General features: G+C 38.0%; 1 protein-coding gene and 1 long non-coding RNA gene across 3 annotated transcripts in view; one reads left to right on the top strand and one right to left on the bottom strand.

Moving 5' to 3' along the window:
• LOC136010925 (uncharacterized) overlaps window positions 1-4,980 on the top strand; it is a 9,284-nt gene extending 4,304 nt beyond the window's left edge. The window contains exon 2 of the long non-coding RNA XR_010611074.1: window positions 4,797-4,980. This is a non-coding gene — a long non-coding RNA (uncharacterized LOC136010925). The remainder of the gene's footprint in view (window positions 1-4,796) is intronic.
• Window positions 4,981-15,460: 10,480 nt separating this feature from the next.
• On the bottom strand, window positions 15,461-70,492 carry BCHE (butyrylcholinesterase). Of its 2 annotated transcripts, none has more exons than XM_065674645.1 (4): window positions 70,347-70,492; window positions 41,830-43,348; window positions 25,335-25,501; window positions 15,461-18,565 (listed from the first exon to the last, which is right to left on the bottom strand). In XM_065674645.1, the coding sequence occupies exons 2-4, from the start codon at window positions 43,341-43,343 to the stop codon at window positions 18,438-18,440; spliced, it is 1,809 nt and encodes a 602-aa protein (XP_065530717.1). In that variant the 5' UTR covers window positions 43,344-43,348; window positions 70,347-70,492; the 3' UTR covers window positions 15,461-18,437. The 2 variants fall into 2 exon arrangements, with proteins under 2 accessions (XP_065530717.1, XP_065530716.1); XM_065674644.1 differs by lacking the exon at window positions 70,347-70,492 and adding an exon at window positions 46,465-46,577.
• Between the last annotated feature and the right edge of the window lie 1,597 nt (window positions 70,493-72,089).

Genomic DNA, 72,089 nt, shown 5'->3' with positions numbered 1-72,089 from the left:
GGCACTGAGAACTTTTCCTAAGAACCATATCCATCTTTAAGAGACATATGCTTGCTGCTATCACACATTGTCAGTCCACAAGCAAGAAAAAAAAACCCAACAAAAAAAAAAATGCAGCTTCTGTGCTTTTTTTTTTTTAGTGGTTTTGTTTGTTTGTTTGTTTTTTAATGAGCAAAGAGAATAATCTCATTTTCTTGAAGTAGCTATCCGTTTGCAGACTTGGATATTTTATCTATAATGTAAAAATGTTATAAAAATTGAAATGTGTGAAAGGTAGACAGAAACAAATCTATTGCCATGCATAAGAACAGGAATTCATCAGGGAAATGGGGCCCAGAACACACACAGAAATTTGTTAATGGCAAAGATTGTTCCCATCTTGAAAATGTTATGGAAAGTTCAGTTTGATGCACTAAGAGGCAAAGATGTTTCTCTTATGCTGTCCTCTCTCTGCAGCTTGGTAAATGTTTATCCTCTTAAAACAACCTTGCACATAGCATAAAGTTGAAAAGAAAGGCTCTGGCTCTTGGTCCTAAACAGTTTATGGCCCTGTTAGAACTGATGGGAGTGATGCGGGGTTGGTGATAACCATAGACCACAGACCAGATAACTAAATTAAATATTTTGACAACAATCTATCATGTGCACAATGATGCATCTTCATGACTAGCAAACTTTATTCCTTATTTATCTTTGAGAAACAGCTTTTTATCTCCCCTGCTTTAATTTGTTCAAAAAGAAAATCTTATCAAGATATTTTCTCCTTTTCTCAAGACATAATTTGACATACTCCCTGACATTAAGCAGCCATTTTTTTTTTTTTTCTCAGACAGCAATAGCAGATTTCTGTTCACAAACAGACCCAGATAATGGAGGCCGCTGCTGGTGAGAGGCTTATCTGTGGTGTTTCTATCAGAAAATATGCAGTGTAACACAGGTCAAGCAAGCTGGGGCTCAGGCAAGAGAAAAGGAAAATTAACTGCAAAGCCCATCTTACAACAGCTCAAATAATGAACTTGTTCAAGTTCCTGTTCTCTCTGATCTTAATATAAAAGACACCTGGGCTGACCTGAACCTGCTGTATTCAAGCTTTGCATACAGTACTCCTCCCTGCAGGCATGCTTAATAATATTTTTATTTCTTTTGCTCCTCTCTTCTGGGTCAGTGGTAGTGTCAGTGGGGATGGTGTGGCAGTTCAAATGGGAACTTCAGGATCCTCAGATTTCCTCCTGCACTTTGAGACGTGCCATTCCTGTGCCGTGGTGTCCCTTGTAAAACATACTGGGATGGAGGGAGGGCACCGAAGGAGTCCCTGGGGGCGACAGTGCAGAGCAGGAATGCTGCAGCTGCTTTCCACCAGCACGTGGAAGGAGCAGGAACCAGTCCAGAAATGAGGTGTGGAGATAACTGATCTCCACTTGAAAGGATTTTAAGAAAACATGCAGTTGCTGAAGTTACTGGGATCAGTGGGTGACAGAGAGAAGAGCTTCCCTGCAGCCCACATCCACACAGGGCAGGCACTCTGCAAAATGTGACCAGCTGTTATCCAGGTACACAGGTTATTTAACACCAGGGTTCCACCCCCCAACCCCCCAGAAATATTTCTTCTTTGGTGTTTCCTATTGCTTAAGAGGAAGCACAGTATGAGAGACAGAGCTATACAGACTCCAAGGATGTTTCTGCATTTTACAAGCCTGTTTGCTTATCCTCACTTGCTCTGGAGAGCACCTTTCTGATCATCTCTGTGAAGTCAAAACCTAACGTTGGCATCATGCTCATCCTTTAAAATAATGCTTTAGGAATATTTTAAGCGAAATCCATTGTCTTTCATGAATTCTACATACACAGAGAGCAGTTACAGAGCAAATAATATGGGTCACATTGTGAATATTCTAGCCAAGTTCCTCCTAATATACAGCATAGATCAGCAGAACAATTATGCAGTGAATTTAATTAGCAGTTATGGTTTTATTACACACAAATTTTTTGTTGTACCAATAGAATTATTTTTGCCTTTGCTTGTGTCATTCTCAGTGACTATCTTTTTAGTGCCATTTTGCCATTTCTTACAGGTTTCTCTGTACTGTAATATCAGTCTGCTTTTCAAATATACTTTTTTTTTCATACTGAAATACAGAGGTTGGGACTGGATGAAGAAAGGTAGAATAATTTTCACATAATGATTTCAGTTACTTCAGGGACTGCACGTAGTGTATTAACAGCTTTCCATAGATTTTTCTTCTCCCTGTACTTGCACATATTTGGTAGCCACTCAGACAATAAGACATCCTGACTGTTACAGGGTAGGAAAAGACACTGCAGCACCTATGTCTGTTATGTGCACATAGTGCAGTCTGCAAAGATATTTTACATGAGACAAGTGGTTATTGTCAAAGAGACTGGTAATATCTTGCTTGAATATTTTCAAGCTGGCTCTACGAATGTATATGCAATGCTAGCAGTAATGGAGTAGGTACAATATTTTTACAGTAGCATAGTTCCCTGCAGATGTCAGTAGGTTTTATCAGGCTCAGAGGAGATGTCTCACTGTTTATTGCACTGTTAAAGTTCTCCTGAGTTGAAGATCTCAGACCAGATTGGGCATTTAAAAAGCACTGTCTCTTTGATTTTATATTTTAATATTTCTTGACTAGGAATGGGTCTGAAGGTTTTTGCAAATTTTTATCAGAAACAAACAAACGTGCAAAATATTTCCCAGAGATTGCTCTACAGTCCATAATCTTGTATAATTTCAGGCAACATGAAAATTATCATAAAAGATAAAACTCCAAGAACAAAGTTTCTAAAATTCTGGGGAGACTTTAGGACTGGATTCTAACAGTTAAACATGTAAACTTCAGCTGTCTTAAGATAAGCCAGTGAGGCTGGCTGCATTGAGGTACTGGATAGATATTCAGCAATACCATCTTTAAAATATTTGTTCATCAGTATGGGAGGCCAGCTTTCTTACATTAGCTTGAAACTCTTCCTCCAGCAAGGTTATAGAGTGGCATTATAATTTCATAATTAGTTGTAGTGAGGCATAGGATGAGCACAGTCTTCCCAGTGATATATATTAGACTATTCTGAACTGAAGGCACAAGGAGGTGTCTCACATTAAACGATGGGAAATTACACAGCCAGGTTAAAGTACTGACTCAGAACTTTATGCAGCAAAGTGCTTCAGCTTAAATTTTTCAGCGAAGCACTTATTTTTGTGGGTAGCTTTAAGCACCAACAAAAGTCAGTTGATTTTAATAGGACTTTGCTGCATAGATGCAGCTTGTAGAAACTAAAACCAGAAAAAACAAGGCAAGGATAGCAAGGGCTATCCTGTTTTCCTGGCAGAGCCCAGGAGACATTAGCTATTATATTGGTTCGCCTCTCTTTAGACCCCAAAGCAGAGATGAGATTTTATTCCCTGCCAACACAGCACCTTTCCCTTTCTCTGAACCCTCTGCTCATTTTCTGGCCAAGGAACAGGGTCTGTCACTGTGCCAGCTTTGGGAGAAGAAGCTTCTGCCAGAGCATTGTCACTCTAGTATATGACCCAGGGCAATGGCATTTCTGCTATTTGCTCCATTTCCCGCTTGCATCTGCCCCAGCATAACTCTTCTCATCACTCCTTAGTACAAGACTGAGACAGTAATCAGATATCTGACTCCATTTCCTCCCAGCCACCTGCTTGCTTGAAAACTGTCAACATCAGCAAGCACTGTGAAAGGATTAGAGGGATAACAAGCTTAAACATTACCCTGCCAGATCTGCAAGGCTGATTATGAAGGAGCTGGAGTGGGGGGACTTAAAGGCCAAAAATTCTGAATGACATATGACCCGGGACTGCAATAATCCTGTTGATGGCAATTTACTTACACACATACAAAGACAGAAGAAAAAAATCCATATTCTTAAGTCTAACATTAGACAAATATGATTTACCAGGATACATCTCAGTGTTAAAGCCATAGCAAAACAGGTAACCTCCACAGGGTCACTGGCTAACACAGAACTTCTCAGTGTCACACGTTACTACTCATGAGATGGGAGCACATGTACTATCCCACTATGAGATTTGCTGCTGCTGTGCCAGTGCTCCTAACACATGTCCTGCAGGAGCTGAGATCTCTCTGGTTCGTAAGACCCTTGTGCAGCAGTTAATCTTGTCTTATAGTATGTTATTGATATTTCCCTAAAAGAGGGTGATTCACCCTTTCTAATTATAAGAAGCTGCTAGAAAATAAATGAAACCAATTAGTAATAAAAGATAGATTTCAAGAACATTGAGTCCAGATTAGCCATTGAACTTGTGAACTGTAGGCAGCTAATGGCAAAAGACTTTGGTCTCTAGCTTCTCAATTGAAATACTATGGCTGAGTTGGTGGCTGTATTATAACAGCATTTACAGACACTGTGTGAAATCACAGGCATAAAAAATTGAGAGAAAGTGCTAGTGAAATTGAGAGGGAGATTCGCACTTCATTGAATTCAGTGTCAACTTCCATTAAATTCAAAGGGACATGAGAGTCTTCATGGGGTTACTGAGCATCTGTAAACATTTCCAAGTATGCGCCAAGTTACAGGTTTATTTTTCAGTTCAAAGAAATTGGCCAGGAAAAGGTACTTTTTTCTTAGTATAGAAATAGTATATCAAAGAAGGAGACAAGAGACTTGATAAGAAAGCAAAGTTATTTTAAAAATTGATCAAATCTTATGATATTTGGGGTGCTACACAGTTTGGGAACCCCATTGAATATGGAGAACTTAATCTGACTTTTTCTTTTTTCTTTTTTTTTTAGTTGGCTCTTGACAGCACATGGAATGGTTAAAGTTGGAAGGTCCAACCTTCCTGCTCAAGCAGGGCCACCCTAGTGCCAATTGTTGAGGACTTATGAATATGTTCCAAGAATGGAGACTCCATAATGTCCCTGAGCAACTGGTTCCAGTTCTTGGTCACCCTCACAGTAAAAGTGTTTCCTGATGTTCCTGTGTTTCAGTTCTTGCCTGTTGCATGTTGTCCTGTCACTGGGCACCACTGGAAAGAGCCTGTCTCCATCCTCTTTGCACCATCCGGTCGGTTATTTGTATGTATTAATAAGATCCCACTTCAGCCTTCTCTTCGCCAGACTGAACAGCCCCACCTCTGTTTGGAGAAGGTGTCCTCCTTAGCTGTTTTCACCAAAAGGCAAAATACCAGCTAGTCTCAAGGCAGGGCAGCAAGATTGCTGGGTTTTATGAATATATTAATGAATAAGGCTGAAATAAGAAAAAAACACACTGTAATGAGGTTAAAGAGCACTTGTTCAAATAAAGCTGCTTGCTTAGATAGCACAGGAAGACAAGAAGAGAGGAAGGATATCTAAACATTTCCATGATAAACAATATTTAAAGTCTGTGCCCCTCCCAGCAGTAGTAGGAGAGGCAATCCTGTATGCTACAAATGTGAAGTTGCTATCTCACTCTTTGCTAAATCTTCCTGTGACGAAGGTTGTAGTCAACAGAGCATTGCAATTCTTGGGCATGTGTGACAAGCTGTTACATGTACATTCATCTTAGTTGTAAATGCATGCTTAATTGTTTTGGAGGGTTTTTTTTGTGTGTGATTCTGTCAAAGCTTAACCTGTACACTGACTTCTGTTGAAAGAGTTCCTAACTTCTGTTGAAACAGTAGAGGCTGGGTCAGCTGCTAAATTAAGGGTCCCTTTAAAGCCTACAAATATCAACTGAAAGGCTTTCATTGACTCCAGTCACCTTCGGATGAGATTTCTAGCACAAAATATTGAACCTATTTGCAGCAAAAGATCTTAGGGAATAAAATCAAAAGATGACTGAAAATAAAACCATACAGTTTTCTTGAAATCTTAGGTTTTAATTGCTACTCAGAGCTAAAAGGGAAAACTCAAGATCTGGGGTAAGCTCTGCTAGCCTGAAGCTTTAATAGTTACAGACAACTTGGAGTGGTAGGAAAGGCAAAACAGTATTTGTTAAGAAACAGACTGCAGCTGAATTCTGTGTACAGGAACACCCTGGTTGGTAACCATTATGGAAAACCACCTTGTCCTTTTTTTATGGTAAAGCAAAACAATACAGATTAGTCCTGCAGTTTTCTTAAAGTTCCATAACACTGTATAACAGTCCAGGCAACACGGAGAGGAAAAGCAAGAAAGAGAAAGGAAAAGTACAAAAAAAAAAAAAGAAAACATGAATAACTGAAAACTACCTGATGCAATGTGCTACAGGAGTGCAAAAGGAAATTACATTATTTAGTTTTTAGCTAAATTAATTAATGACAAAGGAAAATGACCTAAATATTTGGTTATGTGAATTTGGATTTAAACTGGAGATTAAAAAGTATCATAATCAGGTGAACTCTGAATTCTGCTGTAGAAAAAAAGGTATGTGTTCACACTGTGTAGGTTGCTGGATTTTAATAGTCTAAATATTGACTGGGAGAAGCATTACACACACACACACAGAGGCCATTTGACTAGAAGAAATGGCACCTCTCATTGAAGACTTTCTTGATCAACGAGTTCTTCTTTTACTATTGTACATCTCAGGTTAGTCACAAATCCAGGTCTGAAGTTCAGTAGTTGTTCAAACTGGTTGTTGACAATGTTGTTTCTCTTGTTGGAATGTTTGATGAGACTGAGTTCCACCAAAGGAAGCAGTAAAAAGTTTTCCTTCATAATGGAGGTGGTAGTGAAGAAAAACTACCTGTCAGCTGTTCTGACCACCTTTCTGGTTATGTTTGGCAAATCTGATATCTACAATCAATCAATGAACTGAGTTTCTTCAGGATTGAATTATAGTGTGTCACAGAAGCAGCTAAGATACCTGGCTAGGGGACTATAAAGTGAAGTCAAGCAGATAAGCCCTGATTCCCAAACAATGAATAAGAAGTTCTGTAATTCAAAAAGAACTACCCTTGGAGCAGTACATGTATTTATTACAAACCACAATTCATTTCTTTACATTTTATTTTACACATTCTCCATTACTTGCTTCAGTTACAGTGAAATGGCCTACTCTATTTCAAGGTATTTCAAACTGATCTTGTACTTCCCTTTTCTATGTCAAGAAATATTCAGACAATTGAACAATCGAATTACTAAAATGCTGTTAAGTGCCTTGTGATGCAAGGAAGTGTGAGCTATTTAAGAACTAATGTGAAAAATGGCAACTTACACATTATCAGGTAAGTCCAAAAGGGGAAAAAAGGAAGAATCTGTCAATATGAGTGGACAGGACTGTATCCGCTAAGCACACGGTTGTTTTGAAATTGTGAGAGAAGAATGTTATTTCTTAGGAGATTTTCTTTTAGATTGTAGAAGAAGATACATTTACTCTGTAACATGTATTTTGCCCTTGCAATTTATAAGAGTAATATTATTGAAAAAAATAGGATGTACAGAAATGAGAATCTTTTTTATACCGGAAAAACTAAAATGAATCCTATTAAAAATTGCAAAGATCATTTATACAAGAAAAGAAGTGTTCAATGCAATGTTAAAGCAGAAATGAGGTAAAAAAAAAAAGACATTAATGATAGCTGTTTGACAACTCTGCAGAGATTTCTCTGGAATGAGAAGTTGTTGAGTTCATTTGAATGGACACACCACAAAACCATTACTTTAGATGGCTGGTAACTTTGGCCAGAGGACTAAATGAGCATTTGCAAATGAGTGCCACATAAAAACTGAATAAAACTGAGAATCATAGAGTCTGCTGTGCTTTATTGATTGAGACTACCCGAGCCTGCAGTAGTGAACTAAGTCTTCTTGCTGTGATGTTAAAAATGTAAATATTAATGGATTAATTCCCACAATACGAATAAGCAAACTGAGACACAGAAGGTTTAAATGAGTGTGTCCTTTTGTGCAAACTTTGAAGAGACCCAGCTTGCACTCAGTTTCTTTCTTGTGTAAAGCAGGCAAGAAGAACCACTGCTGCCCATTCTGAGCTTGAATGTTCTTATCTGCTAGGTTTGCAAAATGGATAATGTAAGAGGGGCCCCTCTGCCCCCAACAACTACAGCACTGAATAAAGTGTATGTGAGTGAGAATCATAGAATCATAGAATAGTTAGGGTTGGAAAGGACCTCAAGATCATCTAGTTCCTTCTACACATACCCGTGGCAAGTCCTAATGAGAGCAGTCTAGGTGAGCCAGGGGTAGAAGGAAGGATTCTGACATGAGCCCACTCCTCTTTGCTCTCAGACCCCGGGTCAGCCCAATTGCCTGTCCTATCTAGAGGGAAGCTATCCACCACTGATCCCCAAAGGGCAGCCAGTGGCACCAGTTTATATCCTAAACTGATGCGTGTTGATTGTAAACCCCTTTTTCATGATGTTCCATTTTCCCTCACAAGCAGATACTGCAGTGCTACCTATAACAGGGTATATAGCCGCCTTCAGTGCAGCTTCAGAGAGCGTCTTGTAGAATAAGTGTCTTTTCAATTCTTACAGGATATCCTGATCTCAGTAAATGATTGAAATATGGCTTTCAAACACTGAGGTTCTGTTCCAACTGCCAAACTTTTTCCCAGTCTTGGAAATACCCACCTCTCATAGAACAATTATTCCTGCAGTGTACAAGTTAACAGTCTATCTTCCTAAAATTCTACCATTCTAAAACATATTTAGGTTGCACTGAAAGTCTACATCTGTCTTAGAAGAGACCAGGAAATTGGCAACGTGGGAAATTCAGTAATTTATGAGTCATACGCTCATAAAGTGAGAAAAGCATTATATCAGAAAATACTTTTTAAAAATAGTATATATCCAAAACATAGCAGAGACTGTGTTTTTAATAGAGTCTGCAGGATGGAAATATAACCAATTGCTATTAACATTTGAAAAAAATCTAAGCATTTACAGTAATTGAAGGTGGAGTGCCAAAGAATTTACCAGAGATGAGTGCTCATTTCCATCAAAATTCAAGTCACTGACAAACTATTAAGACATTTTCATGAAGTCCAAAGGATTGCAGGGAAAGTGGGAAAATACTTTTAATTATAGCATTTTATATCAGTATATTTCTTCACAGAAGTAGGTATATCCTGCAGTATGATGGCAGGTGTTGGTATGAAGAAAGGTGCAGAAGGTCAGAAAAAATGTGCATTCTACACAAAACAGGAGCTATGGACACTGCAATTAATTGTTCAAATTGCCAAGGAATTGCAAAGAGGATCAGAGGGTAAAAAGATAATTAGCAGATCAAAGGGTAAGCAGCCAAGTGTTGAAATAAAGTGGCAGTAATACAGACAGCTAAAGATGAGTTATTGACCAATAATTGTATTGCTTTAGGCAATGTATGCTTTGCTAGAGCCATTGTTAACAAGTGCTTTAATGGACTGGTCTATTTTTATAAATGTGCAGTTATCAATGTCAAATGCCATGAGTATATTGTAGAATCAGAGCACACTAACAATAACCTAGTTCTTAGTTCTTAGTTTGTGACATTAATATTAATGGAAAATAGAAGGAATTCAAGCTGCAATGACTGGTTACCTGGCCAAGGGATTTTCCTTTGAATATAGAAATAGCACACTGTGATTTTCAGGGATTTGATATAAAACTTGTTCTATCAACTTAAATTTCATAGTTTATTCTGGAGTGGGTAATATCCTAGACTAAAGTCTTGGTGAATCCTCCCCATTGCTCGCCATTATGCAAAAAGATTCAAAAATCTTCCAGCAGAACACCATCTGTTTTCATGCTACAGCACACCTGCCTCACCAGTAATAAGGCTTGATTGAACAAGCGAAAAGCTAATGGGAATCCAGAGTTTTCCAGTTGTCCCCTGAAGTATTGTCTTTCCAAAAGAGTGGAACTTCTACCAAAGTGGAGATTTCAGTCCTGTTTTCATCAGCCCACTGGGCTACAGGCATTGGGTCTTGCTGTGGCCAACCATGGGACATGGTTAGCCAGAGGTTAACTAGGTGAAAGAGCAGGTAAGACTCTGTATTCTATACTTACTGACTTTAACACAAAGTCTTCTAAGAAATCTTATAGTGTTGTTGTCTACCACTGTTTGAGGTAGCTGAAGTCATTAATCTGGCGGTTTTGTGCCCTGGGGTAGGAAAGAAAATTCAATGAATTTTTCTTTATTGCTTTGTTTGCTCTGAAGTGTTGTCAGATTGCATTGCTCAGTCCCAATCTAGCTGTTTCCTGGCGTAAAAGCAGGGACCTGTAGGCTGTTTTGACTAAGATGCCGGTTTGCAGTTCTGGATCCACAGGGGTCCAGTCACAGGCTTGGGAGCTCCTGTAGTGGTTGGCTGTCAATACCCCTCTCTAGAAAGGAGTTCTTGGAGATACTGATCTTTATATTTTTAATTGAGAGTCTTGAGGAGGGAGCATAGTACCCTGAGGTGAGCTGAGGGTGTTCTGTCAATTTTGCCAGGGATTGGCAGAGGGGAATTTTGGTTTCTGCTTCCATTTTTCAGAGGCCATTCATAAGCAAAATAAGAGAAACATGGAAAATGTAGAGCAAATGAATTGGTGATATTTTGTTAGCCTCTAATGGATTTTTTCCCTGCAAGAAGGAGTATATAGATACAATTTGGTCATAACTGTAGTCTCTCATTTAGCTCAACATTAAGAGAAATCTGTGAAGAAAGTATGTTCTGAGGTGTGGATTTTTTTTTTTTTTCTTATATAGTAAGTACCTCCCAGATTACTAAGTGATAAAGAGGATTGAAAGTGTCAGTCAAAGGAGCTCTTGTGCTTCTGCTGAAGGCAATGACAAAACTTTAATTAACTGAGTAATGGAATGATCTAAAGGTGGGAGTGCTGAGGTCGTTCCCAAAGATAGATGCAATGTAAAAGTCTTACTGAATTAAAGCAACCATGTGTACACAGGTATATACTTACAGTTTTGGTTGTAATAATCATTCCTGGAAACAGAATTATACCTGCAGTGAGAGCTACAAGATCAAACTCCTTTAGAGGGTGGAGACAAGGAAAACTATAACTATCCAAATTACTGTATCACTGAAATCAAAACATGAATTTTCTTTTTTTTAAAGACTGAAAAATAACAAAGCAGCTTTTTTTTTCAATTCTAATGCCTTTTTTATTTTTTAAAAAAAAGTTATATATTTGCTTTGTCAGAAAAAATGAGGCATGTTTAGTGTTAATTAATGACTGATGTAACTTCAGCTAGCAGTATCTATCAAACTTATAGCTCTGTAATTAGTGAGAAAAGTTTAATATTTCAGAAGCATCACTTTGGATGTATAATTGCAGCTGGTTCTCACAGTTCTAAAATTCCTTGTGAATTACTTTCTAAACAACTCTTCATAAACGATCAGTCACATCTTTTGCTGATTTTTCTGTTAATACCCTAATTGTATCACATGTGAGATTATAAAATAAGATCAGTTTAGAAACTCAGTTGAAATATATCTATTTTGAAAGAAATGGTGTTACACTGCTCTGTAATAGAGAGGGGATGATGAGGTACCCTGCAGTTATTAGACATGATACAAGAGTGAATTTAATTTGGAAGACTGAGGTGTGGGGATAACTGCTTTCTGCCTACGCACTTTTACCACTACTCAGTAGAGCTGAGGACTTATAAATACTTTATAAATCAAAGAAATTAACCACAGCGATCCCAAACTGCGAGAACCACCTATGCCATTTGAACATTGCTCTATTAATAGTGTCTAAAACATTAGCTCCTGCAACCATGGCATAAATTAAAATGGAACAGAATTAAAAAGACCAAAAGCTGGTGTTCTTTTCCAGTCAAATATGTGGATTTGGAAGTACTAGACACTTTTCCATTTTAAAACAACAGTAATTTCCTGACTACCTCCAGATCCCTGACAAAAATGACCATGTTTTTAAAAAGAGTGATATATGTAGTAACGAGATTCAGTAAATCCCCAAAGAGACTACCTCCCCCTCTGTAAATTCTTCAAGCTTCTGTGATGCTATCAAGAAGGAAACTTTTTTCATCATTCACTTTTGTGTAACAGGCCCTGTGCTGGAATTAAGCTTCATTATTCCTCCCAATTCTCCCCAAACTAACTGAAATCGTTATGTGACTAAACACCACCCAATCCAACACTTCTGCTTGCAACATCTCTAGAAGCCTTATTTAATCTCACCTGCAAGCCAATTAAAAGCCTCTCAAAAATTCACACCTATGCTAATTGTAGATTCACATCACTGCTTTATAGTCATTAAGCCTATGAATTAAAGTTTTTATGAGTGCAACTAATCTAGTTTATCAACAAAATGCTGGAAGGTTTAAGTGCTAAAACAAGATAATCAGCATTTATGCTTCAAGATTTCAGCAGGGGTCAGGAAGGAATTATCTTGTCTTATGAAGCATTTCAGAATAGCTAATTATGTTTGTTCATAAAATTTGGTCCTGAAATAACTGAAATCTGAGTAAAAGCTTTTGAACTTTTAACTGTGAATGACTAATATGTCTGAGACGTTGATTTATGTCAGAAAGTCCTGTGGTCATTTTATTCTTGTAAAGACTAAAAAGATACACTTTGAATATACAAGTCAATAACATAAGCCTCCATCTCCATGCTGCTGGCAAGCGTTGGAAACATAATGTTGGCAGTTGGTGTTGAAACTATTTATCTGTGCATAGATGCATATTCTCTGAGATATCATTCTAAAGCAGTGGTGCTCTCAACTTACAGAACTGAGTCAAGGTTTTTGAATATTAACTGTATGTACACAGTTGCCAAATAACCTCATGTAGATCCAAAAGATGAAGTGTTCAAATAGCTAAAAATTTTCTGTTTTGCTAGAGATCTGTTGTAAATTTCCTCATGCTTATACAGCAGCAATCATCTAACAATGAAAAACCCACCTAGAATCTTAGACAGATGAGGACAAATAAAAACAGCAATGAGAATCATAGAATCATAGAATAGTTAGGGTTGAAAAGGACCTTAAGATCATCTAGTTCCAACCCCCCTGCCATGGGCAGGGACATCTCACACTAAACCATACCACCCGGGGCTTTATCCAACCTGGCCTTGAACACTGCCAGAGATGGAGCATTCGCAAACTCCCTGGGCTACCCATCCAGTGCCTCACTGCCCCTTACAGTAAAGAATTTCTTCCTTATATCCAATCGAAACTTCCCCTGTTTAAGTTTTAACCCATTACCCCTTGTCCTATCACTACAGTCTCCAATTAAGTGTCCCTCCCCAGCATCCCTATAGGCCCCCTTCGGGTACTGGAAGGCTGCTATTAGGTCCCCATGCAGCCTTCTCTTCTCCAGGCTGAACAGCCCCAACTTTCTCAGCCTGTCTTCGTACGGGAGCTGCTCCACTCCCCTGATCATCCTCGTGGCCCTCCTCTGGACTTGTTCCAACAGTTCCATGTCCTTTTTATGTTGAGGACACCAGAACTGCACACAATACTCGAGGTGGGGTCTCACAAGAGCAGAGTAGAGGGGCAGGATCACCTCCTTTGACCTGCTGGTCATGCTCCTTTTGGTGCAGCCCAGGATAGGGTTGCCTGAATTACCAGTATTTATGTCTCTTGTTTTGTTAGATTTGGTTGGTTTGTTTTCTATTGGGGTTTTTTGTTGTTTTGGTTTTGGTTTGGTTTTTTTAATCTAATGGATTTTTGATCTCATCCACCTAGAGTAAACCAACAGATATGTGGCATGTATCACAGATGGGTCAGCTGTGGTGAGCATATATAGCTGCACATATTTGTTACACAGGTGCTCGGGTTTAGACTCTCTGGCTAGCCAAGCACACTCAGAGTTTTTGGCAAATGCCCGTAGTTCCATGGATTGGAAGAGAAAAGACAGTGAGAAAGTAGTCAGCTGGCACCAGTACTTTCCACAGCAGCCCTCAAGCCTGTGCCAAACCTGCTGGTCTCATTCTTCACCCCATATTCTGAATCACTGTCAAATTCCTAATCTTATTTTCAAATTCAGTGGGAGGTTTTGTTGGCTGGAGTTACTGGAACAGAGACACTGGGATACTTAGCACCTCTGTGTACAGTACTGAGCCCTTCAACTACTGATCATTCTGGGTCAAAAGTGCTTGTATGCGGTTTTTCCCCCCTTGATTTTTTTTTACTTTTTATTCCCCCACACTCTAGTTTGTTTCCTTGCCTGGGTTTATTGGTGGGGTTTTTTTGTTTGTTTTGGGTTGGTCTTGTTGTAATTTTTTTTCCTTCCCCTTGTGTTTTTTTGTTTTGGTTTGATTGGTTTGGTTTGGGTTTTTTTAATTTTGTTTGTTTGTTTGTTTGTTTTGTTTTTTTTTGTTTTGTTTAATTTTGGTTTTGTGTGTGTGTTGTTTTTTTTTTTCTTCTTCTTGTTTTCCCCTTCCTGTCCTCCTGTGCCCTCCCAACCCCCATTGCCCTCAATATTTTGATGGGTGCTCTTTTTGGTTGTTTTGTTTTGCTTATTTCCCTCCCTCCTCACCTCCAAGCAGTTGGAGGGGAAGGAAGGGCAAGAGTCCTCTGGACAGACGGGCAGGCTGGCATTTGGCCGTGGCAGCACAGGCTGCTCTTAACTAGCTGGATATGCTGCAGGTGTAACTGAAGTATGGTGACATTTATTATGTCCCTCTAAATAGCTGCTACTGATGTTGCAGAACTGATGCTGAACCAGTAGAAATGCATGAACCATAACCAAGCCTGAGAAGACAATGTTATGATGTTGACTGATATATATATATATATATCACTACTGATAATGTTATGCTCAGATTAATCTATGTGATATCTGGATATGGCAATGGGCCAAATTACTTGCTGATGAGCTGTTGTAATAGGAACATTAGTGAGATCTACAGAGGTTATATTAAGCTTATACGTCATGAAATATATATGTTTTTCAGACAGTTTTATCATTTTTTCCATAATCTAACATAATTTTCTCTCCAATGTTCTACTTAATAACATTCTACTTAATAATAATAATAAAAAAGGACTTGTAGTCCCAGTGTTGAAAAGATACCTCTCCAACTGTGAGGAGGTTTGCCTCCACTCCTGGCATATGAGTTGTCTATTTCTGAAGATATAAACTGGGCACATATATCTATGTGTGTATACAAAAGTAATCTCTGCTCTATAAATAACCTAAGTCTCTAGTGACCAAAAAAGGCCAAAAAATCAGGCTTTCACTTAAACAGATATCTGGCTTTATCAATATGATAAACCTAGAGAGATGGCCAGGGCTTAGTATAGCAAGGGCTGAGCACTTGTTCCAAAAATCCAAGCTATGAGTGTAAAGTCTGCAAGTGGGAGGAAGCCTGAAAACCTTGGAGGGTGTGTGTGTGTATGCGTCTTAGTTGTGCTAGAGAGAACTTTTGGGGTCAGAAGGTCCCTGTTCAGAGCCAGGAAGCTTCAACGTTGGCTGGTTCAGTTATGCAGACCAGCCCTAGGGCCAGACCAGGTACCTTGAACTTCCCAACTTCTTCAGTTGTTGATACTCCAACAGGATCAAAGATGGTATTTCACACATTTTTGTTGGCACTGCAGTTCATTTTATTATAATCTTTCAGCAACTCTGGGACTAAATTCAGAATTCTTGCTTTTGTTATCAAGAACGGTAAGAAAGAATCGACACATTTTCTCTGTTTTCATAGAGGAACCTTGGTTTCTTACCTCTTTTTAGTAAAAATAAAACATTAATTTACAATAGTACATTTTCAGTGAGGTCTGCATGAGATATCCCTCTGTGTATAAGTAATAACACTGTATCCTCAAGCAATTTCCCGTATAAGTTTGCTTGACTTTTAGTTTGAAACTACTGGTCTTTTTTCACCCTTCGTTATCTTAACCACTTATATACAAGTACTTAAGGCTTTCCTATTTTGCATAAGTGTGGGATATGAGTACATGATATATTGACTTCATATGAATGATAAATGGAGACATTATTTTCCAGCATATAAAAAAAATATAAAACTAGCAATTCATTAATGAAAATCAGTAAAACCACACTTCAAAAAGTGGTTTAATATTTCTTTTATTCTGCTTTCCTTTCCTCTTCCCTCCTTCCTGAAAACGTCACAAGCATGGTATGCATACTGTGGAAAGGATAATAGTCTCCAAATAAACTGTATCAAGCCTTGCTCACAGCACATACAAAGGACACCTTCCTAGCAAAATAAACTGCTTTGCAACCAACCCTTCCAAAAGCATATTTGTGCATTTTAATTATCAGATTTTTTTCCTTCCCATTGATTAACCCGATTAGACAGATAGTGAAATACAGCTAAGAAAAATATATACGTACTTAGGTGATGCCGGTGCTGTCAAGGCTCACTGTGTCAGATCAGCACCCGTCACGTCTATGAAGCACACCATATAAATGAAATAGTGAGTGGCAGGACTGGCTCAGTGAAGGACAGAAAGTTCATCCTTCTGTGTTTTTCTCAGTAGCTCATCACTTGCATGAAGAATATTTGATAAATACCCAATACACTGTAGACTGACACAGCTCTCAATGCAACTATTAATAGTAGTAACTGTGTTAATGTACATAATGAGCTAATTAGCTGTGGTATAAGCATAAAGTACTGTGTATAAAGGGCTTTTTAATCCCAGATAACTTCAAGTTTTAATCAACTTGCTCAAAAATAACCAGGTTTTTTGACTGTGCTGGTTTGATTGAAGTTTTGGAAATACTGTGCTGAAGGTGATTTTCCATAATTTAGTCAGGAAATAATTGTATTATCTTAGAAATAACTGAAAGGTTGATAAACCATCATGTCTTTCAGTGTTGGGCCGTTCTACAAAAATAAGCCTTTTCAGTGTAAGGTCAAACTCTGGTCAAACTGATTGCCAGAAAGAGAAAACTCCCTGTTCATTATCTAGATCTCCTCAGGATACTCAGAGAAGGAATTTTGCAAGAGCATTCAATTGCTAGAACAGAAAATAGATGCACTGAAATGCTATTACATTTACAGAAATCTCCAGGATAATTTATTTATGAGATGGGTTGTTGCTTTTGTGTACTCCTTATGTTTATCAGGTTTTTTGGCATTTCTTCTTCCCAGTTGGGCCAGTGAAAACCACCCAAATAAGGTATTATTCAGGTATACAACTTCCAACCCTATCCAGAAATAAGAAGGCAAATTATCCACAGGTTTGGTGGTTTTGTTTGTTTGGGTTTTTTTTTTTTTTGTTCTGTTTTGGCTTGGTTTTGTTTTGTTTTTTGTGTGTGTGGGCAGGGGGATTGGTTTTGCCTTTTTTGGGGGGGGAGGGGGAGGAGTGGTTTTGTTTTGTTTCTGTTGGTTTGGGGTTTTTTTGTTTGTTGTTTTTTGTTGGGTTTTTTTTAGAAGCCTCTAAGAAGTTCACCTCAAGTAGGTAGAAGGTGGTCCAGGAGAAGCCTACTTGCATGGCAGCTAGAGCTTAGTTGACCATATTGAGGAGCTAGGTCCTTCCCACCAAGTTCACAATGTCCGTCTGCAGTGGTATCTTTCCCAGCCTTCCTGAAGGGGATCAAGGGCTTTGTTTCACTCTCCTGCAGAGAGCTGGCAGCTGAGGAGGGCTTTCATGGCTGATTTCTGATGAACCTGTTGACACGCAGATTGGTGCTGCTTTTCAGGTATGAAAACTTGTCTGTCATGCTCCAATAAATGTCAGACCGTCCTGTGACTGGGAGACAAATCAGTGGACCCCCCGAAAAAAAGCAAAACCCGTAATTAGAGCTTACGTCCATAGTAGGGATGTTTACCAGTTGAAGACAGTGGGTGCATGAGCAGGGAAAGCAGTGAGTTCATTACTTTGTGAATCTGTAGCTCTTTACTCTTTGAAAAATGAGGATAGCAGAAGCAGAGGCATCAGTTTTTCTGGCTTGTTCCACCATTGCACTTGCACACAGAGATACGATGATTTAGGCCTTCAATACACAGTTTGAATATTCTCCTACTATGGTTTTGTCCTGCAGATTTGTCCATAAAGAAGCAATTATTCAGCCTTTAACAGCAGTTTTAAAACTTTTTGGTCTAATAAGAAAATATCATTTGGTGTATCCAGCAAAGTTATGATATTTTTATGTTTATGTCAATTAAATTATGTCTGAAGCAGGTTTTAAGTGCTGTGGCATTGCAGTTAAAGATCAAAACTGATTGTGTTTTGCATGCCAGTACTGTAAAACAATGCTATTTCTGTTTAAAAATTATGTTTTTTCAATAACAGATTACATTGTTTATTTCAAGTGTGGATTTAAGCAGCTAGTGTTTATAATATGTAAATCATTAATCTTCAGACTTTAATCTCTATGATCCCATTTAACCCAGTGATGTGTGGATGCCTTATATTGTTTATTGAGATATGAGGTAAAATATAAATGAAATACCTGGAGAATCAAAATTATGTTCATAACACTTTCTTAATCTACAGAAAATACTTAATGCTAGATGTGTTAGAAAGATACTTGTATATTTCCCTGATGAACAGTAATATGGACATACTGGAAAGGGTAAACATATTAATTAGAGCCTGCACATCTCTCCTTCTTGCTAGTGTAATCATTAAATTGATTTTTCCAGTCTGACATGTAATTGTTCCAGCGATGGAATCCTGCTTTCCACTCTCGTTCTGCTTCATCAGTATTTCCTGTAAAACATGAAATGGGTTACATTAATCTAAATTTGAATCTCTTTATATGCTAATTGAAAAATAATTTTGATTATCAGTGTCATTTGCTCCAGATACATTGTGGGGTGGTGTTTTGTCTCATTTCTTAAACCTGGAATGACTGAAAACTCTGTGATTAACACTTGGTCTTTGCATCAGGAATGAAGGATGTTATTCTGACACACCGGAGGATATATAAATATGCTTATGTATAGCCTTGTTGCTTTTGGATAATACTTTTGTCCATCAAAGTTATAATTTCAAAACCATCTCTCTTTTTTTTTTTTTAATCCTCCAAATATTACTTTGACTCAGCACAGCCTACAGTGAAACTGGCATATCCCTAAGACTATGTTATGCAACCAAGAGATAGGTATTTGTAAAGATACAGTGAAATCACAGATTTGTTCAAGAAAACAACAGTATTGCTGTTAGTTTTAATGGATTTCATCCAACGGATGACCACGATTTCACCCTACTGTGGCATAAATCTGCAAGTTTCAAGAGTAAAGTGGCAGAAGTTTGGAGACAGATACTGTAAAATGTGAACTATGTCAACATGGAACCATCTTCTCTTTTTCATTCTAGCCTATAAAATGTTTGCCAACTAATCCTGTGTCCCAAGGCAATATTTATTGCCAAATTTGTTATAGGCATCAGGGCAGAGTGTGAGAATGAGAAGAGTAATAAAAATATATCATTGTACAAGCTATTTTATGGACAGGGATCACTTCCTCCAGTCCCAAAAAATAATTAACGCTAAATGCAGTGACCTTGCAGGAACAATCCATACAACAACTAAAGGAAAGATAATGTATGTAGGATCTATCACGTACTGTGGCTTATTATTTTAGATCAGCTGTAGACTTTAAGGAAATGTTTGGAAACCATTTATGATCTGTGAATGCTTTATTCACTCTGGACCTAATTATCTCAGTCTCCCATATTGACATAGCTCATTTCCAAAAAAAACTTGGTAATTGTGTTCATGAGATAAAAATTCCATGGTTTCTTTATGCTTTTTTGACTTTATGTTCTTCTGCTGCAGTAGAGCATAGGCCCTTTTCCTCCATAAATACACCCTTTTTTATGATCTGCCAGCACGGCAAGTTTAACTGGTTACGTGAAAATGAAATATTTTTGTGTTTTGCACATCAGATGTCAAAATATTCTGGAAAGAGAGTTAGCAGATTCAGAGATTAAGTTTGGAGAAGCATCCAGTATTTTGGTTGCTTATTTGCACTTTAGCTCAACATTTGCAAACCTTTTTGGTCTGGAAATCCAGATGGAAATGTAATGAGACTTTGAAATGAGATTTACATTGCTCCTTCGTTTCAGTGAGACCAGAAATAAAACCAAGATAGTTTTTTCTTGTGGAGTTTTAATGCTACTCCTTGTAGTCAAAAGGGAAATTGTGAAGAACAAATATAGGAAAAAAATATTTAAAAATAAACCACACTCCTCTCCCTCAGTTCAAAGATGTAAATAAGCCTGGTTACATTGGTGATTGAAGAAAAGTTCCAATAATTTTTAATTATAATTGCAGTCTGAAGAAAAAAGAATTAAGAGGATTTGTAAATGCTGGTAACAATGAAACCACATTTTGATCAGTAAGCTATGCAGGTATGACTCCCCGCACTATGGGGAGAAGACATGCACAACATATTACTTTCCCAACTCTTAAGAACTTGCCTTTGCATGTTTCTAAATTTAAAAATGTAGCTAGGGTCTCTGGTAAAGACAGATTTTCCACATATGTCAAACAGATGGGTATTTTAGTGTATGAACCAGTACTAGTGTTACTTGGAGAAAAATGCCTCAGCCGTATTTCTTGTCTTATTCTTGATTATGGGTATGCAGTTTTATTTATCCAGACAATGGCTCTACTTATGAAGTAAAAACCCTTGTTCCTCCTTTAATTTTTCAGGTTTAGATGTGTTTGAAGTCTGCCCAATGACTTTAGAAACTGAAATACTTCTAACATACACACATCTTCAATTAAAAATCAGTGTTCAAGAGTATAACTTATAAGGCATTTTGGTGCCTCTGAAAGATCACGGTGAGGAAGCAAGTTAGCTAGAGAAAGCAGACAACAAATAATTTGGAGTAGCCACCATTATGAATCTAAAAGACAAAAGGGGAAGTAAAACACTGAAAGAAGAACTTGGATTCCCATTTGTTTGCTTTTTTCAGTGATAAGATCCAAATTGAAGTCACAAGTCAAAGCATCCCATTATCAGCAATATCATTAATCTCTGAAGCAACCACCCATGACTTGGATGATCTGACAGCTGGAAGGCCAAAAAAAAAAAAAAAAACCCACTGAAAAAATAACACCACAGGATTAGAGGGTTCAACTTGACCAATAATTAAAGTGCTTGGAGGACTGAATTACTACAATGTGCTGCAGCACTATGGAAGTCAGATAATAATACAGTGAGATTGTTTTGCTATATGCAGTCATTTAGGCAATCCCAGACTTTACACTAATACTGATTAGCCTAACGCAAAGTCCAGTGAAGTTTTCAAGGAGAAAAGGAGATATTTCAGGAGGCAATGAATCATACCTCAGTCCTCAGAAAGGTCCCAGTTTAACAGACCAAAAAATGAAAGTTGTTTTTTTTTTTATTCTTTGGCAGTGTCATCGCAGACAGCTGGCATTTCTTTTATTTCTACACAGGCATACAGCCTTTACTTTATAATAGCGTTGTAGCAAAGTTAAATTTATCTCCATACATCATTTGCCAAACTCCTAGATGTGCCAATAAAGTGCTAATCTTAAATGTATTTTTGTGTATTAATATTAAGATTGGGACAAAGGCCATATAGCTGTTATGATATAGCAAAATTAATAAGGGATGACAAGTTAGAATTAATTTTTATGTCTTCAGCAGCCCATAAATATGGGTACCTGCAAACTTCTTGATTCATTAGTCTGGTTAATGATAAAAGTTTATGCTGTAGATTCTCATGGTGATAGTTTCTACACAAATGTTCAGAAAGAAGAAAACAAATAGTATCTCTACTTCATTATCTCTATTCAGTGTTCTTTAATCACACACTCAGAATACAAGGCTGTTTTGGTTTTTTTTTTTTTTAACCACAACATATGTATTTCATACATATTTTTAAGGACTTAAGGTTTTTAAAGTTTTATTTCTTTTATTCTTCAAAAAAACAATAGAGCTCTCAGGGAGATAAAATGTTGTAAGGGCTGCTATCTTTCCTATGAGCCATGATAGAAGGTACTGGAGTTAGAAAGAAATCAGGTTAAGGTACATAGCTTATTGTCCATAGGTGTACTTAGTAAAATCTTTGTCAGTAGGTGTGGTAATATGGGTGAGGTTACTTTTGACTCATTCACTTCTCTGGATGCACACTAAGTGTAGCATCTAGCTCTCTGGAAGTTGAAAACTAAATCTGATGGTGAATTTTCTAAACAGTCAAATTTTTAATATTCTTACTACCCTAGTGTTTAGCTCTACAGAATCCAGGTACTGTTTGGAGTACCATAGTAAATATATATTTTTGTTGTTCATTGGTTGAAAAGTTCAAAGGCTGAACTTTTCTCTGCCTCCACATTCAAAATCTTTTTAGGGCAGTTTGAGCAACCTGCTGTAGTAGAAGTCGTCTCTGCCCATGGCAGGGTGTTTGGAACTAGATGATCTTTCAGGTCCCTTCTACTCAAACCATTCTATGATACAGTAATATCAAATACCTGTGGTACATATTTTTCTATTTTATTAGGCACACAAAAATAGTAATGGAACGATAAATGGAAAGGTTGGCTGCATGCAGCTTTCTATAATCAAGAGGAAACAGGCATATATAAATAGTTAGGGCTCTATATGCATTAAAAATTGTGTTAAGGAGGTAGAATCTAATATAGATGATTTTATAATTAACATATGATTGCTTTAAAAGCTACTTAAGAGCCACTTACTGTTTACTGTCCCTCTGTGTGTTTCTTTAAGAAGCAGTCATTAGAGAAGTTCTAGTGATTGCCTCAGTGCTCATGCCCTCTAATGAAACATTAAATTACAAATGCTCCTGGCTTGTCTTGTGGTGAGTAGGAACAGAGGGTATTCTTGGTGCCTCTGCAATAAGGTTGAAATCTGTATAGAAATTGCATCCAATTGCAACTGGGAGCCCACATAAGGCATGTCTAGGTCCAGACTACCTGTCAAGCTGGACATAGATCCACAAATTTTGACTTGTCTTCAGTTATACTTTTATGTATTGAAATTAAAGGAGAAGATATTGAGAAATCTCCTAAATTCATACAAAGTACTCTAGAAATATGAAGGACAGTTCTTTATATAATGGTTGGTACTATTGCATTAATATGTAAGGCTCTTTTTTTTTTTTTCTTATTAGTTTTCTCAATCCATAATCGTGACATTTTTTTTAACATATCTGATTTGATTGCTTAAGGAAAGTGAAAAATATCCAACCATAAAGGCGGCAGGGACTAAATATTTTCTCTCTTTCATATATTTAAATGCGTCAAAGAACTTGTCTTACTCTGTCATGGTAACAGGTTTGCTCAGATGCTGAACACATTTGAAGCTGGCCATTACGTGCCAAGAAGACCTCAAGGGTGTAGCAAGGCTTGTTCTAGGAAAGGATCAGCAGATAAATGTGTGGTCTGTTAGCAAGCACATTCATGCCAAATTCTGACCACTTGGCACGAGAAATTCCCTTGCAGTTTCTCCAAAGTAAGTTGGTTTGATTGTCTTCTTCAGGTTCTACCTGATAAAATTCCACTTTGTCTATCTGAACCCTACTTGCAATAATGATAGCATAAGTTTTCCTTACTTCTTGTTCTCTGTCATCTTATATCATGTTAAAGCGACCTTCTTTTTCTAAGAACATTTCAATGTGAGAAGCAACGGAAAAGACAGAACCTCACAAAACTAGGAAATACATACAGCATGAGCTGTCCTTTGGGCATAAAAGGAGATAGGAAATGCAAAATAATGTTTCCATGAAGAGAATTATTACAATATAAAGTATTATATCATTATTGTAAGTGGAATCTTAAAGGTTTTGTTGTTAGAATTGGGTAAGATTGTGTACGGAACATAAATAGATAGTATTTCTTGTTACAATATTTCAAGGACTGACAGATGTAGATACATGACAAAGCAGCTCTACTTCTGGACAATATTCTTGTCTCACTTTTGTGTGTAGGATCCAGGCATGATGATTCTTTCCTTTTGCTAAAAATACACTCAGGAATTACTTTTAATTAAATTATGTAAATTTATGTGGTAAATTACTGAATCTGGCAAAGTGATGTATTTGTCTCCTGGCAGATTCAGAGTGTTGCTTTGTCATCGTTTGCACCACAGAACCATGTAAAGCAACTCTGCAGACCTGCCAAGATGTGTTCAGCTATGTCTGGTGATGTGCTCTCTGTGTTCCACCACAGAGCATTTGGATATGCACAGTCCATTTGTATGATGCATGTTAATCAGTGGGGGTTCATAGACAGGTCAAAGAAATACGTAACATATTCCAGTTCTCCTGGCTCAGCATAAAGGGCTTGTCAGAATTTTTGAAATCTCCCTAAAATCCATCCATAATTTGGTATATTGTGGTTTTAAAATCACTGGGTATGCTTTATAAATTATTTATTTTACCTACTGATTTTGCTTCTCTTGATTTAATTGAAAAACATTTATTGAGTTGAAAGGTGATAAAGTTGTGCCATAATACAGTTATAGTCTCAAATCAGAAAGGAATAAATTATTTCAGAAATAATCATCTTTGCAACATGAAAGTTTATATATTTTAAGACTAATATTCAAACTGAATCTTACAGAAAGCTTGTAAATTACTGATTAGCATTTAAAAAGTGTATCTTATTTTTGAAATGAGATTTTCCTTTGCTACCCCCCAGTCAAACAGCAGAATGCTGTTCCAGAGCTGCAAAATGACTTTATGAAACCAATTCCTTTTGAAGTACAGAAGCACAGAGGCTTGGTCTGTTTGCTGGGCTTTGCAAAAACAGTGGCATCGGGCTCCTAAAGAAAATCTGAGACTTTTGTCTTCAACTGAGCTTAAAGTTTGAAAGAGCAGGTTATATATTTTTATGTAGCAGAATCTCATCAATTTATTGTGTACAAGGTCAGGCACAAATCAGTTCTGTTTTGCACAGGCAAATCCTGAAGTCTCTGGATGTCATCAATGGTTGACACTCTAGAAATAGAACACAGTGCGCTCTCACGTGAGGTGTAGAACAGAATTCTCTCTTTACAGCAGTCATGTACTTAATATCTTCTGTATATTAGTTTCATGATAAGTCCATAAATAATAGATAATATCCCAATATAACATCCCAGCTCACAACCTTCCTCAGATACATGAAGTTTACACAGTATCTCAGGAATCCAGACCCAGTCAGTGCCCAGACCCCTTCATAGTTTGAGGACAGATTATCTGCAGCACTCTTTAATGTCTCCTATTGTGGCTGCATCTGCATTTTGAAACAGAGAAGCTCTATGCTGCTGAAGTTCTGGGCCTTGGCCCCTAATACACATCAGGGTGCTACAGGGTAGTTAGCCCCTGGCCTGAAGTATAAGGGAAGTTACATGGCACCCCCTTACCACAGCATGGGCAGTTTTGTTCAACATCTGAACACCTCATGGAACTCACAAACGGGAATGTAAAGATTTAAACTCAAGTATCATATTAATATCAAGCAAGTGATCCTTGTATGAAAGTTATATAAAAGTATTTTTACCTGTCATTTCCAGGACTTTGGGGAAAAAATTATTCCAGAATCGACACTTTTGAGCATGTAATTTTGTCAGTATCTCTGAAGTGTCAGTATTTAATGTCAAATATTTTTGTTCAGTACTAGTGAAGACTGGCCACCTCGTTCCATTTATCAGGGTCCCATTTGGAGTTCTAAATGAGAAAAGAAACATTTCATTTGTAATAACAAATTACCTCAGCACATCAGTAAATCATTATTTGTGGTTTTTTTTATCTAACACTTATTTCAGCCCCAGTATGTTACTTTAGAATTACTGAAGTTACTTTTGTAAGTAATGGGAAAAAAAGGAAGGTAAATTGGATTTAACTTCATTTGAAAAAATAATTAGATTACCCTTTTGGGCTGTTTTGTTAAGGGGATAAAGCTGATAAATAGCCATATACAAACCACATTTGGCAAATTCTTCTCACAGAAGCTGTAAATTGTTATAGATAACTTAAAAAAACAGCAACCAAGCAGCCTGAGAGGTTGAGTGTTTATGTTTGTTTGAATGTTCCTTATCCCTTCAGACAGACAAATTGATTGGACTAAATTACTCAGATAAACATGCAAGTAAGGGTACATGTAATGCCTAAACTTTGGATGAGAGCTGTATTGGGAGAGAAAACTATTCCTCGTTAAGAAGAAGCTTCCTCCTTGAAGTATGTTGATCCCTGTTAGCCAAGTGACGAACAAGTACAATCTCAAATCTTTTAGAAACTGGGAAGAGGTACTGAGTGCTTGGCCCTTTACAAAGCAAGCTCTGCAGTTTAAAGGATCACAGCTGTTAGTTTTAAAATAGTTGTGATAAATATTTGCAATACAACAGAATTCATAAGGCTCTATAGACAGGCATTCAATTTTTCACCACCATAGAGGACTATACACAGTATCTATATGACTAGAAAGAAAAAAGTGACTGGTTTAAGTATGCAGAACAGCAAAATGGGGAGCATAGCATTAGGGAACAAATGAGAAAGAGTATTATTTTCAGAAAAAAAAAAAGTAGTAGATTTACACTTCGAACAGTCACAAATCAGCATTAGCTCAGAAGAGGTTAAGAATACAAATTAAACAACTTATTGCAGTATAATCAGAAGAACTATTTTTTTTTTCCCTAGAAGCTGATATCAAGGAATCTGGGGTTTAGGGCAGAACAACAGTATTTGATGATTCTTGGTGGGATAAATTAAGAACACTATTAGCTATGTTAATTTGGTTATCTCTATTTTATTTTTCACCTGGACTCTTCCGAAAGGCAGTGGTCAGATAGGAGTCCAGGGTGTGAGGAGCTCACTTGTGTTCTGCTTGCCAGAAGTGGGAATAAAGTACCGGATGTAGGTGGAAACAGATTCAGCTGCTCAGGTAATACCTGTATCTCTTAGTTTATTCAGAATGAATCGAGTTTTCAGCCTATGTTTTAATACTCTGGAGTCTTTGGCAATTGGCTGCTTGCAGAAATGGTATTAGAGTAAGAGATTCAGCATGTCATTTCCTGAATTGCTCACTTCTTTACTGATTTTTCTTTACTAATTTAGCTCTGATTAACCTATAGCACCCTTTTTATCTGCACATCTATCTGTGGCTCATGAGAATTATGACTTAAGCAGAGCTGACTTGCACTTCAGTTCAAGATCAGACCACTAATGGTGCTGTCAGTATTCATTTAACAGCTTTTATGCTATGAAATAAATCATGACATTCCACATTATAATTTACAGGTGTGGGGGGATTACACAATGGCTACAGATGTATTTTACTAAAAATGATTGAAAGAACTGTCAGGTGAACACAGCATTTTGAAATACACAAACCTGCTGATTATGATATTCTCTCTGCTTACTGTTCAAAGAAATGTCCAGTAATTTCCTTCTTAGCTCCATTTCTGAAAATTTATTTCCTGAGTTAAAAAGAAGTTCCTATTTATAGCAAAATAGAGATCACAGGAGTATACTTTTGAACAGGTAAGAAGTTTTTACAACTATAACCTTGTTCTGTCACAATTACTGTTCATTACATTTTACTAATTAGTTCATGATGAGAATTGCAGTGAGTTATAAAATTTCCTGTTCTTTACACCAAACTCAAAGCTTAATAATATTCATATGGAAAAATAAAAGAATTATAATAATATCCTTAATGAACAGAAAGGAATTCAGTACACTGCACAAACTTGTCTCTGTCCTTCTATGTTTGTATGAACATTCTTTGCTGATAGATATAGGAACTTGCTTCTACAAAACTCAATTTCTATGGAAGCCTCCATCTTGTCATCTTTATCAATTCCTCAAACCTCTGCTCTTTTATCTTCTGGTGCTACTCAGTCATCTCTGCTTCAGTGCATTCCAGTTTTGCCCATCTCAGTGCTGTCAATGGTGCCTGAAGATGCATCCTGAAAGGGCTTGGGACATGAAACTTCATGACAGAACTCTATCATGTGCATCTGCCTTGCCAAACATTAATCACCTTTAGTTAGGGAAAATCTTCATTTTGTTTGGAGAAAATGTGAGCTTTTTCACTGAATTTTTAAAAAATAGCTAGCTCTTAGCTTTTTAATATTTGCAGGAGTAAGTCTTATGGCAATTAAGAAGTACAATTATTTGAATTGTTCCCAGAGAAGAAATGGAAGAGAGGGCAAGAAAAAACAAACAAAACTAAACCATAACAAAAAACTCACCTGTGTTTAAGCATTGGTGTAAACAGGATTTGTTTTCTTATTTCAGCTTTTTTTTTTTTTCTTTGCATATGCCCCAAAGGTATAGGCTGAACTCTCTCTACTCTGTGATAGTGGTACAGCAGCTCATTTATAGTTAATTGTTTCATTAAGATATGTCTTTTAGGCTGCCAAACTTATTTTCTCATTAATTTGAAAAACAGATTATCTTTGTGGGTTAAGTCTCCGGTAAAGCTGCTCTCATGTTTGACCTTTATACATATACATGCTCTCATTGAAGTTCACGAGCCTTAGTTAATCTCATGCTCAGTGGAAATTGCTTAGTATTACCCACTAAGATCAGGTTCTTCCCTCTTTGGGTAATGTATGTCAATAACTGTCAACAACATTATATTCTCAAGACTCATAGTGCATATACTAGATTTGACATAGGAGTGAAGAGAGTTTTAGAGGAACTTATTTACTGATCATTTAGATATATTTAATGCTAATCTTCAACAACTTTAGAAAGTTAATTTGGTCCAGATGGAAAATGCAACAACCTGAACACAGTTCTGTTAATCATAATAAGCATACCTACATTACCATTCTCTTAATATAATCAATATAACCTCAAATAACAATATTAGTTCCCTGCACATTTATCAATATTCATATAGCATTATTTTTACAGATGGTTTATCATACACATACGCAAAATTGTAATTGATCTAACATTTTATGGTAAGCATTCGTGATATAAAGTACCTGTAACCTATCCACTTTATATTTGTGAGTGAGCTCTGAATAGTTTTCACTCTTCTGTGGTATCACCACTTAACAGAGAGGTTCTTTTTCTAAGTCTCCTGAAAATAGTTTTAGGCTGTTTTAGGATTTACCTTCCTAATGAGTGTTGTAAATGCTAATTGTACCCCACGCCGGTTCAGATTGTCCTAAGCTTTCACTTTGTTCCTATTTAGCTGCTCTACTTGTAAATGGATGAGGTTAACATGCTGTGTGTTTTTCTAGAGGAAAAGAAAAACAAAACCCGCATCACTTTAGCTGTCTAACAGATGAATTATACCAACCCAAACTCACTAAGAGATTCAGAGGCTGAAACACAATTTTAGCTTCAGTCCCTGGTAGCCCCTTCCACCAGACAGACAAATATTTGTTCTGCCTGGTTGAAGCTGTTCATAGAGATATTGCTCCCTGAGAGGAAGCATGCACTAATATCACCTGAGCAGTGTGTTATTGCTCTTAATTGTCTCTTCAGATGCAGCTGGCTTCCCTCTGACTTGCTCTGAGAAAAGATCAGCAAACATGTTTGCCTATGGTTCACTCAGTAGAGGATTTCCTATCCTGCCCATTGTGCAGAGTGGCAGGAAGGTGGCCTTTCTGTGCACAGCCTGCCTCCCTTCTTCTCTCAGCAGGATAGCAGCAACCCTACGAGCCCCAAACACCAAGTATGCTGTAAGGCAATTTCTTCTTCAGTGTCTCCTGTGGGTTATCACCAGACTGGCATTCTGCTGGTGTGTGTTCCATTAGCTGAACAGGTTGCCCACTGAGATTAATGAAAAGTTATGATAATGCCACTGTACCCTCTGTTTCCCCCATGCAGTAAGAATTAAAATCAAATGGAGACCTGCTCCTCTTAGGTGTGACTTTATTGACTTCACACAGGAAGTAAACAGTGATGTTTGTTTCCAGTTTGCCCTCTTTTTCTTTTAACAGCTGGTTTAAAGGGGAGAGTAAATGTGAATATTTTTTATTGTCTTTCATGATTCCTTGCAGCTCACAGGCAGTACTGGCAATCAGCTATTTTTCATAGGATGGTGTTTTACAGTGTGTTAGTTAACATGGGCACAACATAGCAGAGAGGAGGAATGGCCTTAGAACACATGCAACAGCAGCAGTAACCCCGTCTCTCGCTTGCTTTCTACAGCTGCATTACAAAACCTTTAAGAACTACAGAAACAGCTCAGCATCAAATAAGAAGCATGCAGTAAATGTTTCACCCCAGGAGTAGCTCTGGGAATGATGGATGGTTCTGCTTGTGTCTACACTGCAAACAAAGGGAGCTGCTGAAGCCCATGCAGTTGTACCCCAGGTCACTTCAGAGCAGCCATGCAAAGGCTGCCACAGCACAGTGTGGTGTCCAGCTTTGCAAACACTCATGCAGCAGGCCAGCACAGGTATAAAATCTGATAAGAGTGAATGTAATTAAGATGCTTTGAGTTTGCGCTTGTTGAAGTATGCAATTAACTGTTTTTTCAGTGGTAGTGTAAATTTTGGTTGTGTTGTCTCCTATATACATTTTCTCCCAGGTGAAAGATAGCACAGGGCAGAGAAATCCAAGGTTTGGGAAAAATGAACAAAAGAATGAGAAGGCGTCAACTGGCTGTAGTATCAACAGTTGATGAGTAAGGAGTCGGAAGCAGAGTTATGTGGTTTACAACAGAAACAAAGATGCCAAACTAACAACCAGTACCACAGACTAAGCTGTCACTACACCATAAGTAAACATGCCTGCTTGCTTAATGATAGGACGGTTAGGGCTCCTGAATAACATCACTTGATGGGTGCCTGTCAAAGTTCTGAACTCTAACTCTTTGCTTCTCCAAGGGATGTACTATGCCAGCCTTTTTGCAGTACAGCCAAAGATCAAGTCCCTCCTGTTGATACCTCAATCAATAAGCAATCCTGTTGACTTCAGAGGAGTCACAACAGGGATATCATATGCTGTCAGGAAAGGCCACAGGATTTTTATCTTAAAAATTCATTTTGGTTTTACGATTGCTTTATTAATTAGCGGTTGTGTCATGCAGACACCATTAATCATGCTGGCACTAGACAATACACCCGATCAAAATATATTTATCTAATCCAAATTGACAAACTTCCCCATTTCCCCCCTCAACTTCTCTCTGTCCACCCACCCCCACCCCCCGATACCCCCCAGAGTGGAAGAAATCATACTTTTGCTGTCCCTCTTTTCCACTTGGACAGAAGGTCACTCCTAATTAGAAAGTGAGCTGACAAGGAGCGCCAGGCACACCTGTGCTGCCTCAGCACACCTGTGCTGCCTCAGCCCTCCTGGTGCTCCTTATATCTGATCCTGTATAAAAAGTTATCTTGCTAGTTTTCATTTGAGACAGTTCTTCAGATTATTACTTAATATCAGCTAATCACTAACCATCCTATCTATTGAACTGATGGACCCTCTGTACAAATACACTGCCACGCTTATATTTTTTTGTTTGTTTGTTTTAATATTCTGTTAAGGTCTTTATCTTCTTAGACTAATGGGAAAGACAGCAGCTATCTAATCTATCAGGTGAAAAGGGTGAGTGGTGCCATTTATAATAACCAAGCTCTAAAAACTACCACACCAAAAGGTGACAATTCAGACAGGGGTATTGTCAGCCTCTGCAATGCTGGGTAATTGGAAAGCATCCATTGTTATCTGTTTCATAAACTAAGTAGCCTTGCAGAATCAGTATTCTCGAAGTGTCAGGCTTGTGCTCCTGTGGCACTATTAAGAACTGGGGAACTTAAAAAACAAAACAAACAAGCACCCCTCTACCTCATTGTTTGTTTTATTGGAATTTAATTCTTGTGAGAAAACAGTAACCAGTTTCTGAAAATCTATAGTAATTAAACCTTTCTCATTTACTTGTTCCTTAATAAGATGCAAAGATCATTCGTCCTAATTCTGTGACATTCGAGCCTTACTCAGATACGTACTGCAATGAGTGACTGAGTACTACAAGTCTGAAGTAGGTCGCAGACTTCAATCCTTCAAATTACTTTTCATAAGTAGCTGTTTATGAGTTCATTATATTCTGTTGTGCTTAGTTCTTGCTTTCAGATCACACATGAGTTCATAGTCTAGTGACTATAAAGTGCCCCTGAGCCATAGCAAAAGGAAACTACTTTGCAAGTTATATCATAGGTAAATATTATTTCTTCTGCTGATCCCTGAAGAAACCTGAAGGATCCAACTGGCATGCTTTTTAACTGGCAGAAATTGGAGTAGGAATTTGGAGCTAAGCTTTCTTATACCTTCACAGGCTAAATAAAGCTCAGGATATTCCTTCCAGATTCCTGTTTGGTGACAGAAGTTGTGTGTTTAAATGTCTTAAACTATAAACTATTGTGGTATGTACTATTACAACCGATATCAGTTTCAGGAAATGAACCAACAAGCTGTTGCTTCTTTTTTTGTCTTGTTGCGTTCTGCTCAAAGCAGCCTCATGAAGCACCCATAAAGTTGAAATTATTCTTGCTTGTGCATGTCTTGGTACTTATTTGTGAATTCCTGTTATATATAAAGGATTGACAAAGTAGGTCTTGATGTATTTGTCATAAATAATGCAGTATTTGAGCAATTTAGATCCAGAGTGTTCTGCCTTAGTTCTTTACATATGCTTGCAGCGCATGTAGGAGCTCAGTGCCTCAGATCCCTGGCTCCTGGATTGGGATTTGCTCTGGTAACAGGAGTAATAGTGAGCCAGGTCTGCCAAGCCAAAGCTAATGAGCCCTTCAGACTGTGGCTGTTTATGTTTAACTTCTTGGGCCTGCGCTGCCACTCCTGCATGTAGGTCTCCTCCACTTTGAAAATGTTCCAGCAAAGCATGGTGCTATTTCAGGAACCACTGTCCCAGACTCCACTATCTTGGTAGCATGTGGTGAGATGTAATTATCCTACAGGGTCTGGAACAGCAGTCCCACCATTCTAAGAGTCACCAGAAACTTCAAAGTGAGTTAAAATGTCCTTTCCTGAGCAACTGGTAAAGTTAAACATGACCAGACCATTCTTTAAATTTATCTCTAATTAACGCTGAGGATCCACGTTGATTTAAATAACAACATTGTCCCATTTTGCTCTGGATCCCTCTGACTGAAAACTGTCAGACTTGTGTCTCAGCAAATCCATAGTATAGTCCTAAAGCCCTGACAGTCAGAGATCCCTTCTCAGGTAATATGTCTCAAATATGTGCACATTCTGCACAGTTTTGAAGAGGATGTAAAGAAGAGACTGAGACCATGCTGAATCTCACAGCTTCCTCATCACAGAGCATCATTTCTGGCCAAAGAAAAGAAAGAAAACTCTGAAAATGGAAAGAGCCTGTGATGCTGCAGATTGTTACAATGAGAAGAGTGATTGGCAAGAGGAAGATAAAAACAATAATAAAACTCCAGAACACCTTAGTGAATAATCTTCAGCCTAATGGTATAACTTCAAGAAGACAAAAGATTTGAAGTTAAATTGAGTTCAGGGAAATGGATGAAATTTTGATGTTAATAGGGAGATAATTTTAAACCACCAAAAATGTTTTATCCTGTCTTAAAAAATATTTATCATCTACTGTGATGCTTACAGTCACACTAAGACGAATATAACAAATGTCTGATATAATATACCTACAATATATAGTTGTGGTCATTTACACGTTTAGATTTTGTATTGTGATAAAGCAGTAAAGAACTTTAAAAAATGTTTTTTTCTTTCTGCTTAACATGCCTTGCATCTGATGCATTAGTTTGCATAGTGTTTGAAGACCAGCCCAGCACTTTTTTGGGTGAGTCAACTTACTCACATGCAAACAAATGGTACAGATTGATTGACTTCAAAAGCTTTGGATCAGGTCCCAGCTGGAGAAATACCTGTAGCTGTTTACAAAAGAAGCTTCTGTCCTCCTGGACAGAATTCACAGTGAAGATTTCACACCTTCTCCAGGACTCCAGCTTCTGGTTCTGTGAATATTCACAGTTCATATTTATGTCACTTTTGAATATACATGAAAGGCAATACTATGACTTAGTCCTTCTTTATTCTAAAGGAACATTTTTTCCCTCCTCCCCCCTTTTTTCTTTATGATGTTCCAATAAAGTATTTTGTAAGGTCCTTATGTAAGGTTCTTACAGCACAAATTTTAGCTTTCAAAATCTGCTTTTCAAGGGTTTTTTGTATTGTTTTGGGGTGGGGTTTTTTTTCCTCATTCTTAGCTGCAGCAAGAAATCAAATGATACTATAGTTTTTAGTTTCACTTGTAGAGGCTAAAGAGGGCTATTTATAAATGGAAGAAGGTGCTGAACCCTACTGAGACCTTGAAGGAGGAAGTCACTTCCATAGAAGGTAAATAAAAGAGTAAGTAGACAGGAAGGTACACGGCACTTGCCCTTTTACTCATCCTCTGAAACTGTCTTATCTCTTCTACAACCTTACTTCTCCTCTTGACCTGGAAAACGTAAACTTAAATAGAATCTTAACCAGAATTGCTCCCTGGGACAAACCTAAAGAGTGTGCGTAAAGGGAGAGAAAAATGTTTTTATTGCTGTGGAACTATTAATGTTGTGTTTTAAATTCCCAGTGGCTTGGTAAAATTTTTCAGCCCTGTTGGTCATGAGAAAAAGTGAATACCACGCTCATATGTATATGGTTGCTGTTTCCATCTCTTGCTTTCTCTCCATTAATAGAGTTCTTCCCAGACACTCAGAAATTGTTAGATAAATGGATTCATCACTTTCCTTTTCTCTAGAGAACAAATCTTCAATACAGACTGTGTAGTGGATGCCATTCTAGGACATAATGTTTGAGATTTGTTTTCAATTGTAATTGCCCTAATAATGATTTATTTTCAAGATGGATGCTTCACATAGCCCTGCATCAAATAAAAAAGTCTAGATTCATTGTGTCCTGATAGACTTCATCATAGTAGCATTTTTTTAATATATTTTCCACTACTGCCACTGTTTTGTTTCTGTGAATAGTAGAAAGAACATGAGTCACAAACTTCAACTACCATATAATCTAGGCCAAATGGAGCATTCCTCTAAATTAAACTATTAGGTAGCTTTCAGTAGTGTGCATATGTGTTATTGATTCACCTCAAACAGAACCACCGGTACTTCATGATAGGGAATGTAAATAAGACGATATTGTGTCTGTAACTCCTCCCAAAAGATCTTTAAAATAAAAATATTATTTTCTTATCTCTGTTATAAATTCATTGTAGGTTTGAGTTTTAGAAGTGGAAGTTGCATGCAACTTTCTTTGATAAACAAATTCAAATTATATCCCAGCATTAATAACATTCTCTGAATCTGATTTGGACTACACCAAGAGGATGATCTCCAAATACCAGAAATTTGGACTGAGAGTCATGAAAGGCATGTTCTTAAGAAGAAGTAATTTCTAAAGAGGAAAGGATATCTGAATCTATACAAAGTCATTCTCTTTCAAAATTGAAGGGGCTTTTCTGGAAATTATAGTATGCAGAGTCCTTCAAAATTAAGATAAAAAAGCCAACCCAACTGTTAAACCTCTCAGAATTTCCAGTTGTATAGAAAATTCACTTGGAGGTTACTCCTTGAGAACAACATGGTGAATAACATACACGAGGGGCAGATATTTAAAACATCATTAGTTAAAATAAGAATTGCAGTATTTGAACAATAGCAGCTCCAGTAGAAAAAGGATCTCTATGGTGTAAACTTGAGGCAACACTCTTTACGGTTTGTATGGTATGGAATTTTGTTATGTTCCCTCAAGGAAAGGTAGAGAACACAGATGGCAGCCAGAGATGTCTGGGAAAGCAGACTATGGCAGCTTTTAATTTTACATCTGTGCTAGCATATAATTGTGTAACATCACTAATCAGCATGAAATGCCTGATTTCTACTTATGCAGCTTCTAGATTTGTGGGGACAGAATCTCACAAATCCTGTGACTAAACTGCTAACTACATTTACCCACAACTGCCTTCTCTTGCAGCTGATTGAAAAAAAAAATTAAACACCATATTGAGCTACCTTCAAAAATGTGGTGTTAGGTAACCTGTATTGCTCCTTATTTCCTCTTTTCTCCCCTTTGCCACTTCGCTGAAACAAGCCAATCTCTTGTGCTGGGGAGTAAATTAAAATGTGTACCAAAAGGTTTCCATTTTTCATGTGAAATTTCTCACTAGGACTTCAGATTAGTGTTCCAGAAGGACCTGAAAAAATGGGGTTTGTAGACCTTTTAAACTTCAATTTCTTTTGATGCTGAAACAAGGACTAAGCTGCAGAAAAGCAGCACAAAAGAGTGCCCTAAAAAGAGGATCAACTGTGGGTTACCCTTAATTAGAATTTCACAGTGAATTTTGCAACCACATATTTACATGCCTGCAAAAGTTATGATGTTGGGAAAGTAATCCTTAATCCTAGATTATCTCTTGCCAGAGAGAGATAGCTGCCAAATGCAGCTCTCTAGTTACTGATTTCTTCCATGATGCACTGTTTCCAAATAGATTGCTAAAAAAGATTTGTCCATTACTGCTTCTGAATATAACAATACATGTGGACCCTGGAAAGATGATGAGTCTCTTTTAAGAACCCCAAAACCAAAAATGAAGGTGGAGAAATAGGAATAATATTTTTCATTACTACAATTTCCACAAGCTTTTTCATGGCCTAAATTATTCTCATGAAAGAGTGAGCATGAGAATGCATCTGCCCTTTTGGGTAAAAATTAGATCTTTGTTTCTTCCTAAAACTGGAAGTTAAGACTTTCCATTTATATTTTTGTACTTTTAGAAAAATCTGCCATGCTTCATTTATACTTCTGTGTTTTTTGCTTCACACACAGAAAATTTTTATTCTGTATTCTCAACCTGATCCAGTCAAATCACTAGTTAAGATGACAAATGACTTATTCTAGATGAACATGAGATGCCAGAAGCAGCAGCCTCAGGGAAAGTTTCATCTTGATCCCACTGTTCTACGGCTTTAGTGAATTCAAAGACATGGTGGGGACCAGAACCAGGTCTCAGCTGAGTGTCTTTCCAGCCTATGAATCTTAGGAAGAAATACAATCCCTAGTAAATTTCTTACCTTGAAATAACTTAGTCGTATGTAAAACTACCTAGTTTCAAAACTGTTAGAAAATTAAAAGTGATTGGAGCTTTTTACTTTTTTTTTTTATCTCCCAGTATATGCGTTGCTTCCCATAGATAGAGTATATAGGTCCCCAGTTCAATGTGCTGTCTGGACTCTATATGAGGCTGTTGTTTTTGTTCTTACCGCTCTGAAACTACTCTCTATAAAAATGTTGTGATAAGTTGGTAACAAAAGCACTGAAATTTATTGTATGTCTACCAGTGGAACATCAGGGAAAGGCAATAATAACCAGGCAAAGTACTTCAGAGCTTTAGTGGAACAATCAAAGCCTCACAAATTCCCCTAAAATACAGAAGGAAATATTTCAAAGGCTTCACTTTACAGAAAAAGCTGTAAAGATTTGTTTCAGCAGTTGTAAAACTGGCAGTGAGACAAGTTTTGCCAGTTTCCTCTTAGCCAAAACATATTTTCACAAAGCCTTAAAAATATTATCTTTGTATATTCCACTACATTATTATTTGAGTTTTCACCTCATCTGATTTGTCTGTCTCCTTGTCACTTAATGTCACTTATGTCTAAGGAATACAGGTACCAAATCTAATGAATAAAGTAATGCAAAAGGCATAGCCAAGCACCCAGTGATTGGGATGCCATATATTTTTTTCATGATAAAACTTCCTCTCACTAGAGTTAGCAGAACATTCTGCTGCTTATGATTGATAGTACCTGTTAGTGTCACTTACTTTCAAAAGCTTTCTGAAGAATAACAAAAATGCAGCAGAGAAATTAATTTGAAAAGTGTTTAGAAAGAGAAATCTAAATTATTTCACCAGTCATGTCACTTAAAGTGTGACAGAGAGCATTCAGAAGGCCACTGCAAACTGGCTTAATATTGTTAAAGTAAACTTTACTTGTACAAAAACATAATCTTACTGAACCTGAATACCATTTGACCACATCTCTTTGCTGGTCCAGTTTTAATGACAGCTGGAATTTTATCAAATCATTTTAAAACTAACAATTGATCTTCAATTGCCAGTGTTCTTAAATACGAGGATCAGCTGGGGAGTGTGTAACTGAGGGTAAGTTATCCACGCTGCCAGCGTGCTTAGCCACATCTCCATGGTAAGTGCTTACCTCTGACCTGTAGTCTGTCTTCGAGCATTATTAGAAAGAAATAATCCGAAGGGTTGATCCTAAACATCACTACTGATCTGTACTTTCTTCAAGCTACTTTGTGTTAACTGCTTGAACAGCAGTTGAAGTAATTTGTTGTTTTCTGTTTTTTGGGTTTTTTTTTTTTAATTCTTCTCAGACTATGCAATATGAAATAACATTATTTACATGGCTAAGTACTGCAGGCACTGATTAGCAGACTATCCCTGTGTGCAGTAACAGAGATAGATACCGTATCCATAGTTCCAAGGGGTTCCTAAACTCCTGAATCCTATTCTGGATAATGAATCTGAAGGGAATCTCCTGAGTGAAAAGCTTATTGCCAAAGAAGAGTGTTTCGGGAGGTCTTCACAAATGTTACAGACCTCACAAATGTATTTCAGATTCCTAAAAAATGACACTATTCCCTTGAGTACTGAAGAGAGAGATTTGTGTATGAAGTCAGCATTTAAATTCAAGCATCACAGGTAAAATGTCTGTTCACATGTCCTGCTGAATCATCTATATTACCCATTCCCCATTCGTATTCAAAAAGAGAAAATATTTATCCCTTTTATTTTTCCAGCAAAAAGAGACTGTTATCACTAATATTTATTTTCAGCAAGGATGCGAAATAAGAAGAACCTAGAGGCTTGGAAAATGGCATCAGTTAATGATGGGTATGGTGGTCGAGGGGGAAACTCTTGGACTGGCTGACAAGTCTTTCGTTTACTGAGAAATGTAGAAGTTAAGAATTTCACACACACTTCTGGGATCCTTTGAAGGAGTCGGTTCTCATTTTCTCCCTAACATCTTTTCTTTTGTTCTTACATGTCATTATGTATTTCTCATGAGTTTTCTCACTTCTACTCTTCCAGTTCTCTTCCCCCATCCCACTGTGGGAGGGTGAGCAACTGGCTGGGTGGTGCTTAGCTGTTGGCTGGGATTAAACCATGACAGAAACAGAAGGGAATACCTTTGACTTTTCACATCACCATTTTTATTCCTAGTGCTTATGTTAGAATGAAAAACCGAGGTCATTAGGGTCAAACTATGGGCTTGAAGACCCCTTGTGAGAAACAGCTCTGCATACGGTGGGCTGAGCTGCCTCTCGGTCTCCCCCAGCCAGAAAGTAACAGAAGAAAACCAATCTCTCTCAGTTTTTCTTGACTCCTTTGTATCTTCTTTCCTGTTCTTCCCTCACTTGTATTTTTGTACTTCTGCACATTAGAATATTGGTCAAACACCCTCAGTAAAAATTATGTTGTAAAATATTTCTGGTTGTCATCGTTTTGCTTGATTTTCTCCTCATCTCCTGGAGACATCAATGATAAAGTAATTTTCCCCTCAGATGCTTGCCTTTTGATCATGCCAGAACTTACAATAAACAGTATGTTAAACGGGGCTTCCCCATTTCTTTGTAAATTTTTACTGCATGGTCAAATGTGTCAGGAAAACAAGGATCGCCTATTATATTATTTTTGGAATTATTAAGAATTTTTATTATTTCCCAACTTGTTATACGCTCTGAGTAAAGTGTTACAGAACCTTAGGGATATGTGTTCTGAATTATGAGGAAAGTGTCACATAGTGAGTTACTACCGATCTGATCCTTTACTGTTACATAAATTGCATTATTATATTGTTTCCCTTAATACCAATGGTTTTGGTACTTAAGGTGGAGGCAGAGGAAGGGATTATTTGCTGTATGATGTGGAAACCACTTGAAATTCAATCTGTAGGTTAATCTATTATGCAAATGATAATCAGACTAGATGATGGGACTGTCTTCTATAAGCTTAAACCTGAATGTACCTTATGTTGTCTAATTTTAGCTAACTACAGTGACAGAGACAGTGTACTCTACCTTGCATAGCAGGTTATTGAAATTTTAATATGTATATATGTATGCATAAAAATTATATACTTGAAAGTTAAATATATCTATATAATCCACTGGAAAACGATACTTCACAGAAATGTAAATATTGTTCTGCAAAATCTAGTATAGACTTGAATTTTTGTTTTCCCACTAAGAAATAGTTCTGTTTAATGGAAAGATCTGTTATCTCTGCTGTAAGATCCTCATTGTAAACTCCTGCAGGACAGGTTGTAAAGTTGCAATATATAATTAGGAACCTTCACTCAGTTTGCTCTCCACTAAGGACCTAATGACACCAGCTTCAATGCAGTGTTGTCATAGCATGTCTTTGTGATGCAGGAATTGTTGCCGAGCTTTACCTGACCTCACTCTGCAGTCTTCATCTTGGGAATCTATCAGATGCATTTTTGGCATAGATAAATCAACCACACAGCTCAATTCCAGAGTGTACACCCCTGCTGAATGCTTTTCTCTGTGCTACAGTCTTTCATACCAAATTCATATGAAGTAGTGTCATCAGGCTCTGAGTAAAGAGGGAAGCAAAAAGAGCTCATAGATTAAATTTTAGATTGAATTTAACAAGAAAACCTGTATCAAAACATTATGCATTGATGAATATAACTATCAATATAGTAATTTTGTGAGTTTTAATATGCTCACCACTGAGTAAAAAATGTATTACAGGCTTCAACAAATAAAGGTGATAAAGTTGTTAATTGTAATTAACATTCCTACATATCAAGGCAAACAATCAATCACACCTGTTAAAAAGCAAATCTGTTTTAAAAAACCCAGCAAAACAAACATATAAAAATAAGCTGTTAGTTCACCTTGGAACTTTGTTCCAGAGTTGATTTCAGCCTTTATGAATCTATGTATCCTTCACAAAGCAAAAGAAAAGTGCACCAAGGAAATAAAATTGGTGCAGGATTTAAACATTTGAGTTAATGAAACAATTTAAAGTGTGAATTAAGATTGTAATTGCATGTTCTGTCATGTACAGATTTTTTTATATATTATTTTCTCAGGAGAGAGCACAAACTAAACTTCTCAGAAGACAAGCTACCTTCCCATCCCATCAGGCTTTCAGCCTTGAGACTACATGACTGTAGTAGTGGCTGTTTTTCTTACCACACTGAAATGTTTTCATTTCAGAATGAATATTGTGTTGAGAGCCCCACAACCCTGCCAAGCAGAGCAAGGGCTGTCTTACTTCTCTTGGATGCCAGCTAAATAGACCTAATGAGGAGCTGTATTTAATCCATTTCAAACATCCAGATGAAATATGGCTATTTGCTTTTTATACAGGCTGGCATATATTTCACTTAAAGATTAGTTTAATTGAAATAACAAGTGATTTTTCGTCTGCTTCAGTGAAACCCAGACTTACACTTACAGTACACATGGGAAGATAGGCTTTCTGAAAAGAGCATCCTGCAATCCCAATCACTTCATGTGAACATGATATACTTCCATATTATACACATGCATGTTCTGACCAATTTTATCTTAAAGAAAATCGGGCTTTTTACTTTTACTTCTACTGTTGGAAGTCACTACCAGAATTTGAAATATTCTGTTTCTAAAACTTTAAGCCATCAGCTTCCTTTGTAACAACTGCTGCTATGAAAAAAAAAAAAAAATAAAAAAAATTGGCATTTGCTTTTATGTGTGGATACAGATTGTTTTCTTAAGCTCATCCAATACAGTAAACTATACATCAACAGTTTGTTTTACTAAGACAGTGTTTTTACCAGAACTAAAATAGGAATTCTGGCTAGCCGAACAATTAATCCTTCCTTATCATTCTCACTAGACTGAAAATTACCACCAAAACAGTTAAGCTTTTTCTGCCTGTGAAACAAGAAGCATCTGATCAGTCAAACAAACTTCCACAGTAAACTTACCCAGTTTTTGCAAAAGTTGCCCAGTATCTCAGCATGGACCGACTTAAGATTTCTTCAGCTTTGGTGTAATTCACTCTTCTTTCTAGGGGCAATCCGAACACAAACTCGATCTCGTAACCATGCATTACTCCCATCCACTCTGGCCAAGGAAGCTTTGAGGATCGATGTTCAAAGAAATAAAAGAATGCATTGTGTCCTAGGTGTGCAAATTTTTTTGTGAATTCTATTGCAGGACATATTATGTTGTAGTCACCGATTACATCATCCATGGCATCACGGTACAGTTCTGGCTTTTGCTCATTTTCCCAATCTGTGTACTGAAAAATGATCGATTCTATTGCAAGTTGGCTTGCTTCTGGAAAGGACACAGTTAAAGCTGTTTCAAATTCTGTTTTATTGATCAAGCCATCACTATCCTTGCTGAAGCCAGGGACTCCATATACTAGAAATGCTGATCCTTCATCTTTATTAACACCAACTAAGATCTGTGTTTGTTTGAAACGGCCGTTCTCAATCAATGTTTCTGGCATGTCAGAGAGAAAATCACCATCCACAGTTGGACAAAAAAAGATTTGCAAAAGAGAGTGATATGTTACAACAAAAATTTCATTCTCCACTATATCTTTTGGGTCCTTGTCTTTGAGGCAGAGAATTAGATCTTTCTCATTGCTGGTGGGACACTGGAATTGTTTAGCTAAAGCTACTGTTCTGTTTCTGGCTTCAGATGCTGTTACTGCAGCCCAAGGGGCATTTGCAGATCCACTTTGCATGATGGCTCTTGTGAATAAAGGATGGCTTTTAGGAGAAAGGATATGGTAGCTGACAGAAGCCGAGCCAGCACTCTCTCCAAATATAGTCACACTTTTTGGATTGCCTCCAAATGCTGCTATATTCTCCTGGACCCACTGAAGTGCTAATCTTTGGTCAAATAAACCTGCATTTCCAGGAGCTTCCTTGTTTCCTGGCAAAGCCAAAAATCCTAATGCACCAGTCCTGTAGTTCATGGAAACTACAATGACTCTTTCTACTCTGGCCAGAAACCTGCCATCGTAGACTGGTAGGGAGCTTGACCCAGTCTCAAAGCCACCACCATATATCCACACCATGACAGTTGCATTCTTGGGTTTGGGAGAAGGGACCCATACGTTAAGGTATAAGCAGTCTTCACTTAGGTTAGTTTTTGGATTCCACATCTCTGATCCAGGAAATCCTGGATAAGTTGTATCTATAAGCTGGTAACAAGAGTTTGCATGTTTTGTGGCATCCCATACACCTGACCACTTCTCACGAGGCTCTGGTTTTTGAAATCGCAGTTTACCAATGGGTGGCTGTCCATAAGGTATTCCAAGAAAGGCTGTCACAGTTCCCCCCAGTACCTGTAGGCTCATCCCTCTGACTCTGCCTTTTTTGGTTGTAATGATGTTATCTTCAGGCATTACCTTCCTGACAAACATATACAGAAGAAACCACATAAGAAATCTGGCATAGAGACTTGTGCCATTTGTCCAAACCATGATGCCTGAAGCATAGGAAAAAAAGAAATCCAGAATTAGTATTGTAATGTATTAGCACCAGAACCAAAACAGTTTAGTCAAAAAGGGTGTAGGTCATCCTGAGGGCATTGAAAATAAGGTGGTGCTGCTGCACACAGCTCAGAACTCTTTAAACATAAATGCTTGTTAGTTGCGTTGTGAAGACTGCATTTGGTATTTAGTATTTGTTACCGTCCTTCAGATAAACTCAGTTGCTAAAAAACCCACAGAACTGAAGAAGACAGACCAGGGAAGGTAAAGTCATAGAAGCCCATTTCCGACTACTTCAGTTAGCAGATGACTTAACCACTTGTATTTCCACTGGCATGAAAAACAGGACATTTTATGATCTGTGACAGAAAATGCCAGGCCAGACTAGCCATTATTCTGGTAGAGGTTACTCTGGCATTTGTATTCTCAAATCAATAATGTGATAATAAGCATCATTAGGCACAGACTTCTCCACACATGAACACACATCCCATGAACACTTAAAAGGAGCTTGAAGCCTAGTTTTAATCCAAGAATTTCCAGGTCCATATAAGTTTTGAACTATATGCTAGTCTCACAGTAGATGCCATTGAGATGGCATAGCTATAAATTCAAAGCACTGGATGATTTCACTGTCCTACTCCTATGCTGCAAGATCTGAAAGTGCATGAACAAGTGAAGTACATGAAGGACTTCTGAAGTGAATGTCAGTTGGTGTACAGAGGTTCACCAAGACCTAAATAAAATATTACTTTTGAGATCTTTTTCTCTAAAGCAACTTAACCGAGTTTATAACCATCATAGTAATGAGAAGTAATCGCACTTCTACTACTTAGAATAAACATTAAAATCCTAAAAAGCCAAGGTTTTCTTTAATATATGTAGGTGGTGCCCAATAATTTAACTATAGCCTGGCATTTGCTTCCTGAAAATTTTCAATGATAATTAATATTATCTTAAAGCTAAGGGTATAGATGTTTATTATGTACCCCATTTAAGCATGCTAATAGTCCTATTTAAGCCAACAATTTCAAATGCTATAAAACCCCCAGTATCTTCCCCTTGAAAGCGAAAACTCAGAAAAAGACTATTTGCTAAAACCCATTTCTATGGTTTACATATTTGAAAATGCTTAACAAAGCTCCTTTCTGTTTTTTGCTTGTTGCCCTGTCATACATAGTGTACTCTGTCCTGCCACTTTAAACAGGCTATTCTTTGTTAATGAGAAGCACTTGTGTCCTTAAAAGGAGCTAAGCTAATTTCTGTGGAAAGTACAGCTGTGGCTTAATCTGAGCTCCTCCTGCTTGTTTGCGTATTCTTGGAAATGAACTAAGAAAATGGGGGGAGGGGAGGGGGAAGAGAAAGAGGAAGGGGGAAAATGAAAGTTGTAAAGTTGTGCCCATAGAAGTTCCTAACTTTGAGATAGCATCAAAGCAGAAGGAAGAATCCTCAGAGAAAATATTTTTATCATCCAACAGGTAGAACATAGATAAATTTTAGAAAACATCAGCATTTATGCTCTTGTCTTTTTATTAAAGAAAGAAAAAGATAAGGTGATAAATGGGGGCAATAGACTTCAGAGCTGGTCTAACACTCCACATAGCCTTCGGCTTGACTTTTAGAAACAAATGCCCCCATATACACTAAACTTTAGAGACATGAGTAGTCAATCTGGATGACTAACATGGTCCAGCAGCTCCCGATAAGTTTGGGTAAGCAGAGGCTTGCTCTGTCAGCATGCAATAGCCTCACAGGAGTCTCATATAATTTAGTGGTATTTAGCTCCTATCTCTATGTGCCAGTCATTTCTGTTCTGTTCATTCCTGTAATAAAATCTTTAAAAGGCTGGGTGAGGAATGTTACGTAAGGATTAGTTTAGGGCTAAACTCTTTCACCCTGTCTCACAGTCAACAGAGGCAACTGGGGTGGCTCTGAGAAATGTAAGAGGCAGGGATCTGGTACTTGAGCATCCGATTCACAGCACTGTGAGATAGGAGAAGTAATTTCTGCAAGTCTGTGGTGTCGCTGACACTGACTTTCTTCACATATTCACTTCTAAAATAGCACCCAGGACCAAAGCACAAAACCAAGCTGGAAATAATAAAATTTCAAACTTCATCATTACAAAGAAGAGAAAATGACCCTAAGAAAAGCAAGAGATGTTGAAGTTCCTAAAGCTTTCAATATCTAAGTAGTAATTAAATTAAGTCCCCTCTTTACTTTCCTGTTAATTAAAAAGGAAAAGGATGGGAGGAAAACACTGTGGCATTGCAAAAGAGAGAGGCATAAATTTTCACCCTAAGAAGTTTTAGACAAGAATTTTAGAAAGAAAAAAATGAGAAAAAAATAATTTTAATGAGCTCTTCAAAAGAACAGGTGGCATTTTAAACAAAAAGTTTTAAATAGATCACTGAAAAATGCAGAAGTTTTGTGTTGCTGAATGAGAGCACTTGTCTCGAGTTACTCTGCTAATATTAATGAAAGTAGAAAGAGAAAGAGGATTATTATTACACCTTGAATGTATGGCAAATATTACATTTAATAAGGTTTTAATGTTGCATTAAAACAAATTCAACAACATAAAGCACACTGAGCAAAACAAACATTACTGGATTATTACTGTGCGAATAAAAGGGTCAGAAGATTGCTTTAGCTCATCAGCATTAACCGAGCAGAAACATATCACATAATGTATTTGCATACTTTAAAAAGCTGCTGCTGTAGTACTTTCCTCCAGCAAAAGTTAAACAGGCTATACTTTTCTATTCTTATTCAGAAAGGGAACACAATTTATTTCAATGACTGTTTCTTCTTGCAAATCTTCACCCAGGCAAGTAATCTATACACAAGACTATATAATCACTATTTAAATAGAAAAGATGGTTGAATTAATAAGTGATTTCTAGCTTAGCTTAATTTACTTAGCCCAGGATCCCTTGGATAATGCCAAGGTCTGATACACATGCCTGCTTACTCGTTCTGTTTGCATAGCAGTTTTCCCAAGAGAGCAACAAATGGGCAGAGCTTTTAAAAGTTCCCAATCCCCTTGCAAATCAAGCTGAACTGTAAATTAATCCGGCAGACAGAGATGTGTAAATAGAGAATCACTTACCCCACTTCTATTACAAGAACTACAAAGTTTTTAAGAGTCAGGATCTTTGAGTACTTCAGGGAAAATGCAGATGCAGCTGCTGCTTCAGCCCGTAAATTGGACAGTACTGTCATTATAATCAACTGTTTCTGACACAAAGCTCGCGAGAGTTGGCAGCAGCAACTTGATCTGCAGGCAGCCGTTCCTTAGTCTGACATCCGCTCAAAGGCTATTCGTATACTTGTACCAATACTACAGAGATAAACCCATTTTGGAGCAAGTAAGGAATGAGCTTGTACAGGAAAGGAAACAGATAGTGATTTGTTCTTAGCATGGAGCAACAATTTTTAAATCTAGAAAGATAAGCAGAATTATAAACATAATAAAATCCTGCCTCTCTTTCCTTTATCTTGCTTAGAGCACCAGTCTTACCTGTACTTTTTTTGTTGTTGTACAGCTCAAGGTTAGTGCCATTTTAAAGTAGCTCAAACTTTTCACTGTATGATAAGGAGTTATTTTTGGGTTTAAGCAACTGTGACAGATAAAAAAGGAGTGTCCTCTGCACAGACATGTCAACAACTGGCAAGCATCAGTTGCATTACTTGACTCATGGCCATCTGCAGGATACAGCAGAAAGCTTCATTGTCCTCATCTGATGTTAGTGTTAAAAATGGTACTCATATGGCATCACACGCTGTTTTCTCCCTGCTCTTAGGCTTCAAATACGAAATCACTTATGCTGCTTAGTACACCTCATACCCTCCTTTTACCTGAACCTTTTAAGCATTGTTTCCACCACAGTTCAGCACTTCAGAAGCAAAACCAGTCTAAACTGCAGGTCAGAGGTGTCAGGGTTGCATCTACAGACATATCCTGTAATTGCAAATATTTTGAGGTACGAATGAAGGCAGAATAGAGAAGAAGGGTGGAGAAAATAAATAGACTGCATACAACCACTTGCAAAATGTCTTATCAAACCCACATCCCCAAGCCACCACTTGAAACCAGAAGACCACCCCTTGGTGGTGAGGCTGCTGGCCCCCTAGCATTGTCTCTCTGGTTCTGCTCTGGAAAAAAGAAACTTTTTCACTGTTTCAGGTTTACTTCTACTGGGAGCTTTTGCTTACCCCATTACAGCTGAAGACAATTACAGTCTCTTTGTTTAATAATCAAACTACAGTTCTGTTTCAATTACACAAAAGCAATATTTGGCAATGCATTGGACAGGAATAAAGCAGAAATAAAAAGTTAAGTATGAAGTTTATAGACCTTAATATGTAGGCTACAAATTATTTTTAAGAGCTAGCATATGAAAGAATGTTTTCATAGAGAAAATCTTAAGAAAGCATGCTCATTCAGTTTCTCCCACTAATTTTACTGTTTACTTTTAGGATAAGAACATTCAATAGGTATATTGCAGGGACATGTTCATTGGAGATAATATGTCCCAGTCAAAGATTAAACCAGGTTATAAATCCTTAAGATTTCAGTATGGAAGTATTCAATATAATTGCTAGTTGGGAATTCAGAATCCTTAGCCAAGAATGTTATCTCAGTAATAGAAATATTTAATAACAAAATAGGATTGATTTGGAATCATCAATAGTGGCAATTCTTGCTGATAACAACTTTTCAAATGCAGTTTCCTGCAGGAAAAGCTAAGTTGTGATCTTTAAATAAAGGCAATAATCAATGTTCTCTGACAGGCACATTCACTGGCTTTGTCTAATGCCTCTTGAACTCTTTTGGAAATGTGGCCAGGTTGACACACGTTTGCTTCATTTACATGACATTAGAGGAATGAATCATAAGCTCAAAATCATGTTAGAAGCCACTACTAAACAAAGCGCTACTGGTGCTCATGGCAAACCATTGTATTCTCAGCCCTCATTGCTGCCTTGAGCTGTAGAGTAACAGTAAGATACTCAAACACTAAAAATGTTGTTTCAGGTTTCATCTGTTTTCCAGCATCGTCCATAGTGTCCTACATCAGCTGTCACAGCTGCTCCCTTTCCCTCTCTTCACCCCACTCTTCTTCCCAGTACAGCGCCAAGGGAACCTGGAACAGCTTCCTGCTCTGAGCCAAACACAGTTACCGAATACAAAATATGGAGCATTTCTATGGACTCTGACAAGGTGAATAAACTGTTTCAGGCTGTTTCTTAGGTGGTAGAAAATACTGAGTTCAGCCTTGGGTTTACCTAGATGTCTTCAGGGAAGGGGGGCATTAGGACAGACTGTTTAGACTGTTTCACTTCTCGACTATTATACTTCAGTCTAATGTTAAACTATTTTGCTGTCCTTTTAAAGAAAACCAAGCCCTTTTCTATAATTCTTTCCTTTAATTAAAAAAATTACATATAAATTAAAGTTTTACAACTGTGTGATGTGAAAGAAAACACTTATTTTAGTTATTACTTAGCTTACTAAAAATACCTGCTTGAAAATTAGAAATTAAATAAATTTAAAGCCTTTAGTAATTCAGTGTAGACTGGTCATTTTCTCAGTTTTCCTTTGGGAGTTTGAAAGGAAAGGAGGTACAAACTAGCAGATAGAACGGCATACATATATATGTGTGTGTGTGTATATATAAATGCTGTTATAAATATATACATATATACATACATACGTGTACATATACTAGTACTTTTAGATAGCTCCATCTATCAACCTATGGGGGTTCCGGGGGGTTAAGTAAATTTTCATTGAAGGCAAAGTTCTCGAATATCACCACCAAAGATAGCGGTATCTTTTCATTATAGAATGTGTACATGTACATATGAAACAGATGTCACACTGATGTAGGAGTTTTATATGGGAGGTGTCCAAGTCTCTTAAGAAAAGAAAGCAAAGGCCAGCTCTAGGAAAGAATGTTATTTAGTAGGCTAAGAAGTAGAGAGAATTTTTAAAAAATACATACTATAGAATTATCAAACATTTTTGTTATGATTATTTCACTATTAAACTGCCCTTTGATTTAGTTCACTATTAAACTGCCCTTTGGGATATTTCCTAATCATATGGAGAACTTTACACTTATTAATATCCTAAATTATGCACATTCTGGGTTATCTTCAGGATTTACCTAATAGAGCTGAGAAATCTACAAGAGATTCTGAGCTTTCAAGGTCTACTTGCATGTGGAGGGTCCCATTCATCAGCTTTGATCCTGGCCTTCCAAGCCAACTACAGCCTCACAAAGAGCATCTGGGATCCTGTAAATATGACTGGTCTGAAAAGCTTTGCAAAAAAGTAAAGGATATCGCATATGAAGTGTGTGCATGTGTGAGGAAATATTTACATGCTATTAGCATGTAAAATCATAGAATCATAGAATGGTTTGGTTTGGAGAGTATCTTAAGATCATCTAGTTCCAACCTCTCTTCCATGGGCAGGGTCACCTCATCCTAAACCATGTTGCCGTGTCCTTGAACACTGCCAGGGATGGAGTATATTTTAGTTGCTGAGGGGAAAATCAAAAGGCAAATTATAGATAAAATATATGAAATATCATTGGTATGAAAATGCAGGGAGGTTTTTAAAAAATCCAGCCCTGGTAAGATCTTGAGCGGCGGCTTGGCTGTCCCTCATCCCTGGCTGCATTTTTACGCTGAACATCTGTGTGACCTTGGCTCAGATCTTTGAGAAAACCACTACGTTGTGAGAAAAAGCTGTGAGGAAAACAAGCAAACTCAAGCTGTACAAGATAGGAAAGGTAAAATAGCCACAGTTATGATTGCTAAGACGGAGACAGCAGCTCAAGGACTCAGAAGGAAAACCAGAAAAGCTGCAGGCTGTGGAATCTTCATGTAAAAAACACAAAAGATAGGTGTTCAGCAGCAGCAAGGAACTACTGATGTTTGCCTTTGGAGCTTGCTTTCATGTTATACCTTGCATATTAGGAAATAAATACTTTCACTTACTTGCAGAGCATCTTTCCATGCCCAATACAATGACCCAGAAAAGTTACACCTTCCTCCTCCTTCTGTCTTTCTTTTGCAAATCTCATACTTGGTGCTGTACAAAACACCTTTGAATACCCCTGAACGTAAACCAGGTTCACCCTAAATAAATCTGGAAAGAGCTTAAACATTGCTACAGGTGATTATATCTGGTTGTCAGACCTGTTTGAAATTCTGTTGTTATTCTGGTTATTCAAAGAAACCTCACTCCAGAGGAGCTTCCAGGACTAGCAGAAGTTCCCAGGCACAGACCTGAAGAGTAATTTGATCATATTAGGAAAATTGTCTTAGATACATACCTTGAAAATGGATACCAATTTATTAAGTATACAGAAGACACTAACAGTCATAGAAGACATTAAACATGATTATATTTTCCTCTTACTGGTTCAATTATGATCCGCTGTACCTTTTTCCTTATTACTCTAATTATAGGTATAATTTCCTCTTTATTAGCACAATTATGGTCTGTACCTTTATAAAATTCTTGGAGAAATCACAGCCAATGAGAAAATACAGCCAGTTAAAAGATAAAGGTATTATTATTGCTATTATTCCTTTTGAATGTTCACTTACTCTTAATTCTTTATGATACCTTTACATAACTCAGTATTTTGTCTCATATCTGATTCAATAAACAAAGTAAAAAAATAATGAATGCATATGCAATGTCTTGCATGATGTTATTTTAGCCTGCTCTTTAGCGTGTAAGAAAATGGGCAAAATCGGAGTGTCAGCAAAGAGCTGAAATCTTGTGTGAGCATGATAAAGCTAATTAAATTATAAATTAGGTTTCACAGATTTCTGCAGATTAATTAATTTACAATATAACTGATTTTTATTTTTGTTTCCTTTTTCTTTCCTACTGATAGTAAAGTCTAACTGTTTTAAATTATCTAAAGACATCTGAATAAGCAAGCTGGGTTGCTGGTAATCACCTACTGACAACAGTGTGAAGTTCACAAGGATAACATGTCCTCTCATACCCAAACTCTGTGAATAACTAAGAAGTTTGATGGATAAATGAGCTCATTTGAATTTGTTAAGTAGAATTTGTATCTGGAAGGTGGGAACTCATTCCTGATTCTCAGTTCTCTCAGTTCTCACTCTTTACGCCTTATCACTAACATGATCCTCCATCTTTCAGTTTCTGCATCCACAGGAGGGATACACATCTCTAATGAAAAATGCCATAGATATGTTCAAAGGTTTATCTTAAGCCACTGCAGTTTTCAGATTTCAATTTCATCCAGCGTGTTGAAAATAGGAATGAATGAATTGAGCCTTGCATCAGGACCTGCTGGGATCTGCAGGTGGGAAGTTACAGAGGAAACAAGTTAGAGAGGAAAGAAGTGCCCCTGTCCCATCTCCAATAAATGGGTTACAGCACCTGAATATGATGCAACTATGGATTTTAGTGAAAATAATAGGTGTTTGTTAGGAGATAAAACTTGAGATCCACTTGTGCCCTGTTCTTGCTCTGTGTGGATCTGAAGCCTGTGAGAGAGGAAGTTTGAGAGGTTACTGCAGCCTGCATGCAATGAAAGCAGCTGGGCTGCACCTCTTCAGTAGCTTTAAGTAGGAGGAAGGAAGAGTAGATGTTGGTCAACATCAGGTCACATGTTTTATTTTTCCTCTCTATGCCTGCATAAGGGCAAAACTAAAAAATATTCCAGAGCTCTTTTTCCTTTATTTTCTGTAATTCTCATCTGGTTTGATCTCTTCACCTATGTGTTTCATGAAAGAAATATAACTCTTGGAAAAACAGACAACCATGAAAGAGGTTGTGCTTATTTTGTTACCCCAGTGACACAACTGATTTCTGCCATAGGGTCATGCCCAGAGACCATTCTGCTCATAAAAGCTCAGATACTGCTGAGCACTGTTGTAGTCCCATTAGAGAAGCAAACTCCCTGGCTTCTTCGTTCTCTGCATATGTAACTGTTGTGTAATCATGAAAATCTCATTATAAACATCTGTGCAAATTTTTCAGGAAGATGCCATGAGTGGTGAATATCAGGTCATTCATCACAGTGCCATCTGCTTGAAAAGCAAAGTTGTCAGAACAGGTGGCTTAGTGGTAAAGCACAGTAGACTCCCTCAAGTCTTGCTATATGTCTATGCATTAAGTACATAACATTAACTTAAAGGTAATATGATGTTGAAAATACGATGCTCCATATGAAGTTCAAGGATACAAATAAAAATATTAAGGGCATATTGTTTCTGACAAAACATTAATAATATATAGCTATTAGAAGATGTTATTTTGTAAAAGAGAATTATTCTTCTTCAGTAACCTTCATCAGTTTCTTAACACTACATTCTGCTCATGATTATTCTGCCCTATGCAGATTTCTGATATATTAAACTACACCATAAACTCATCTTTTCCTTCCTGTTGCCTTTGTTTGCACAAAGGAAGTTATGCAAGCCTGAAACAACACTGACTTTCTCCAGCCTCTTTCTCCTTATGATGTAGTAGCATTTTAGCACTGAAAACAATTCATAAGGGTATTTTTCCTTAGTGGGGGTTGCAACAAGTTGAAACAGGGAAGGAAACTTCAGTACACTGATAGAGAACATGGCACCATGGACAGATCTTGAGCACCTTGTCTGAGGAGTAAAGGCATTTTTAGCACTTGCAGGAACGGTATGATTCTCTGCTCATTCTCTCACTTTTGCCTGAAGGGAGGTTCAGTCCACAATGCAAAAAGAGAGCCCATAACCTGGAAGACTTTCTATTGAAGTTATCAGACCAAAGTTACCGGGAAACTGAAAGGTGTGCCCAAGATCATAAAAAAGACTGACTTACATTCAGACACCCAGAACTTTAGAACACCATCATTCTTGGTTTGTTTTAAATCCCCCAGTTTTATAGCTGCAGTTTGGTAGGTTTCCTCTCAATATATTACTAAAGACTGAAGACTTTCTGATGGTAATCTTGAATAAAAGCAGCATTTCCATCCATTTTTCACAGTAAAGAGAAGCCAGCCCCTGGGATTCAGAGGTTGCAGTTTCTAAGTCACACTGGCAAAAATCAAAAGTTACTGCAGAATAGTCCTGGGCTCCTGAGCTGGTAGACGCAGCATGGGGAAGAAAAAGCACTTCAGAGCAGTCTGCCCAGGAGCTGCCAGTGGCTGTTGGAGCCACCACCACAGCTGTGAATCTTTAGTGCACAATAATTAATCATAATAAAGGTTGTATTTAGGATTTGGTCTGGAAATGGATTTAGAAGGCACAGATGGAATATTATGGCACAAAACCACATACCTTCATTTTTGCCAAAGCAGTGACTCACTTGCATTGAAGAAAATCCACAGGTAGGCAGGCAGGTGCTAAGTTAAGTTTTACACAGTTTGCTTTTCAGTGCCTATCCAGCAGGAACACAGCTTTAATAAAATGTCAGTCTATTTCCTAGTGCCACTGGACTAATAAAGTGAAAGACTTGATAAGATTTACTCTGTGGAAACATCCAAATTATTTTAATTTTTGTGTTCATGAAAAAAAAAAAAAAACCCTCCCATCACCAGCTGATGGAAACATCAAAGATTTTGAATGTCACACTAAGAAATGTAAGTGCATGTGGTATTGCCTTTCTGATTAAGCACACTTGTTTTTATATATGAACTGTCCTCAGTGAAAGGACATTTACCAGTGTTCAGCATTTAACCATTTGAAAAGTGAGAAGCAATTTGCTAACTCTCTTATGCTGCCTTTTCTCTTCTCCTCCTTTCATTCCACCCCTCCAATTTTCAGTCAGCTTTTCTCAGTGTTGCCAAAAAATGTGCAGCGATGTTCCTACATGCAGAGTATAAAATATAGTTTTTCTAATAAATGTTAACAACAGCCATAAAACAGCAAAATAAGATAATGCTAAGAAAACCAATCAGTAAAACTCTGTACAAGAATTATGTATTGGTGCATGAAATAAGAAAAGAGCTGAATCAGACAGGGCTTTATAGAGAAGCCTGGAAGCTATTTCAAGGGAAAATGGGCAAGAAATAAAATTTATCAAATATTGTTGAGGTAATTATACCAAAATGGACAGGAAACAAGATGTTTGATGAAAGAGAATCCAAGTGAACAGATCCAGCTCTTTCCCATGCTTCCCAAATTATTGTCTTTTTGGGCTTAAGTGATCCCAGTGCAAATGATTTCAAGCTAATGCTGAGACAGATGTTTCAGCAATGGGTGCCTGGACAGTAGCAATTTAGCTCATGCTGAATACCTGATGCATGGGAAATGGAGATTCAGTCTATAGGATCAGTCTCAAGCTTCTACAAACTCAGGAAAGAAAAAAATAAGGAAAGAAATAAAGAAATAAAAAGCCCTGCAGTGTATACATCATCAGATCCTCAGAACTGGCTCTTTTGTTGCTCTCACCAAGCTGCCCTACTTGCTACTGCAGCCACAGTGTGTCTGTGGGTAGCTTCCCATCCCAATACGCACACCTACACATGTCCAGCTCATCTCTGCAAACAAACCCAAATGCCATCTGGTCGGCCAGCAGAAAATGGGACTGTGCACAGTCAGTACCTAACAGCCTTCAGAACTGAGCCATGGTAAACATAAATATGCATTGATTTTCGATAATCAAATAAATAATCAGTAGGATATATACATACATACATGCATATATATATATATATATATATATATACACATATACATAAAACCACCCCCAAGCTCTGGTGTCTGCTCTGTGGACTTAAAGCTTTTGAACCCTGAGCAATGGGGGTTAAACATGGGAAGTCAGCCCCTGTCTTAAGCAGTTCTTCTTTTGGTATCTCTTGTCCTGGATATAAGATTGCTATGGGATGAGCTATCAAAGGGCTGTTCAACAGCAAGGGATGTCTACCTAGTATGCTACACTGGAGCTAAAATATGAGCCAGGATCCCAAGGATCTGTGGGTATTAAGCAGAGATTTTCCAGCTTAGTCATTTCTGCTCCACACACAGACTCAGCAGCAGAACGTACAGAAGTACTTCCTGTGCCTCAATGGATAAATATATATGGATAATGGATAAATAAATATATATGTCGAATAAATAGTCAATAAAGTGGCTGAATGACAGACGAGTTGCGTCCCTCCACATCCGAAGATGATTCCCAACAATCTCACTTGAATAATGGGCATGGGATTCTCAAAGAATAGTAAAATCCCAAAGATCTGTTGGAGTTGTTAGTGACACTGCAGTAAATGCACAATCTGGTGCTGATAACCAGCATTCACACAGCAAACATTCAAAGAACAACCTTCATTTACTGATTGGTGACACTTTCTAAAGTGTTCTCTCTGCCCCATTACTGGGTTAAAGATCCTTAGCAAGATCTCTTTGGATTTATTGTATGGAAATTTTATTGCACATTTATACAGAACAAACCTTTGTCTCAGAAAGTGCTACCAGGTCTTCTCTCCATGACTGGAGTTTCAGTCATGATCAGGACTTCGCATATAATGGGATGGCTATGAGCATCTTTAGTGAAAAAAAGCTTTCAGTGCAAGATAAGTGGCATCTGGTAGAAGCAGAAAGATGGGACACGCACACTGTAAACCGCAAAGCAACATACAGCATATAGCCACATGACTGTAAGGCAATTGGTGGTAAAGTTGTGTGGAAATGTTTGTGGGAAGCTCCTTCCCATAAAGAAGAACAGAGAGGTGTTTGTCTGAGATAGGATCAGTCAGAAATGAATTCTGGAGGTTTTGGCAGAAGCTGGCACCTCAACAGCAGTGAAAATTAGAGGTAGAATGAGGGCAGGCAGTGAGGACAAGTCAGTCAGAAGGAAGCAGGAAGGACTCCAGTCACAGTGCAATATGCCACTGCCTACTGCAGTTATTAGCATGTCTACCTTTGACAGGATTCCGTAAGTTTCTCCACAAGACACCTGCTATGTCACATCATGTGAGTGCACGGGATAGAGCTATTAATGACCTTTAATGCGATACTCCGTATCCTGACAATGTATGCTATTAGGCAGTCCTTAATCACCGGATCATGGTTATTGATATACCAACCCTAAGATCTTTAAAGATGTACAATGCGAAAGTGTGCTATCCACATCTGCAACAGTATTTAGTAAAACCATTAGGCAAAGACTCAAAATATTATCTAGTTCAAAGGAATATTATGAAATTGCAAGCCTGACTATCCACAGATCCAGTGCATGCTAAAAGTAATCTGAATTTTTATTTTCCAGGCGTCCACTTATTCTTCTGTTACTGACTGTTACAACCAGCTTTTCAAAAATATAGCAAAAATATTGCTGCTTATTTTCCTGCCAGATTACTTGTATCTTTTTAATTTAGGAAACAAACCATTTTACAATATTCATAGACATGTAAATGAGTCAAAAATTGTGTTTATTTTGTTGCTTTCCAAATTTAAGCTGACCTAAATAATTTAATACCAAAATGTTAGCAATGAGAACACAATTTGGTGGACATGTATGGGGACACATTGAATTTATACTACAGAATTTTTACTCCTCTGAGTAAAAGATGATTCACCCTCTAAATGCACTGCAAATGCTGATACAGCATTCACTTGGCATGAATGGCACTGTAAAAACAATACAGACCCTCTCTATTTCACTCCATTTAAAATGGAAAAATGAGCTATATCTTGCCCAAGCACGAAAACTGGGTACATGCTTATTCTCTGAGGGGGGGTTAGATACTCAGTTGTCAGCATTGGCAGATGTCCCCAAGTAGTAGGTTGTTTTTGACAAATTCTTTTTGCTGACATGAAAATATGGGAAAACTAGCAAACAGTAAGGGAAGCAGAGTAGAGGACGGATCAGCAGTGGGGTGTGTCCGTGCTGCCCCAGACACTACACAGCAGTTATGACAGTAGATACTGAGGGAGATATGTCAGCTCAACCCAGCTGAGGTTCTTCATCCAGTAATCAAAACTGTCACCTACTCTGATAGCAAAGTGAAAAGCAGTGTCTGAACTGATGGGTTATAATTATTGAGTGATGAAAACATTTTAAGTAGGTAGACCTGATGTCACTCTGCTCGCCAATAATTTTTAACAAGATGAAAAATATTCTGACGTTCTTTCACTGTGAAGCAGGATGTGTGGGAGGCTGGCACAAAGGCATTTAATCTGAGATGTGTTTGTTTTCTGTTCATAGTTATGTCTAGCTGTGGCAGAGCAGAGCATAATTCCAGTACCTGCTTCAGTGGGATGCAGGGAAGTGGGAATTGCATTGCCTCCCTGTACTTCAGTGGATTACAGGGAAAGGCTGTGAACAACAGGATTTGGCCTATGACATTTTGTCCTCTAACTCAGCACTCAAGGAAAAGAAAACAATTATTTCTTTTCTCTCTTCCCGCACCCCTTCACTTTTCCAAAGCTCTTTGTGCAGTTTTTCAGAAATATCTGGTATTCTGAGTATTTTATCATATTTATGTAATGATGTGTTTCTTCTATAATAAGCTAAAGCAGAAGAAACTTTTCATAAATTTCAGAACACTTTACATTTCACATATATTTGATAACAATAAAGTAAATGAAACTTAGGTGTGAGCTGAATTGTGAGTTTAAATGCATTAATCATACTTCCATGTGGACTAAAGTGTTTTTTTTAACCAAGGTTGTGAGCCGTACTTCAGACATGAACAGGACTAAAGCACAAAGATAAAGCAATGAGAAATCTTAGCATTTCATTGGAAAACTTACAGAAATCTTCACTGCATAAAACAATGCTACTATGGTGTCCTGGTTTCAGCAGTAGCAGTCCTTCTTGGTAGCTGGTGCAGTATTGTGTTTTTGACTTTCGGCCTGGGAACAGTATTGATAAGGCTGATGTTTTCAGTTGCTGCTCAAATGTTTGGTCTGGCCAAGGACTTTCTGAGCCTCATGCTCTGCCAGGGAGGAGGGAAAGCTGGGAGGAAGCAGAGACAGGACACCTGACCCAAACTGACCAAAGAGGTATTCCATACCACAGCACGTCATGCCCAGGATGTAACGGAGATTTACTCGGAAGGGCTAGAGGACTGCGGGGTTGCACGAGGTATCAGTCGGTGCTTGGTGGGGTGGGGGTGAGTTATCGGTAGGCTGGTGGTGAGGTGTTGTATTCTCTTCCCTTGTTATTTCCTTTATCATTATTATTATTGGTGGTAGCAGCAGTAGTGATTTGTTATACCTTAATTACTAAACTGTTCTTACCTCAACCCATGGGAGTTGCATTCTTTTAGATTCTCCTCTCCGTCCCTCCAGGAGTAGAGGGAGGGCAAGAAGGGCGGGAGTGAGAGAGCGATTGCGTGATTTATGGCTGTCTTTGTTTAAACGATGACAGAGTCTCAAAGCACTTCAGCATTTCAGTGCCTTGGTAAAGGTCTCTAAGATCCCTTTCAAATCCAAACCCACACAGGTTGAACTCAAAGGTTCTTTCCACCAAGTTAAGCGAAACTGAGAAAACAGTGTTTTGGACATGTCCTGAAGATGAAAAAGGCTTGCACAGAATCAGAACCAGCCCCATCATCAGACTGGTACCAGCTTTCTAGTTACAGCTAGTGGCTTTTGTCCCATTTTATATGATCAGTAAATGAACTGAATATGTAGTTTGTAAGAATTCTATTCAGCAACCGCACCAATGCCAGCTAGTAATAACATAGCCCATTCTTCAGAATCAGGCAAAATGTAATTAATTTTATTTGAAAATTCTGTCTGATCACATTTGGCACCCATTTCATTTCACTGTGACATAAGATACACTCTGAACAGCGTCACATACCCTGAAGACACAGAAGAAAGAGAATATATATTACTATTGGTATTTGAATATTAATTCTTTGTAAATGTATTACATACTTTGGTTGGCTTCATCGTAATAGAAAAAGGAAGCAAGACAAACTTGTATTTTTTTCCACACACACTTTCCTTTTGTCTTTTTTTTTTTTTTGGAAATTTTTGCATAGTGCATATTGCAAGCTTTTTGTAGTTATATGCCTCTAGCTATTATCTTGGGACAAAAAATCAGACATATCCAGCACAAAACCAGAAGAAATGGCTCATCACAACAGTGCCTCAAGGTTTCAGAATCTCAGATGTTGGAAAGGACCTATTAATTTATCTTTTTGCATATACCCTTGCAGTCTTTTCTATTTATTCTGAAAACCTCAGGTAAAATGGTATCTTACAAATGAATTAATGAAAAACAGCTTCAGTTCTGTACAGGCAATGAGTTGGTTTCCAGGGAAAGGAAATTCCTGTGTTTTCTTCAGCAGATACATGAGCTGATGTATTAAAATAACCATAAACCACCAGGTTGTGCTGTTGCCCTTAAGCAATATACATCACCACAGAGCTATGCAACTGTGCTCATCTGATAGCTGTTATTCATCTGGGAAGACCCTAAAATCCTCAAAAAACAGAATGAAAACAAGTTCCTCAGACCCATTTTCCTTTTAATTATACAGATCAGAATTTTTTATGGGACTTTGGCTCACTTTCTAAACCACTGACAGTGTTTGCAGGCCATGAAATTCAGGTAATAAAGTAAATAATCCATCTGCACAGGCTTAGAGTGCAAACACCACAAAGCTAAACCAGGAACTGATGTTAGTGCAATTTCCAGCAAACCATCCATTAATTTTCATCACTGCAGCTGACTTTTATTACTATTCCTTCCCCCCAAACCCCTCGGCGCCCCATCCCACCCCCCGCCCCGCCCCAGCATAAAATATTTCAGTATTTCTAAAGTATATGCTATTTGAAAAGTCAGGAGAGTAGTGAGGAGAGAGCTTGGACGACACTTTGAGTAGGTAAAAGATTGGTGAAGGTGCTGGACAGCATGGCCATTTGCAGTTGGAACCTCAATGTTCCTTGCACTAGACTAACTCTTTGAATCTTATGAGTGCCTCTGGCATGCTGGACTAACCCATATTTTTTTCAGAATACCTTTCAGATTATGCTTTTTTCATATATTATACCTAGACTACTGTATTTCTTGTTGATTTCTGAATATATTTAATTATTTCAGGTATTCCATTACACAGTTGCTAAGTAAATCATCACTGAACTGAGCAGAATTATTTTTTTATTTGTTCTACATAACCTATCACCTCAGATTGTGCTGTGACTTAAAATTACTTTTCCATTACGTATGACTAAGGAGATATGTTAACTGCTGAGAAATAAAAACACCTCTCAGAAATTTTACAAAAGAAGAATGTGTAAGAATGGCAGTGCCAAGTCTGACCAAAGATCCGCTGACAAATGCCAGGGAAGTTTGCAAAAGTAAAGTAGAAGAACAGGCTAAACCTACAATAGTACAGGTAAAACATTCTGGCCAGCAAAAACTAAGTCTCAATAAAGAGATGTTTTTTTATCTTACTGCCACTCAGAGATTCTTCTTCCTTAAATTTGTCCAAGTGCTTTCTGCAACCTTGTAAACATTTGGCATCCAGAACATCTGGTGACAAGATCTGTTGCAAAAGTACATGAGCCATGAAAAACTGTTCCTTTTAGTTTGTTTTTGAACCCACCACCTGCTAGTTTTACATGAGATAGCCAAAAGAAAAACTGGCTAAGATTCATATAAGGATCCTGATACTTTCTCTCATAAAACTAGATAAATAAGAACAGTTTCAGGGGTTTGTGATGCAAGAAAACACAAAACTAAACCAGGACCCCAAATCTTTAAACCTTGACAAAATAATATAGAGTCACATTTAGTTGAATTTTAACTTCCATGTCACTAAACATTTGACGGTATATTCTATTTTTAATATTCCAAAACCTTTTAACTACATTTCAACTTTTTGCGTGGCGCTGGAGTAGCATTTCTATGTATGCTCTCCTCCTCAATTGATGTAACATAAACTGTCTTTTGTCTTCCTTTATAGTGCTCTAAGAAAAACAGCTTTTAGCTCTGTTTTTCATGCACCTCAGTGGGAATACACTGGATAAGGAATTGCTAAAACACAAGAAACACAATTTGGGTTATTCAGCTCCCAGTGGGCATCTAGTACCATCCTAGCTTGTAGATCACACTTTAGTTGTGAATGACATGGTGCACAGTTGCTTTCTTTCTTAAAATTGTGTCCCAAAGAATATAACCAGACTTTTAGCTGCTGAAAATCACAGTAGCACTATTATAGCCTGCTTCTCTAAATCTGAGATGTGAACCTATCAATTCAGAAAGAAGGTAGTTATATGTTGGACATTTTCAGATTTACTACTGTCCAAATTATTGAGAAGAAACTACTACTATGATGTGTCCAGTGTTTTGGATGGGGCAATAAAAGTGAATGTAACACTCCATGATTAAAAAATGGAGATAAAATCATAGAATAACGGAATCATAGAATAGTTAGGGTTGGAAAGGACCTTAAGATCAACAAGTTCCAAACACCCTGCCATGGGCAGGGACACCTCACACTAAAACATGTCAGCAAAGGCTCTGTCCAACGTGGCCTTGAACACTGCCAGGGATGGAGCAAGCACAATTTCCCTGGGCAACCAATTCCAGTGCCTCACCACCCTAACAGGAAAGAATTTCTTCCTTAAATCCAATCTAAACTTCCCTTGTTTATGTTTTAACCAGTTACCCCTTATCCTATAACTGCAGTCCCTAATGAAGAGTCCATCCCCAGCATCCCTATAGCCCACGTTCAAATACTGGAAGGCTGCTATGACGTCTCCACACAGCCTTCTCTTCTCCAGGCTGAACAGCCCCAACTTTCTCAGCCTATCTTAGAATCATAGAATTATAGAATAGTTAGGGTTGGAAAGGACCTTAAGATCATCTAGTTCCAACCCCCCTGCCATGGGCAGGGACACCTCACACTAAACCATCTCACCCAAGGCTTCGTCCAAACTGGCCTTGAACACAGCCAGGGATGGAGCATTCACAGCTTCTTTGGGCAACCCGTTCCAGTGCCTCGCCACCCTTACAGGAAAGAATTTCTTCCTTATATCCAATCTAAACTTCCCCTGTTTAAGTTTTAACCTGGTACCCCTTGTCCTGTCACTACAATCCCTGATGAAGAGTTCCTCCCCAGCATCCCTATAGGCCCCCCTCAGATACTGGAAGGCTGCCATGAGGTCTCCACGCAGCCTTCTCCTCTCCAGGCTGAACAGACCCAGCTTCCTCAGCCTGTCTTCATACGGGAGGTGCTCCAGTCCCCTGATCATCCTCGTGATCCTCCTCTGGACTTGTTCCAGCAGTTCCATGTCCTTTTTATGTTGAGGACACCAGAACTGCACACAATCCTTCAAGTGAAGTCTCATGAGAGCAAAGTAGAGGGGCAGGATCACTTCCTTCGACCTGCTGGTCACGCTTCTTTTGATGCAGCCCAGGATACGGTTGGCTTTCTGCGAGTGCACACTGAAGCTGGCTCATGTTCATTTTCTCATCGACTAGCACCACCCCCAAGTCCTTCTCCGCAGGGCTGCTCTGAATCTCTTCTCTGCCCAACCTGTAGCTGTGCCTGGGATTGCTCCGACCCAGGTATAGGACCTTGCACTTGTCATGGTTAACCTTCATGAGGTTGGCATCAGCCCACGTCACAAGCATATCAAGGTCCCTCTGGATGGCATTCCTTCCTTCCAGCATATCAACCGAACCACACAGCTTGGTGTCATCGGCAAACTTGCTGATGGCGCACCCAATCCCACTGTCCATGTCAGCAACAAAGATGTTGAACAAGATCGGTCCCAACACCGATCCCTGACAGACACCACTCGTTACTGGTCTCCAGCCAGACATTGAGCCATTGACCACAACTATTTGAGTGCAGCCATTCAGCCAGTTCTTTATCCATCGAATGGTCCACCTCTCAAATTGTGTCTCGATAATTTAGAGACAAGGATGTCGTGTGGGACAGTGTCGAATGCTTTGCGCAAGTCCAGGTAGATGACATCAGCTGTTCTACCCCTGTCCATCAGTTCTGTAACCCCATCATAGAAGGCCACCAAATTGGTCAGGCAGCAGTTCCCCTTAGTGAAGCCATGCTGGCTGTCACCAAGCACCTTGTTGTTTTTCATGTGCCTTAGCATGCCTTCCAGGAGAATCTGCTCCAAGATTTTTCCAGGCACAGAGGTGAGACTGACTGGTCTTTAATTCCCCGTGTCTTCCATTTTCCCCTTCTTGAAAATGGGGGTTATATTTCCCTTTTTCCAGTCATCAGGAACTTCACCTGACTGCCATGTTTTTTCAAATATGATGGCCAGTGGGTTAGCAACTTCATTTGCCAGCTCCTTCAGGACCTGTGGATGGATTTCATCAGGTCCCATGGACTTGTGTGTGTTCAGGTTTTCAAGATGGTCTGGAACCAGATCCTCTCCTACAGTGGGCCCAAGGTCTTCATTCTCACAGTCCCTGTGTCTGCCTTTCAAGACTTGGGCATTGTGGTCAGAGCCTTTGCCAGTGAAGACTGAGACAAAGAAGTCATTCAGAACCTCAGCCTTCTCCAAATCCAGGGAAGCCAGTTCTCCTGACAGCTTCTGGAAATCATTTTGTCAGTTGTAGTTTTAGAATGCTTACGACAGAATCTGTCACCAAAACTTATTACAGAAATTTGAAAACTACAGGGTAAAATGTAAATTTCTACCATGGATTAAAACTATTCATGAGATAGAGAAAACAAAGGAGAATAAAAGTGATCTAATTCTTGACATACAGAGAGGTTAATACAATGTGCCCCAATACTTGCTGCTGGGACTGATTTTTGTCCCCGTAAGTCCCTAGCAAGAAGTACTAGCTTACTCAGCAAATATTCTACACTCTTTACTGCAATAAAAACGTGCTTGCTTTAGATTAGTCCTTATGTCTTAACTCATAATAGCACCCACAAGACTAGGTGCATGCAAAGAGGAAGCTTAATCTTGATGTGGTTACACTTCAGCAGAAATGTCCCAAGGGGAGAATCTGTGTTACTAGTGATTGCTCATAAATCAGAACAAAGACAATTTTTCTTTTGTGCTATTCAGTGAGTCTGAAGCTCTGTAAGTCAGATAAAGCATATTTTTCCTTTGTATGTTAAAAAAATGTGTCAACCACACTGCTGCTGTAGAAAGCATTGCTACTATGTCTGAATGAATGGCATGCAGTGTCTAAAGGATTCTATAAATCCAAAGTAAACTCCGTCTTAAAGGTTTAAGTCAGTCTGTATGCAGATGCTCATCATAGAATAGAATCATAGAATAGTTAGGATTGGAAAGGACCTTAAGATCATCTAGTTCCAACCCCCCTCCCATGGAAGTACATGGTATACAATTTTTCCAGTAAATGTAGACAACTGGAAAAAAAATGGTAGAGGAAATTTCATGCAGAGGAAGATTCATGAATCTACCAATACAGACACTCATGGTTTCAGAGATGAAACTCTGAACTCTCAAAAAACCCTCAAAACAACCTTCTAAACAACTCAGTAAAAATGTCTGCTTATTCTTCAAAAGCATCCAAAACTGGATAATGTGTTCCAAGCAATTACTAGCAAAAAGATAAAGTCCAATGAAAAAGTTTGCTGTTATTTCACATCCTCTTAATTTTGAATTCAGTTTCAATCACAACACAGAAAATATGGAAAATGTTCAGAAGAAGTGATCAGCAATAACTTCTAGGCAACAAGAGCTTTCAAAAATGTAAAAGCAGTTTGGTGCACAGTTCTGCTTCTTTTTTGACCAGAAAAACAAGCAAAAGTCTTTCAACCGTGAAGTATCATGAAAACATTAAAAGCTGCCATGGTTGCACTACTTAGAGAAATCTGACTCAATTATCCTTTGCACATATATCAAGGTAAAAACCAATACTTATGATTCAGAACATAAATTGATTAGCAGTTGTTTCAGTCAGAACATTGTCTTCATGGTGTATTTTGTAGTGGATCATCATGGCAGGAGAAATTGGCAGAAAACAAAGTTAAACATTAAATTTCCATTGTCAGCTGATGAAGCAACGATCTCAGAAAGTCAGTTGCCTTATGCCAGCATGTATTGATATATGTGACTGTATAATGTTTTCATTTGTGTTATGAATAATGCTGCCTTGTGTAGGTGATCTAAAATGTTTAATTTTTCTAAATATGTGGTTGGAAACAACCCCAGCTTATACACTACATTTCCTTTTTTGAGAATAATGTAGAGCTGAAGTCAATAATAGTATTTTATTTCAGATTGTGTCTAGGACATGTAAAGCAATCGCCTTTAATTCACAATGCAAGATTGGCAGTTGTCGTGTCTTGGTGGTCCCTGTAGGGAAAGTGATGAAAATCAGCAGTTGATATCCATCAAGGAAGGAATTCAGAATGTATCCCTGATCTTTAGTGATATTGCTAAGGATTTATAAAAAATTCAAAAATTATGTTCATAATATTTTTAAAATATGTATTTTCTAGTCTTTTTCCTTTCTCTTGCCTCAAATACATGGATTAAGGTAAGACTGAGGATACTAGTTTGTTTTGTTAAAATGTAGCATCTCAGTTTCCTTAGATGCCTCAGTGTTACTTAGCTGATAGGAACACAGTTCAATTAAGCTAGAAGGCCTACTAAATTTAATAATCCCAAAAAGCATCTGTTCGCTGGAGCAGGCTGATAGCTTCTACACAATTTTTCCCTTCTGAACATGTTGTTTAATAAAAAAACATTTTTATTTTCCTTCCATAGCAAGATTCCTTAAGACTTCCTGCTCATCAGGTCCAGACCTCTACTGTTATAAGAAATCATTATATATTATTTTAGTCATTGCTTTATTAAGCATAATCTTGTAGATTTTTGCCCACTTTGCCTCTAATGGAAGATAACTGACAATCTCAATCACTTGTGATCAGAAACCTTACTCCCCTTTCTAGAATAAATGTATGTAAAACTATTTTTGTTATGAGTGCTACCATTTCCTCACATGTTTCTTTCTCCATATTTCTTTATAGTTAAATTTATAAGATGAAAATATTTGCATTAGCTGCATCATATTTCTAAGCTAAGAAAACCTTTTTCAGTCTATCAGGCTTTTTGAAGACAGGAAACAATTTAGTTTCCCCTCATCATACAGGTAAACCTTGTCCACACTTTCCCTATTTGAAAGAATCACTCTAAGCATGGAGGGATCAGAAATATATTCATCATTATTGGAAAATACATCAATATCTTACACCTTAGGTTCTATTTCTGTACATCCCTTCCATTGAAACTTCCCTAGATTAACTGGAGCTGTCAAATTCTATTGTCCCTGAGTGCATGACTTGGGTGGATTTGGCATTACAGAACCAAATAAGCTCGTGTGATAGTTTGAGATGAAAACAAATGCAGGAATACCAGAAACTCATCCAAGATGTAAATTTTGCTTTCTGACTGCTCTGTCACGTTTCCTTGGCTGCCCTGAGCCAATACAGGGCTTGCAGTCTCAGGTCTAGAAGTCATCAACAGCAGCAGTAAGATGTATGCCAGTAACTGTGTTATTATAGTCTTATTTGAAAAATAAAATGAATCTATAATGTTTTCAGCGTTGCAGAATGATGTACTTACTTGAAAATCTAAACCATACTTTTTCTTCCCAACCTAAGTTATAAAACTTTGTCTCGTTTCTTTGAAGTCAGACTGGTAGAGAGCAGGCCATCAAGAGCAATAGATAAAAAACATATTAAACAAAAATAAATGCTTTTTGAAAAGTAATTATTCTATACAGAAATGAAGGGCCACTGGACTGCCCAGAGTCATTCCTTCTGCCTCTCACACTTGATCTACAGGAGCCCAGTGCCTATTCTTCCCTCTGGGATCATTGACCCCATTTATTTTGTTTTGGGTGAGAGAAATGAGGAAAGACAATTTCTTGAATCAGAGAGACTCTGGGAAAAGGGATAAAGAAGTAAAGGAAATAAAAGCATGGCAGATGGTACAAAGTAGGGCTGGGATAACCTGGAGGGAGTATAAGGACCTAATCTGTCTATTATTTGTAGGTGAGGTAGTAATTAAACACTATCACTAGACAATCTACAAATGCACCTCTTTGCATGGAACTGAGACAGGAGGAATTGAGTACCCAGGCTTTTTTTCTACAATTCTGTCCAAATTCCTTCTCACTGCAGCTTTGCACTGATATTCCCCTTCTGCTAGGTACAAAGTAAACCGCTTTGGCTCAAGGCAGGAAGCAACCACATTCCCAGTCCAGAGCATTGTCATTGTTTAAACAAAGTCACGCAGCTCGTTCACTCACTCCCCCCTTCTTTCCCTCCCTCTACTCCTGGAGGGACGGAGAGGAGAATCGAAAAGAATGCAACTCCCATGGGTTGAGATAAGAACAGTTTAGTAACTAAGGTATAACACAAACCACTGCTGCTACCACCAATAATAATAATGATAAAGGAAATAACAAGGGAAGAGAATACAACACCTCACCACCAGCAGACCGATAACTCGCCCTACCCCACCTGCCCAAGCACTAACTGATACCTAGTCCAACCCTGCAGTGCCCTAGCCCTTCCGGGTAACTCTCTGTACATCCTGGGCATGATGTGCTGTGGTATGGAATACCTCTTCAGCTAGTTTGGGTCAGGTGTCCTGTCTCTGCTTCCTCCCAGCTTTCTCTCCTCCCTGGCAGAGTATGAGGCTCAGAAAGTCCTTAGCCAGACCAAACATTTGAACAGCAACTAAAAACATCAGCGTTGTCAGCCCAGTTCCCAGGCCAAAAGTCAAAACACAGTGCTGCACCAGCTACTAAGAAGGAGAAAAATAACTGCTACTGCTGAACCCAGGACAAGCATGCACTCGCACACACAAATACACGCACACCTTTCAGTGGAAATGTCTGAAGGTTTTTTGTCTTCAGAAAGGTACTTTCTGTAATTCTATATTGACTGAAAGGATTTTGAGATGAAAATACATCCAAATTAAAAATTCTTCACTTTAAAAACATGGAAGGAAAATTGTTTAACAGTCATACTTCTGCCAGAGAAAAACAGGTGTAGAAAGGGAAGAGAAGCCTTTCCAAGGCTTTTAAAATGGGGAAAGCCTGGGAACTTTGGTTTTCAGAATTCTTAGAAATGCAATGATTTACTGCTATAGCTCACTAATACAAGTGTGCTAGTTATGGTAGAAGTGCAGAGACGTTTGTGCGACGATTTAAGGAGCTCAGGGACCCTGGAGCAGTCTGACATCTCCAGGATCCAAAGATCTGAACACAAATGCTGCCTGTCCAGAAGCAAATCTGTAAAATGGGATTAATCCCAGGACGAAGAATGCAAAGGTGTAACTAACCACCACTGCAAAGTCACACATGTTAATCAATTTAGTTATCTACAGAATTGACCTCACCACTATATCAGCTAATGATTAACTTCATCTGTGCCATAGTCCTTGTGGCAGATGGCCTTGTGGTAGGCAGGGAGGTGATAAGAGAAAAAGCTGAGCAAAAGTCATGTGTCATGAGGCAGCTGAAGAGCCATGCCTCAGTGCTCTGCTCCAAGCGGCAAGCTGTCACGCATGTTACATTAATAACTGTAATTTTTAACTGCAAAAGTGCGGGGATATCAGCAGTGCCTTGATGAGCTGTGACCAAGGATTAGCTGCAAACAGCCTCCTTGCACAGGAGGAGTTTCCCCAGACCAAAAAGCACAAAGCTTCCCCAGCAGAAACAAACAGCGTTTTGAGTGGCACCATCAAGTGATGGTAAACTTCAGTGTCTTGAGTTTTGCTAATCTCAAAGCACAACTACAGTGCCAAGAAAAACCCATTTGAAGTATCAACCTTATTGCCACCAGTTATGTGCCAGTGGAGTAGAAAGAAATCAGCTCAGACGTGTTTGCTCTATTTTTCTGTTTATAACATGCTTTGCACAAAAGACATCTGAGAGCATGATCAACTAGAGAGAAATAGCTGCAGACTGCAGCGGAAGTTTAAGTACATTTATTATGGCTGGATTTTTGATGATTGGAAAATTCACAGTGGGATCTAGGAGATGGAAGAAACTGACATTTAAAACATTTTAATTCCACCTTGATGTCCCGCTAACACTTTAAAGAGAAATGAGTACATGCAGTTTCGTTCCACACTGATGTATAATTTTATCTCAGTTTACTCAACCTAATGCTAATTCTCATTCCAGTATTACTGTGAAATTTTAAGGCTGACATTGACTTTTTTTTTCCATGATAGATGTTTTTTTCACCATGATAGATGTTTTTTTCTCCTGCACAGCACTGCTGATTCCTGCACCAGTTTTCGTTGCACAGCAATGACCCCACATAAGCCGGGTACCAGCCAAATCCTTGCCTTTAGATGTGTTTGTACATCTCATAGAGTCACTAAGTGTTCCCCCAGTGTGACATAGAAGTGTCTATATACCCTTTTTGTGGTTGTTTGAGATTATTTAGTAGTAAAATATAATAGTAAAGTATTGAAATACATTTAACTGCCTATTCATTCTCCTAGAGCTCATTTTGTTTTTTCAAGAATAAAGAGTATAGAAAGGACCAACCATATGTCATTTTTAGTCATCAGCAATTAGTTAATTCGCTTTTGGGGTGCCCACAGAGGAGTACCCCCAGTTTCCTGCATAACATTTTTTGTCTGTGCTCTGTGCGCAGCTCAAAGCACAAGGCAAGGTAGGTCTAGCAGACTGTTCCAGGCTTTGGGTGCAATTCAGTTCATTTTCCTCAAACTGCACTTGGGATTTGCACGGCTGACTGCAGTTTTGAACACCCAGCAGCTGTTTTGGTGTGGTGCCAGCAACAATCTGCACAGGACTGTCAGCCACCAAAGAGACAGTCCAAAGTTCAGGACTAATGGACACCAAGGACCTGAACCCCTCAGCCACGAAGCCGACCAGTCCAGCTGGTGCTGTTCTCATCACTTGACTACTAAAATGCTATACCCATGATGTTGGCAACAAATTAGCATGGAAATGGGGATGGGGAACAGCATGCATTTCTTTACTCTAACCCTGTCTGATCAAATCAGCATTTCCTGTCCTGCATTTAAAACTCTTACCTGAAAAGGAAGCAGAAAAGATCAACCTCAAAAGCTGATTTTCCAGTCTTGCTGCTTCTTTCTTTGAATGAAAGAGCTTTCTCAGGCCAAGAACCAACTAACAAGCAGCCAATATATCCGCATTTGCTGGTTTCCCTGCTGCCAGATAAACGTCAGGTAAGGAGCCAGGAACATCACATGGCTCGAAAGATACACTACTCTTTGTATGCATATAAGGTACCGAAGTAAGGACACTTTGACAAACATCTGAAGGAAACACACATATTTCTGCTCGCTTTGTTTACACATCTGTGGATTTTCTACTTTGCTGAGACCTTTGACTATTATAGTGTATTTTTATAGTTGCTGAGAGGACTGGGTTTTTTTCTCTCTTTCAAAATTCTTTCCAAGATCCAAAAGAAGTACATGTAGATTTTCTTTTTTCTTCAACTTTTGAATTAAAACTTTTGTGGTTTTAATTCACAGGATTGGTTTGTCATTTGAGTAGAATGTGCTAGATTGCACATTGATTTATTGGAAATAAAGTATCATTAAATTCTAGTGTAACATAGGGGTAGCTATCCAACCCATTTATTTAATTTTTATATCTGTCATTACTTGGCTGTATGAGTGTGAGATGTCATTTCAGTGCTTGGGACTGAGAAAAAAACTCTTGATTCTGGTCAGCTAGCTGCTGTGGTGTTGATCTACTTTCTCATTCACTTCCAATATTTTGATGGAAAATAAAAGAGTTGGTTTTGTTTTAACTGGTTGGTTGTTTGGCTTTTTTGTTTGTTTGGGTTGTTTTTTTTTTTTTGTTTGGTTGGTTGGTTTTGAGGGTTTTTTGTCTTTTGTTTTTCTTTTTCTTTTAATAGTATTTTCTGTATTTTAATTAAATAAACCCCAAAAAATTTTACTCCAGAAAAAAAAGTCTGAAAAATAATTCAAGTTTTGAAGAGACTGAGCATTCAGTTTTCAGCAAATCTGCAATTTTGTCACCTGATTATCTCCTCAGTCCTGTATGTATTTGCCATCTGTATTATAAATTTTTAAATAATTTTATTTTTAGCCCGCTAAAACAACATAAGGAAGTTAAGGTGGGTATAACATTTGATTTGTTCTATCTGTTCATACAGTCATTCCCAGGTGGAAGAGCATGTTGCTCTTATGCTTTTGAATCCATAAGGTGAAGCATTAAGCATCTTAAAAGGTTCAAATGTGACCACATCCTAAGGTGCAGAGAGAGACTAAAGGCATTCCTCATTCAGCAGTAAACTACAAATGGGTGCTTGCAGCCAAAGCAAGCACAGCTACACCAGTAGCATGTTTAGCTAATTAGGCTAAAGCTAACGATTAAGTGGTAACACCTGAAATTGTGATGGTAATGGGTGATGTATATGGCATAGATTATGAGTCTTTTGAAGGAGAGGGCTGGTGGGAGTTAGGTGGGTTTTCTGGTTGTTCAGTTTTAGGTCAGTGCTTTTAGGTTTTCATGGATATCTGTTCTTAGACCCTTCATGCAGCTTAGTTAAAGCAGAGTCTTTCCCCACTCATGGTAAGTCTGTTCCTTGCTGTGGCAACCTGAGCTGTATCTTAAATGTAATGTTTCTCTGCTCAGTTTCTGACCATGCCCACCTATGACTTTTTTTCTGTTCAAGAATTATTCTGCTTAGTACCAGAGCATCTGATCAGAATTTTTTATTTAAAAGTATGTATATTTAAAATGTAAATAAAAAGGCATTTTTTGCTTTTAGTGATATGGTG

Source organism: Lathamus discolor, chromosome 3, assembly GCF_037157495.1.
Source record: "Lathamus discolor isolate bLatDis1 chromosome 3, bLatDis1.hap1, whole genome shotgun sequence".
Lineage (NCBI taxonomy): Eukaryota > Metazoa > Chordata > Aves > Psittaciformes > Psittacidae > Lathamus > Lathamus discolor.
Note: the sequence above shows the minus strand (reverse complement) of the source record. Positions and strands in the feature narration are given on the sequence as shown.

What these genes read in the sequence shown, in the direction of transcription:
- BCHE (XM_065674645.1), bottom strand. Translation starts at nt 43,343, where the DNA reads ATGGTTTGGACAAATGGCACAAGTCTCTATGCCAGATTTCTTATGTGG. An exon ending in GCAACTTTTGCAAAAACTGG is followed by an intron (nt 25,502 to 41,829) that starts GTAAGTTTACTG and finishes TTTCTCATTTAG; the next exon opens with AACTCCAAATGGGACCCTGA. An exon ending in CAAAGTCCTGGAAATGACAG is followed by an intron (nt 18,566 to 25,334) that starts GTAAAAATACTT and finishes CATGTTTTACAG; the next exon opens with GAAATACTGATGAAGCAGAA.